At 41.1% G+C, this 65518-nt stretch overlaps 3 protein-coding genes and 1 long non-coding RNA gene across 17 annotated transcripts in view; 3 read left to right on the top strand and 1 right to left on the bottom strand.

Annotated features, from left to right (window-relative positions):
* The first annotated feature begins 6363 nt into the window (after positions 1–6363).
* Positions 6364–37175, top strand: LOC309371525 (TLC domain-containing protein 4-B-like). Of its 5 annotated transcripts, none has more exons than XM_081914313.1 (7): positions 6364–6649; positions 22580–22745; positions 25026–25115; positions 29241–29299; positions 31079–31173; positions 32382–32455; positions 36757–37175. In XM_081914313.1, the coding sequence occupies exons 2-7, from the start codon at positions 22588–22590 to the stop codon at positions 37070–37072; spliced, it is 792 nt and encodes a 263-aa protein (XP_081770439.1). In that variant the 5' UTR covers positions 6364–6649; positions 22580–22587; the 3' UTR covers positions 37073–37175. The 5 variants fall into 5 exon arrangements, with proteins under 5 accessions (XP_081770439.1, XP_081770436.1, XP_081770440.1 ...); XM_081914310.1 differs by lacking the exon at positions 6364–6649 and adding an exon at positions 13967–14328; XM_081914314.1 differs by lacking the exon at positions 6364–6649 and adding an exon at positions 14620–14729.
* Positions 35204–47739, bottom strand: LOC309371542. 5 transcript variants are annotated; one of them, XR_014169169.1, is made up of 4 exons: positions 47669–47739; positions 46901–46990; positions 37180–45506; positions 35204–36380 (listed from the first exon to the last, which is right to left on the bottom strand). It is a non-coding gene; the product is annotated as an uncharacterized lncRNA (long non-coding RNA). The 5 variants fall into 5 exon arrangements; XR_014169170.1 differs by lacking the exon at positions 47669–47739 and adding an exon at positions 46380–46452 and having other exon boundaries at positions 46901–47545; XR_014169171.1 differs by lacking the exon at positions 47669–47739 and adding an exon at positions 46380–46449 and having other exon boundaries at positions 46901–47545.
* On the top strand, positions 47715–57965 carry HCCS (holocytochrome c synthase). 3 transcript variants are annotated; one of them, XM_081914307.1, is made up of 7 exons: positions 47715–47820; positions 50169–50311; positions 52065–52207; positions 53576–53724; positions 54869–54988; positions 55672–55758; positions 55969–57965. In XM_081914307.1, the coding sequence occupies exons 2-7, from the start codon at positions 50206–50208 to the stop codon at positions 56165–56167; spliced, it is 804 nt and encodes a 267-aa protein (XP_081770433.1). In that variant the 5' UTR covers positions 47715–47820; positions 50169–50205; the 3' UTR covers positions 56168–57965. The 3 variants fall into 3 exon arrangements, with proteins under 3 accessions (XP_081770433.1, XP_081770434.1, XP_081770435.1); XM_081914308.1 differs by having other exon boundaries at positions 54869–54992; positions 55676–55758; XM_081914309.1 differs by lacking the exon at positions 47715–47820 and adding an exon at positions 48218–48242.
* Positions 57966–63025: 5060 nt separating this feature from the next.
* RWDD3 (RWD domain containing 3) overlaps positions 63026–65518 on the top strand; it is a 17712-nt gene continuing 15219 nt past the window's right edge. The window contains exon 1 of one of the 4 annotated variants that reach the window (XM_081914303.1): positions 63026–63281. In XM_081914303.1, coding sequence (XP_081770429.1) covers positions 63197–63281 — 85 coding nt within the window. In that variant the 5' untranslated portion in view covers positions 63026–63196. Of the gene's footprint in view, positions 63282–63312; positions 63527–65518 lie in introns of those variants that run through there. The other 3 variants (XM_081914302.1, XM_081914304.1, XM_081914305.1) reach the window with 3 other exon arrangements.

Raw genomic sequence — 65518 nt, 5'->3', positions numbered from 1 at the left:
TTGCTATAGCCTTGTTCACCTTGAATAACAATAATTTCTCACCCTGCTTGTGTCCAAAGACAGCAGCCTTATTGCACCATGATCTTCTGCCTTAGGAGTTTACTTTCCTAGAGCCGGTTTCATGCATCTGGTGAATTAACCTCTTGTCTCCCAAATTTCATGCCACAATAAAGCTTCAGTCCTAAACATACTATCTAGGAAGGGAGTAAAGGGAACAAAGTCCTACAGTACAGTAGATCTTACTCCATTACAGTAGTTCTTACTCCATACTAAAAGTAAACAGCTTTGGAATTGAGCTGCACAGTCTCTTAAGATGCCACAAAATTCACTGTTTTTGTGATATCAGGTGATCACAGCTGTTTTCAGGAATTTATGTTTCCATATTGCTCACCTTTCCAAGTAGTGAGTCTAGGCCTTCAGATTGTGGGAGAAGAAGCTCTATTGCCTGCCAGGAATGCAAGTCTGAAAACCGGCCAGGTGACATGTGATGTGATTTTCACAGTCATGGTATTACAAAAGCCAAGAGGTATCATGTTGCAGAAAGCAAGCTGTACTTATTAATAATTATGTCAGTGTGCTGTACCTTGATGAAACCAAAGCATATAGTTAGTCTGGTCATGGCTCCAGAAATTACTGTATTTTTTGCCCTATCGGGCGCACCAGCCCATAGGGCGCACCTAGGGTTTTTTTTGGGGGGGGAGTAAAGAAAAAAAATCCCCCCCAGGCACGGGGCTGGGGCAGCCCGAGCTTCCCCCTGACCCCAGCCCCCAGAACAGGCTGCTATCCGCACGTTCCCACGGGCTCCCCAGGCTTGCGGATATCTGCCCGAAGCCCGGGGTGCGCTCCTCTGCGCTCCTCAGGTTTCGGGCTGCAGGCTGCTGTCTGTAAGCCTTGGGAGCCTGGTGGGAACTCCCGCGGGCTCCCAAGGCTTGCGGGTAGCTTCCTGAAGCCTGGAGAGTGAGAGGGGTCGGTGCACACCGACCCCTCTCACTCTCCAGGCTTCAGGAAGCTACCCGCAAGCCTTGGGAGCTTCTCCCTCTCCAGGCTTCAGCGAAAGCCTGCATTCGCCCCATAGGATGCACACACATTTCCCCTTCATTTTTGGAGGGGAAAAAGTGCATCCTATAGGGCGAAAAATATGGTACCTTTTCACCTTAATGTGGACTCTCAAGACTATTTTTTGTATATTAATTTGTTTTGGGCGAGGGTCCTAAAAATTTGGCTTGAACCTGAAACTCTCCCTTGTCACCATCTGACAAAAATCATACACTGCCAAAGCAGCAGGAGGAAGTTGCCTTTGAAGTACTTTTTCATGGCAAAATAAACCACATTTTTGCATTATGGAACTTTTCAAAAGAAAGCAAAACTTTATATATGAAGTTCATTTTAGCTGTAGCATCCATATTGGAGGGAAAGCTCTCCTCGAGTCAGTGCTGGATTTACGTATAAGCTAAACAAGCTATAGCTTAGGGCCCCTATCTCTTGGGGACCCCCCAAAAAATTTAAAGAAAAAAAAACCTGGATGTACATTTCTAAAATATAAGATAAAAACCAAATAAAATAAAACCTACATACAGCAACAGTGGCAATTGACTTTAGATATCTGTTAGGTCCATAAATTACCATATAGCATATATTCAATTCAAGTGACAATTTGTTGTTGACAAAGGACAGCTGGACATATAAAGGGCCCCATTACCTTAGCTTAGGGCCTCATCAAACCTAAATCCAGCCCTGCCTAGAGCACATTAAATCAGGTGGAGAACCTTTTTCTTATGAAGGACCACTGAAGAAGAAACAGTGATTAGTGGGCTGGGAGAGTCGGTGGCAGAGAGAAGTTCAGAATCAGAGGCTGGAGCAGGAGAGTGGAAGGAGGGGGGCCAAGAGGCAGAGATGAGTCAGGCTGGTGAAGAGTTATGGGTGTCTCCCCCTCCAGCTGCGACAAGCTCCCCTGCCCGCTGGTCTCCCCGAACCACAAGAGGCATGGAGAGTGCGGAGGATAAGTTAGCTTTACATAGGCACAGTCTCAGAGTGCTTGGGGGGAAACAGGGACCTTCAGTCTCAGCAACCACTTCATGGGGACAAGACCTTTTGGAGATGAGTTGCAGATCCTGTTTTTTCTAATAAAGAATCCAACTTGCTCAGTGTGATTTGTAGCTGGCTCACTACTGTTGGGTAAAGTGGTTATATTGCTTAACTAGGATAGGGATGAGGTCTTTCTGTCTGGCTCTGGAGACTCTCCTCAGGCCACCCCTGTCCTAGTCCTGCTTTGTCCTAGTACTCTTTGAGTGTTTTTGTGTTCCAGGAACATACCACTGAAGTCTGAAAATGCCTCTTGCTTCCTTTGATGGAGAACAAAGAAAAGTGTCTGAATGTGTTTGGAAACTAGCCCAACATACAAAGATACCTTTCGCATCCATTGCTCACCCTGCTTTTGCTTCTGGCCCTGCCTGCCATGTGCTGCTCAGAGGCCTTACCCAAAAGGGAATGGCTGAAAAAGATTCCCTACCCCTCAACTAAGACTTTGGAATCTAGAATTCAAATCCTGATTCAGCTATGAAGCTTGCTGAATGACCTTGGGCCTGTCATTATTTCACTCTAACCTATGTCACAGGATAAAAAGATGTCGAGCTATGTACGCCACCTTGCAGTACTTGGAGGAAAGGTAAAGGTAAAGGGACCCCTGAGCGTTAGGTCCAGTCGCAGACGACTTTGGGGTTGCAGTGCTCTTCTCACTTTACTGGCCAAGGGAGCTGGTGTACAGCTTCCGGGTCATGTGGCCAGCATGACCAAGCTGCTTCTGGCGAACCAGAGCAGTGCACGGAAACGCCGTTTACCTTCCCGCCGGACCGGTACCTATTTATCTACTTGCACTTTGACATGCTTTTGAACTGCTAGGTTGGCAGGAGCAGGGACCAAACAACGGGAGCTCACCCCGTCGCGGGGATTCGAACCGCCAGCTTCCTCATAAGCAAGCCCTAGGCTCTGTGGGTTAGACCACAGTGCCACCCGCGTCCCACTTGGAGGTGCCCATTGGGGTGGTCCAAAGACCAGGGATGGAATCATAGCATCCAGCTGAACGATACGGAGGATCTTATGAAATGAGGTAGAAGGCCGCATGTTTCCCAACTCAGGATTAAATTAATACCCTTTGGAGGCCATGGTTTTAGAGTGGGGGAAATGGAAGAAACTCCTTGGGATAATGATTCTAGTACGCACTTACTAATAGCCTCTTGGAAGCTGGCATCAAGTGAGATCAGTTCAGCTGTTTCATTGCCAAATGCCTATGGATCTGACTGAGAAAAACTAGAAATAGAATGTGCTGAAAGAGCTTTCCATAACAGACAAGCTGAGTGGCACTGTCTATAGAAGAAAATGCTGCATATGTAGTAATTGAGAGGATTTGCTCATGAAAAAATTCTTTTGTTAGCAATCTGTAGAGTTTGCAAAATTCCATGGAAAAACAATTCTCAATTGCTTTTTAAAGCAGCCAAGAGAAGGGGAGAATCTAGTAGTACCTTTATTTTTTTAACAGAAATTTCTTTTCTAAGGACTTCCCTCACAAATCTTACAAATGCCATTTCTTAACAACAACAAAAAGCACCTTGTCGTAAATAAAATACGGTAAGTTTCTGTCTTAACTCACAATTTTCAAAGCTTGCAGTAAAATAGATAATAGATAATAATATTTATATTCCTTTTTCCAAACTCTAATAAAATTTATTTAAAAACAGAAAGTGGGGTGGGGAGTGGGGAGAAAGCTTGCAATAAATGGGAACCAACTTAGTGCCCTCCATATGTTGTTAGATTCCGATTACCATCCACCCCAGCCATTATGGCCAGTGGTCAGATATTATGGGAGTTGTTGAAAACATGAAAAGCACCACATCGGAGAAGGTGGGAGTACTGATTTGCTTCAGTAGAGCTAAACCTATAATCCATGCTACCTAGCTCAAAATATTTGCACTTGTTTTAATCTTGCCTGAAGTGCTGGGAGGGGTCCTGTTCTTTTCCCCACTGGATATTCTTGAAAAACAGGGTCTAGAAAACTACCTCTGAGTGTCTGACTTGGCTTGGAGTTCATTATGTTGTTACCTGTGCAGCATGCATTTGGGTAGTGACCTGAGAAGGGAATACTTTTTTTCCCTAAGTGGTCCTTACCTCACCTACTAGAAAGCAAAGTCCAATTGATTTAATATACAAAATTAATAGCAGATAACAGTTAATTATTTGAAAATGTAATGGTATTTTAATTTAGTAAACAGTTCGTGGAGTGTGTGTATTCTGTGGTCCCCAGGTGACATTGATCCTTCCTGACCATCAGCCATTCAGGCTGGGGTTGCAATGGGTTGGGAGTTCAACAGCATTTGGTGGGCCACATGTTTCTCACTCCTGATTTAATAGGATGAGGATGATCCTAGATAAGCCTTGGGCTTGCGCCTCACTCCTCCTCTGGTTCAGCCATTACGAGGTTGGAGGCTTTTGCTTTTGTTCATTAACCACAGCTTGCTGTGTCATCTGTATCTGAACAAACTCTGGCAGAAAGACACTAACTTCAAGGTATAGTTTAAGAAGCTGGCTTGTTTTAACATACAGTGGTGCCTCGCAAGACGAAATTAATTCGTTCTGCGAGTTTCTTCGTCTTGCGGATTTTTCGTCTTGCGAAGCATGGATGCACCCTGGTATTAACGGTTTTAAGAAAAAGGAAACAAACTCGCAAGACGTTTCGTCTTGCGAAGCAAGCCCATAGGGAAAATCGTCTTGCGAAGCAACTCAAAAAACGAAAAACTCTTTCGTCTTGCAAGTTTTTCGTCTTCTGAGGCATTCGTCTTGCGAGGTACCACTGTACTGTAGTTAAGATTAATCTTAGTTTAGGGTTAATGTAATGTTAAACTGTGGTTAATGCAGAAACTCTCCCAGGAGGAGAGGCACAGCTTGTCCTCATTACATTAAATCATTGTTTTAACTTTATGTGCAAACTGGGCCAATGGATAGAGACAATATTTTTCTCTATCTTATAATACTATTTGGTAACACTGCTTTAAGTTAGTTAGTAGTAGGTTCAGGGTAGAGAAAAGGATGTGTGTCTTCTCACAGTGAAAATTCTGTAGCACAATATGTGGGGGACTACTAGCTTAAATGACTTTTGACGGAGAATTTGATAAATTGATGAAGGACAGCTAATTAACATCTTTTAGCCATGGTAGTTAAGTGAAGACTCCATGCGCAGGCCAGACAGGATAGCTCATCACAAGAAAGTCCCAGACCTATTAAAGTAAAGGTAAAGGGACCCCTGACCATTAGGTCCAGTCATGGCCAACTCTGGGGCTGCGGCACTCATCTCGCTTTATTGGCCGAGGGAGCCGGCGTGCAGCTTCCGGGTCATGTGGCCAGCATGACTAAGCCGCTTCTGGTGAACCAGAGCAGCACATGGAAACGCCGTTTACCTTCCCGCCAGAGCGGTACCTATTTATCTACTTGCACTTTGCTGTGCTTTCGAACTGTTAGGTTGGCAGGAACAGGGGCCGAGCAATGGGAGCTCACCCCGTCACGGGGATTCAAACTGCCGACCTTCTGATCAGCAAGTCCTAGGCTCTGTGGTTTAACCCACAGCGCCACCCGCATCACCCCAGACCTATTACCCTGCTGCTAATATTGAGCACTACACAGCCTCAGAATTAAGAAGTCAAAGTTACATCAACGCTAGGCCATTTCTAATGAATCTTCATTGTAATCATGTGAAGTACAACAATTTAGGGCTTGATCACACTTCTGCTTGTCCAGTGCCTAGAAAGCATGGGTCCAAGCAAGAACAAAGAAATGGAGGAACAATTACTACAAAACTTCAACATTGTGGGGGGGGGGGGAGGAAAACGTGTCAATTGCCAATCTAATCTGTATGTTTACGCCAACAGCCAACATTATTTTTTTTTAAAACAAATTTTCTGTAACATACTTGTGAAAACAAGTTAATGAATGAATCGATTTATTTCGGTCATTGACGAGAATGGAAAACAGTTAAAGAACTCACTCACCTGTTCCTAAATCAAAAATGAAATTGCGCTGGGCCCTGCAATATCAGGTCAATGCATGTCGTGGGTGGACAAAGCCTCATATCCAACTCCTGGTTGCAAAATCGGATTCACACTGTCTCCTTACATAGAGAACATACTGTATTACATATTCAACTGATAAGAACAGATACTATTAGCCAGAAGGCTGAGAAGCAATTATAAATTGCTATTTGGTGTGGCATGAATTTTACTATCTGTTTGCTTGCGGAGTTTAAAAAATGGTATGGATTTCTTGCACCATGTCTGGGACAGTGAGAGTAAAGCACAGGATGTTATGATAGCCTGGAAGCAGGTTGGGTGTGGCAGTTGAACAAAATACAAACAAAACATGTAAGGGTTTGTTAAATCCTCAGATTATGGCTATGTGATTACATATTACAGTGTGATGTAATTGCTAGGTTTCTGGGCCTGGCATGTTCTCTCTTGAGTAAAGCAACCTGACCTTATTTTTTTTAGGAAGCAAGCAGAAGTGGCAGTGTTGCATTCTGAGAAGTACAGAATAACCACATATTCACAGCAAGGCTTCTGGGAGATTTTGGATACTCTTCAGACTGGACAATCAGCCCATTATTGAGGTGAGTAGTCATAACTTGGGTTCAATTACATGGTTTTAAGCTGAAGTCTGCAAAAAGTCTGTGTACTTGGGAAGAACAATGTAAAGCTAGACCATAAAATGCTTGGGCAGAGATCGCTTTTGGTATCTACCGTATCTGTAGGATTTTCTGACTTCTCTGAGCCTTTATGGAGAAACATAATGCAAAAGAAAAGACAATGCACATGTGTCATCAATTACTTATCCCTATTACTTGCAGGCTGAAAGCAACACAGTGAATACCAGTTGAATTCACTGGGTTGATTTCCTTTCCAGACATGAGATGAGTATGTGGGCACTGGCAATTTCCACTGCCATTTCTGCTGGAATTCTTTGACATCTCTTTATATCATTGGCTGCCTTGATATTTATCCACTTCACTATCTACTGGGATGTGTGCCTGAGCACCTGCCCATTATTGCATGCTCTTGTACAAAGCTGTTTATAAATGTATCAGTTGTGGAATTACCCAGGAGGGTGGGAATGAGGAAAAGGCTGAGATTTCTTTTCAGTTTAGTGCCTTATTGTGTCTCTTCCCTGCTTTTTTTGTTTGTTTGTTTTAAACCATTGCAAATATATCTCGATTTCACTTTTATCTAACCTATTTGTATGTGATGCCACTTGAATATGCAGAGGGTGCTGAGGCTTATAAAAAATGCACAAAGGCTTTACTCATCAATCCCCTTCCTGACCATAGCCTTCAAGAATAATTTATTTATCTAGGCTAGTCTAAACCAAAAATGGTCACAGCGTGGTTTACAAAAGAAGAAGCAGTAGCAAACCAGCCACTCTGCTTCCAGTAAAAATGCAAACAATTCTAGCATATTATCAGCATTAATATACATATAATACTGTATGTGTATGACTTTATTGCTCCATCTTTTTGTAAATCGTGGTGTACATCATGGTGTATAAATTTTATTTTATACACACGCACAGAGTGGAACCTCGGTTTTTGAGTATCTCGGAAGCCGAACAATTCAGAAGCCAAATGCCGAAAACACGGAATTGCTTCCGTTTTCAAACGTGCCTCAGAAGTCGAACGGCTTTCTCATTTTCCCCCATAGAACTTGCTGACAGCCCATTGCACCTCGGTTGTCGGAAGTTAAACAGTCTTTCGGAATGGATTGCGTTCGACAACCGAGGTTCCACTGTAAATATAATATATATAGGTACAGACCATGAGCTGTGTTATTGATAAGAATTATATGATGATGTAAGCAGGTTAATTTGATAAAATGTTTTCTTTATTGGTATGTTTGGGTTTTTTGTGTTTACCAACACAAGTATTTTCTAATTGATGTAATTCTATTTTTTTTTTTAAATAATTTTTATTAAGGTTTTCCAAATTAAAACAAATAAAATCCAATTCATAAACTTTTTCCAATATCCAGGACTTCCCCTCCCCACCCCCTCTTGTGTTCCAAATCTTCCAAAAAAGCAATAATATTCAACAAATTCTTATTCCCAAAATACACTCATCATCAATAACTCAATTTATCCAAATTTCCATCCCCTAAGGTCGACCTCTTCCCTTCCACGAGTTCCCCCCTTTCAAATATAGTACAGATGAAAATAGAATAAAAACAAACAATAATTTTACAACCTTTGGATTCCAAATTTCCCTCCCCTCTTTCCCTGTTGCGTTCCTCCTATCCCTCCACTTCTAATGTCTTCCTGATGAACCCACATTTCACTAAACCCACATCCCTCTGGTTCTTTACCGGTCTTTTTTTTTTAAATTACAGATGTCCAATCATAGAAGGAGTCTATCAAAGGGGGCCCATTTCTTCTATCCAGATTTTTATATCCAGGAGTATAAACTCCAATTTTATATCCATAAGCTTGTCAAATCTGGATATCCCAAATGTTCCCACTCCAGTTCTGTCCAGTTCTTGTTGTTTCCTTGTTCTTGTCAATCACTCTCCTCCTTTTTACTTCCCTGTTCCCTCACAGAAATGTTCTTTTTCCAAAGGCTTCTAGTGTCTCTACAGAGGCTTGTTATTCAGGAGCAAAACATAATCCATTGTTTCCAGTAAAGTGTAGGCCTCTGTAGACAAAATAATGTTCCATTTCTGCAGTTTCCCAGGAGATTAAAAGTTCTATCCAACTGTTCAAGTTTCCCGTCGAAAACACATGCAATGTCCCTCAGCTCCTCTAGGTGGATTACAATAACAAAGTTCCCTTCCAGATCACATCCGCCAGTCCAAATAACTTATAAATCCTTATTTGAAACAATTTATCTCCAATTTATAACAAATGTAACCGGCAAAGTCCTCATAACAAAGTCTCAATTTCATTCTTCCGTTTTGACAGCTCTTTGACAGCTGTCAAAACCTCCGTTATTCTTCTCCAGGCATTTTCACGAATCGCTCCAGGGATTCCGGGGGGGTTGCTTTTTAATACGAATTCCACTTTTCTCCTCCAGCTCAATCTTATAAATTTCCCTCGCGAAGTTGCTAGTTCGGCAAGATAAGGTTCCTCTCGATCTTAGTTATCCAGTCCTTTGTTTTGGCTCTTCTACAATTTTGGGGGGGGCTGACTTCCTTTTTTCCACCTCCCCCGTTCGCTCCAAATTCTAAAAATTTATCCCTCTTTTTAGTCCATATTCCAATTACTCACGGGTTCTTCTTTTGGGTCCAAATTTTCAATAGAAGAAGTCAGCGCTCTCCGCCGGATGGCATGCGGCTGCGCTCGGCAGGGATAGCAGAGGACTCAAAGCACCACGCTCCTCCCCGGCACCCGATCCGTAGCCTTTAAAAAGGCTCCTTCACGAATCGAGAGGGCGCTGACGGTGCCAGCCGAGTCTCCATGTCCACGGCCTCCGTGGCCGTGGTTTTTAAGGGTCCCCGCATCGCCGGTGCGGTAGGACCCAGCCCCTGCCGAGCAGGCTCCCTCCGGAGCTCGGAGGGAGCCCGCCATTCGGCGATGGCGCCGACCCGGAAGTGATGTAATTCTAAACTTCATGAATGTTTAGTGTGCCAGTATACAGATGATTGGTGTATTGAGTCCAGATCAATAAAGCTTTGGTTTGCATTATTTTCCTTCTACCATTTATTTATTCAGACAAACTCTTAAAGGTAGATGATGATATATTAAACATAGGTAAAGGTAAAGGGACCCCTGACCATTAGGTCCAGTCATGACCGACTCTGGGGTTGTGGCGCTCATCTCGCTTTATTGGCCAAGGGAGCTGGCATACAGCTTCCAGGTCATGTGGCCAGCATGATATTAAACATAAAATCATATAAAAGTTACATTAAAAAAAACCAAAATACCTCCTAAGAACTAATCAGTAGAAACATTGCTACATTAATCAGAAACATAAAAATTAGATATTAAGGGCAACTCAAAAGCTCTCCAGAAGATGGCCATCTTAGCATGGTGTCCAGAAACCTGGGAGGGAGTTGAACTCTCCGTAAGGCTGCAGGATGTAGGCTTGAATAAACATAGTTTCAGTGAAGTTTTGCCAAAGTTTCTTGTGCAAGGTTACCCTTTCCATTTAATAATTTTATACAATTTTCATTACCGAGAAAGTAATGCTGGCAGTATAGGTTATCTGTTTTTTTTTAATAATTAATTTGCTTTGTGATGTGTGTCTCTGTGTGTGCATGTGCATGCACCTAGAAAAAAATTAAAATTCATTCACTATAGTGACACATTTCGAGTCCGAGAATATTCAAGGAAGGCAGATGCCCCAGTCTGAATCAAAAGGCAAACATCTTGTATGCTGCATTATTTCTAAAAGAGAATGGGGAGATAGCAGTTGTGCATGGAGTGAAAAGTCACTCCAGTTCAGCAAAGGTAACTCACAGTACAGTATTCAGCTATGATTGTGCAAAGTAGTGTATCTGCCGGGGGCAGGGCAGGAAGCAGCAAATCTAGATCACGCCATGTTTTCATTTGGAATTAAGTTATTTGAGCGTATAAACATTTAAAACTTGCCCTGCTAATTCCAATGCAGTTCATTTTCCATATGTTACAGGTATGGACATACACCTATATATGTAGATAGATAGACAGACAGACATAGATGTATAAACAGGTATTATGCTCCATTTATTTTCATGCAGACATGTTGCATTTATTTTGAATTAAAATTACTTTAAAAAACAAAAAACCTAAATTGCAAGATCTCAGATCTTCATTACTATTGTTTGTATTTGGGCGATAATATAAACAAATAAAAGGTAAAGGGACCCCTGATTGTTAGGTCCAGTCGCAGACGACTCTGGGGTTGCGGCGCTCATCTCGCTTTACTGGCCGAGGGAGCCAGCATACAGTTTCTGGGTCGTGGCCAGCATGAGTAAGCTGCTTCTGGCGAACCAGAGCAGTGCACGGAAATGCCGTTTACCTTCCCGCTGGAGCGGTACCACCTATTTATCTACTTGCACTTTGACATGCACTGTGGTCTAAACCACAGAGCCTAGGGCTTGCCAATCAGAAGCTCGGCGGTTCAAATCCCAGCTACGGGGTGAGCTCCCGTTGCTCAGTCCCTGCTCCTGCCAATACAGACAAATACACCCTCCAAATTACAGTTATGCTAAAATCTTGGTTTCTTCACTATTTGCTACACGCAGCACACACTTCAGCCCCTAAACCAGAAGTTGCAGTTAAGCTCTGTGTGTGAATCTCGCCATTAAGGCTGTAATCCTGTACATGTACACACATCCAGATGAATGAACTTAATGGAAATTTCTTCCAAGCAAGGGGTGCCTAGGGTTGTGCTACAAATCAATGTTAATAAAAGAGATGGATCTTCCCCTCTCAGCAAACTTAAAAAATAGCAGATAGTGATCTTTAAAATTGCCAAAATAGTTGCCCTAAGCAACATTCTTTACATATTTCACAGATCTGGAGTTCCCAACATGGTGCCCACAGGCACAATGACGCTCCAGACACCCTACTTGGTTCCTGTTGAAGTTCCTTCTTCTCCCAATGTTTAATTCGTTTTGGAATTTTACAAGTTTTTCTTCTTGGCGGTGCTGCTGCATTGGCTGGAAAACTAAGTATGGGCCTCCAGCCACCCCACCCACTTCCTTTCTTCAGAATGCCTTTTCTCAGCAAAGGCAAAGAGAGCAGGGTAGGTGGATGCTAATGCCTAACTATCCACCCGCTTGCCCATTTATTTATTTAAAAGTAAAGGAGACCCCATTGCTGCTTGGTAAGCAACGGAAGGAGTGTTTTGTCTCTTTGGTGGGAGGTGTCTGCTTGCTTTTTGATATGTGCATGCACACAAATACTTGTTTGTGTAATGCCTGTTTTACCTTTGGGGGGGGTTGCTTCTTTCTTTCTGTGTGGCTAGCATTTTGGGGTGGATTTTGCCTGTTATTTGTGATTATCTGTGGTGGAATTTGCCTCTCTTTTGCAAGGGGGGGCATTGTTGGTGGCTGGATTTTGCTTTTCTGGTGTGGTTTTGAGGGAGTGTGTGGTTGAGTTATTCCTGTACATTTCTTTTGTGATGGAGTTTGTATGGTTTTTGGACCGGATCTCTTTCTCTGAGCATCATCACTTCTCCTTTTGTTTTGTTCTCTTTTGCGTGGCAAATATGTGGTTTGGGATTGGGATTCAGTTCATAATTTTGTCTTGCACTTAGTTTCTTGGGAAGTCATTTGTGACAAGCCAGGTCTCCTTGGCAGCCATTTTGTGACTAGGCAACCCCCCCCCCCCCAGCCATTTATTGGTGGTGCCTATGACAGTTTCTCAGATTTCTAAATGTGCCCCTGATGCTGGATCCAATTAATTTTGACCATGTATTTGTATGAGATGTACTGCAGGTAAGGCTTCCAGCCTACCAGTTGGCAACCAGTTCTTTTGGCCAAATCCACACCATACATTAAAACCACTCTTATTCATGGCTCCCCTCCTCACTAAATCATCCTGGGAAATGTAGCTTCAGGGTCTCTGAGCAACTTAGTTCCCTTAACAATCTATAATTCCCAGGATTCTTGGTGATGGTAGGGAAGCCATTACTCTTAAAAATGGAATAAGTATGCTTTAAATGTGTGGTGTGGAAGTGACTTTAGTTTAGGTATGGGAACTTGTGGCCTTCCAGATGTTGTTTGACAACAACTACCACCATCCCTGTCCATTTTACCGAATGTCTTGTTTCAGCAGCAATATCATAAAAGCCAATTTTTGTAAGATTGTGAATTTAGGCCGCACTTTAACTTTTCACAGTCGGAATTTGGAAAAAAAGTGAGGCTTATATTCAGGCCAATACTGTATATAACCTTTAGATGATATTTGAAGGCAGCTCTGTATGGGGAAGCCTTTTAATATGTAATGTTTTATTATATGTTGGAAGCTGCTGAGTGGCTGAGTCAAACCAGTCAGATGGGCAGGGTACAAACATTATTTTTAAATTATTTATTATTATTATTTCCTGCCAACCTAGCAGTTTGAAAGCATGTCAACAAGTAGATAAATAGGTACTGCTCCGGCGGGAAGGAAAACAGCTTTTCCGTGTGCTGCTCTGGTTCGCCAGAAGCGGCTTAGTCATGTTGGCCACATGACCCGGAAGCTGTACGCTGGCTCCCTCGGCCAATAAAGCAAGATGAGTGCCGCAACCCCAGAGTCGGTCATGACTGGACCTAATGGTCAGGGGTCCCTTTACCTTTATTATTATTATTAATTCTATCAGACTAGGACTGGTGAGGCTGAGAGTTCTCAGCCTAAACTACCTCGTAAGATGGTTGTGAAGATAAAATGGCAGGTGGTTGAAGGGAATACCATATACTTCAAGGGTGGGTGATGTGATGCCCTTCCGCCAGTGCTGGAATACAACTCCCATCAGCTCCAGATGGTCGGGATGATGGGATTTGTAGTCCAGCAAAATCTGAAGTGTACCACATTATCCACCCCTGATGCACACGGCCTTGTGGAGGAAATATGGGAATCTAAAATGTGGTGACAAACTGGCTTTGCCAAATGGGCATAAAATCCCACCTATGAATCCCAGCTGGCTCTCAAACAACAGGGGCGATAAGGCTTTTTGTAAGGGTGGGAAACAAGCAGTGACATTTGGGGTTGGGGCGCACGCATCCTCGACAGTATGGGGAGAGGGAAGCTAAAGTGTCACCTTCTTCATAATTCATGTGAGAAATCTCCAGGCCCTCCGGGTCAATCCATAAAATGAAATTTTTGGGCGGCGGCGGCGGCGGGTGTGGATTTTTCTGAGTCCGTCCCGCCTCCTGCCCCGTCTGCAAGGGGGGGGGGTGCTTCCCACATTAACAACCCGCAAGCAAGTGCCCTTCGGTGGGAGGCAGGTGGCCGCCTGCTTGCCTTTTGGAGCCGGCCGGCCGGCGAGGCTAGGCGGGCTTGCTTCTTGCTTCTCGCCGCGGGCGCTCGGCGGGCGGCCAGGAGGCGGCGGTGAGAGCGGCTGGCTGGCTGGCCGGCTTCCCCCTTCCCGCCCTGCGGCAACTGGGAACGTCGAGGCGGCGGCGGCGGTTCGGCGGCCCCTTTAAGGCTGAGGCCGGCGTAACGCGATCCCGCAGTGGGCGCCTGTCGCGGCTGCCGCAGTAGCAGCAGCAGCAGCAGCGGAGGAGGCCGTTTCCGCCGGAGAAGCCGCGCCGCGTGGGCGTGTGAGGGGCTTTTCCCCCGCCGCAGGGACCCGCCAGGAGGGATGGCAGGGCCGCCCGGCCGGCCGCGGTGAGACTTCAGGTGAGCAGCGGGGGGGGGGCGGGGGAACTGCTTCTTCCATCGAGAAACGGGAGAAGACGTGTCTGGGCACCGGGTCGTGTGTCGGGCGCGTAGGCCCCTTGCGCGGCGTGTCCGGGGATGCCGCCTTTCTCTCGCCGCGGCTGCAGACCCTGGTGCGCGGCGCGCGCTTCAGGGCGAGTGCTATCGGGCTTATTAAAGGCAGAGGGGAGCCTTCGGGGCGCAGGTGAGGATGCGCGCCAGTCGCGCAGCGCCGCCGGAGAGGGAGGTGAAATGCCGTAGCAACCTTTCCTTTCCGTGCACGACACACACATATACACACCGCCCCGCTCTCCAATGCGTTGCGTGGCTAAGGGAAGGAGGAGAACCTGCAATTGCTGGATCGGGGGCGCGCGGGTGAAAAGGTGAGGGAGTCTCGGGGTGGGTGGGGGAGCGGGGAGTCTGCAAGGAGATCCCTCTTGTTCAGGCCCCTCTTTTCTTTCCTATTCCCAGCACCATGCCTGACTTTGGTTTCATCCCTCTCTTCTGGGGACTGAAAATGGGGAAGAAACGAGAAAAGGGAAGGACCAGGAATCTGGTTGAATTAATAAGGACAAAGATAACTGACGCATAGGAGCCAGCGCTTAGGGGACAAGGTCCCTTCTGCAGCCCCAATAAAATATTTGAGGGGGCTGCCCCCCTCAAAAAAGGCGATGGACATTGCCATTCAAATGATGGGTGGGTGCCATGTCATGTGATCAATTGTGTGTGGTGGGGCCTACTTGCCCCTCCCCCATATTTTATTAAAGTTGGCACCCCTGTAAACAAGAAGAGAGGGCCCAGGTACCAACCTCAAATTGAGTCTTAACTGTAGCTTAGGCTGTGCTGCTGTCTCCCTGCTGTGAAAGTAGCCTGTCCGCTTTGAAACAATGCACCAAAGATTCGGCCCAGACTTCTTACACTTTTGGACTTCAATGCTTTTAAGTACCGCACAGATTTATTTACATGGGGGGGGGGGGGAGAGACCGCTTCCTGGACACTCCAAGTAGTAGCGGATAATGTTGATTACTTGGATCCATTCCAGATTTCTGACCTGATGTGGGGACATAAACAGCCTCGTCACACTGGTGGATGATGCTAGAAACGGACCAGGTTTGCATGCAATGCTGTTAGTTCTCCTGGATCGCTCAATAGCCTTGGATTCCATTGTCTATGGTTTCCTTCTGGAATTGGGAGCCGTTTCTAGAGTGGCAAGCCCAGAAATTAGGGCTGAGAGACACCTGCTCCACCCTGTGGCCTTTTGGGTGCTTCAGGATTCCATCTTATTTCCCATGCTTTTCAGCGTCTAAATGAAGCCGTTGACAGAACTGACCCAGAGGTTTGAACTTGTTTATATCATGCCTTTCCTCTGAGGAGCTCATGGTTCTCTCCACTCACATTTTGTACTTGCAGTGTAAAGTAGTTTGGGCTGAGAGTTGATGGTTGGCCTGAGGTCATTCACCTGTTCCTCACTGAATGGGAATTTGAACCTCAGCCCTCACTAGTCTTCATCCAGCACTAAGACTACTACGCTACACGTTAAAAATGAGAGAAGGCACATCCTCCCACTTCCTGCTGGTATTGCTCAAACTACTATTTACTGCTTCCCAAGTTTGTGCCAAAGGCTGCTGTGTCATCACCTGCTTGTCCCAGGGAAGCTGCGGAAGTCTTGAACAGTGTCTGGAGGTAGCATGAGATGGCTGAGGGCAAACAAGCTGGCATTTAGATCAGATAAGACAGGTGTAATGTGGGTGGAGAAATGTGATCTGGGTGAAGGTGTGTGTCACTGGTGTTGTATTGGGTTGCACTTCTTTTGAAGGGCTAGGTGCATACCTTGAGAGTGTGACAAGAGGTGTGAAGGCCATGTGATAAGGGCCTGCAACACCAATTCTGCACCAGCTGCACTGGCTCCTAATGCACTTCCAAGCTCAATTTTGAATGCTAGATGTTACCTTTTTAAAAGCCTAAACAGCTCAGGTCAGGTTATTTAAACAGGTCAGGTTATTTAAAGGACTATCTGCAGCAGCCTTTAAGATTGGCTGTGGAGGCCCTGCTCTTGGATTTACCCGTAAGGGTTGTCAGGTTGTCAAGCCTTGTGGCTCCACAGGAACTGTTTTTGTTTCCCTCATTACCTGCTTTTAAGTACAGTGGTACCTTGGGTTACAGATGCTTCAGGTTACAGACTCCGCTAACCCAGAAATAGTACCGCGGGTTAAGAACTTGGCTTCAGGATGAAAACAGAAATCACGAGGCGGCGGCACGGCAGCAGCGGGACGCCACATTAGTTAAAGTGGTACCTCAGGTTAAGAACAGTTTCAGGTTAAGAACAGACCTCCAGGACGAATTAAGTTCTTAACCCGAGGTACCACTGTACACTTTAATAATCTGGTTTCTTACACCAACTATTTACTGATTCATAATGCCCTTGTAATTTTAATCTTTGCTGTCATTTGATTTCTGGTTTTCATATGGTTATTACTATGCATTTTATTTTTGAATCTGTTTTATGAGTGTTATTTTGAACTGCCTCGAGAGAATGCCATAGTTCTCAAAGGCAGTATTTAACTCCTTATCTATTATGTGGTATAATTTAGTGGAGCTGTAGAATACTTAGTGTCTGGTCAGTCAAGCCACACTAGTACTATCGTAGCCTATTTACTTTTCTGTGTCAAGCCTGTTACTGAAGTGCTGCCTTCAAGTTTCAGTTTTCCAAGTGAGAAAATATTTTCTATCACTGCTGCCATAATTGAGTATTGCCTTGCTGCTTTCTATATACTAATTCCACATGGGTCTTTTGATGCTAATCTCTTACTAGTTTTATATTTGTTTGAATCAATGTGCGTGGGGGGGGGGGAACCCTTCTATTTCTGTTTCTTTGTTAATATCATTCTCCTTTGCTCTTCATATGTAAAAATCCAGTACAGCTATCTATGTCTATATAAGGTTACTTAGGAATAATTCCTACTGGGGCTTACTCTCAAGTAAGTGTGCGCATAGGCTGCTTTAAGGTTTAAAATATATGTGAATTTCTTCAGGAATTACCGTATATTGCTTCTAATTCACAGTGCATATGGAGTTCCCCATAATTAAGGCATCTTTGGGAACCTGACATGCTGGCAATAAGCAGGTGCTAGGCGATAATGTAAACAAAATGAATGCAGAGATTATAAGGCAAAATGTCTTTTGAATATGGACAGTTTTGGATTGGAGCTGTTGGGATGAATGCCTTTATTTAATTCCTTTGCATGAGGCATAATTATGTTTGGAGAGGAGATGATGGTGCAAAGAAATGATATTTGGGTAGTTTCCTATTTTCTTTGAAACCTGTTTGGTAGGGTACTTCCATTTGACTGGGCAGCGTGTCATGGAATTTTTTCTTGTCCTTTGAACTTTTCGCTCTTGTAATTTTATCCACAGGATATTGCTTCTCTTGATGCCGTTATCAGTTTGCATTGATGTCTTTGGTTTGGTCATAGCTTATTAGGTTGCCTTTTTCTTAAAAGCTGTGGTATCTCGGAGGGCATTAGCAGTTTTGGACCAAGCAGTTGCGTTCTAAGGGTGATTTGGAATTCAAGTTCTAAGGTCCATGAGTAAGACTTGTTAATTTTGTTTTATTTCAACAAATTTCTATATTGCAGTGGCTAGGCAGTATTTCAGGGCGATTTACACAAAAATAGTAGAAAGCAGTCCCCCCTCCCCTTATTAAAGGGCAACACTGATTGACCTCACCAGAAACTTTGGTGAAGAGATACAGCTTCAATTGCCATTAAAAAGTGTATAGTAGCATTTTGGATGGGAAGGGAGTTCCATCACTGGGGTGCCACCACAGAGAAGGAGTCATGATATATCAACTATGATGGGCCCCTGGAAGTATTGTTCCTACAGATCTCTGGGCCCAGGCAGGTTGATACTGGGACAGGTGTTCCTTCAAGTATTTTGTTCAGGGTTTTGATATGTCAACAGCAACACCTTGAGTTGGGCATAGCAGCAGTAGCAACCAGTGCTACTCTCATAAAACTGCTGTTGTATGGTTACAATAAGCCACCCCACTTGGCTCTTGGGCTGCCACATTCTGTACTAGTTGTAGCTTCTGAACAGTCTTCAAGGGTAGCCCCATGTAGATCACAGGATAATAAACGAAACTGGAGATGATCAGAGGGTAAGTTACTTTGGTGACTCATGCTGTCTGGGCATCAAGTGGCAATCCTGTTTCTAGGAGTATCCCCAGACTATGAACTGCTCTTTCACAGGTAGTGCAGCCCTGTCTAAAACAGGTTGTTTACCACCTACTCATAGCATAGTTCTGCCTTACCAGGATTCATTCTGTTTATGTATACACTTAACAGTTTATGTATATATAATCTATGCAAGGACCTTGGGATGGAAACACCTGATTATTGATTATCATTGAATTAGGGTGGGTATGGAAGATGTTTGTATGAGAGATGTTGTATCTATGAAAAGCAGTGGCCAAACTTGAAACGGTATTTTAAAATGGCTGAGTTTGACAATTTCCTATTATCTTTGTGTTTTTTGCTCCAGAGGAAGTGCATGTTGAGAGGTCCAGAAGTCATTTAGAGGAGAATAGCCATGGACTATTTCAATACATAAGTCAGGAGTGACAACCTTTACCCACCTAATACTTAATGACAATTCTGAGGCCTCGCCAGTTGGTGAAAATGTACTGCCCAGAATCAGATTTGTATCTCTTTTATTGAGCTGTTTCAGTTTTAGAAGATATGTGACGTGGTTCCTTGTTGCCAAGACCCGTTTCTTGAGTTCCATTATGGTGTTGAAATGCATGCACAAATGTTCAGCTAGATGGCTGTTTTGTAATAACTTATTAGCAAGGCTTGGCCAATTGTTAGCTGTTCGGGTTGCATGAAAGTAGCTCAAAATAATTGTATGATGATATGGAGTTGGAATATTAGGTATAGTTATAGGTTTAACATTGCCTTTGATTTTTGTGTAACTTTTACAGCCTAATCTTACTCATATTTATTTGGAAGTAAATTTGTCCACCACTACTGGACTCTTTTTGAAACTTAAGTGCAATCCTATACATATCTACTCAGATGTAAGCCCCAGTAAATTCAATAGGACATGCACTCAGGTAAGTATATATAGGGCTGCAGCCTAATTATGCATAGGGTTACAGTGTAACAGTTCATTCATAAGCACTCTGGAACAAAAAAATGGCTGCTTTTGGTAGCTAGTTAAAAATCTGTGCTTACTAGAGATTCTAAGTGTTAATAATATTTAAAAGTATTACTGTATTCTATAGTTTAAAAATGGTACATGTCTAATGTTATTGGTGTAGTGTTGCTCTATAGGATTACAAATAAGCATTTGTTCAAACAAACAGAACTGGTGCACAGTAAAGGTGCGCAGGGCACTAACAAAATAAACTGCCTGTATAGCATCATTTTGCATTTGGGAGAAACAATTCCGAAGGGAAAAAATGTACAGAAGGCTGCTTCTGCACATATATTTCAGCTTCTGGTTTTATGGATCAACAGGAAGCCATTAGCTTAGGGAGAATATTGGTGGCATTAAGAATTTTAAAACAAAAAAATTCCTTCCAGTAGCTCCTTAAAGACCAACTAAGTCAGTTCTTGGTATGAGCTTTCGTGTGCATGCACACTTCTTCAGATATCTGAAGAGTGTATCTGAAGAAGTGTGCATGCACACGAAAGCTCATACCAAGAACTGACTTAGTTGGTCTTTAAGGTGCTACTGGAAGGAATTTTTTTGTTTTGACTATGGCAGACCAACACGGCTACCTATCTGTATTAAGAATTTTGCTACTGATTATAGTTAGATAGACCATGACTTTATAGTTACTAAATCAGCCCTTAGTTTTAAAAAGCAGACAGGATCCACTCAGTGACAATTCATGCTAGATCTATGAATTATTTTCAGTTCAATCTTGCCATCAGGTTTGCATGGGGAATTGGCAAAATGGTAAAAACAGAGATAGCTAAAAAGTGGTGCTCTTAGCACAGAATTGATAAGCATACGTCCCATATAAGTATATGTGCTCCAAACTTTGTTTTATGGTTTTGAATCAAATACTTTGAACACAAGCTAAACACAGTCATGTGTGTTCCAGATTTTGTTTGCTTTGCCTAGCAGATTAAATCAATGCACCTTGAAAAAAAATTATCTCATTTGTCAACACTCTTTGGAAATTGTTTCTTAATAAGGTCTGTAAATTGCCCCCCAAAGAACCTCATTGGATTTCCTGCTGAAATTAGAAATTGTCTACAGGGTTGTGATCTAGTCTCTCGGGGTTATGGCTAATTGATACAACACTGTTTTGGTAGGCTGCACAAATCATGTCTGTTAAACATATTTAATGTAAAGCATAGATACTCTTCCAAGTTATAGACATTTTATAGGTCTAAGCCTGGTTCTTATGAAGTGCTTTTAATCTGCACCAGGGATTTTCAAAGTGTTATAGGAAACCTTGGGCTTTTCTGGAGGTTTATTAAGCTTTACCAGTAAGATCAGTAATGGAGGTTCCTTCACATCACTATTGATCTTACCCTGTAATTTACAACCACTTGAGAGTGTTGGGTGTATCCTAGGATGCACTTTCGGTTCATGCAGGACATTTAGCTATATGAAATGTACTGTAGTTAAAACTCTGTACCTCCTAGAACAAATAGGCTTAGAAACTCGGATATATATGTATATATAGACACCAAATGGCACCTTAAACCTAGGTTACGGTCGCCACAACGGAATGTCTACTCACCAGGGAGTTGGACTCCCTGACCCTTGGGGTCCCTTCCAACACTACAGTTCTATGATTCTATGATCTCAACAACATCGCTTGCTCTTACAGCAATTCACTTGTCCTAGCATGCAAGGAGGAGGAAAAACACACAGTGGAAATGGGAAATGGTATTAACAATGGACTAAGGCAGAGGTTTTTTAAACCATGGTTGCCAACCTGGTGTCCAGTAATCTCCACGTAGTCGCAATTGGACCTGCACCAGTAGTAAAACGTGCCTGACACTTGGGGAATTTCGAACACTGAGTCAAACGATGTGTCTCACTTCTCTTCATTTTACTCAGTGTGCCTTGTTTCATATTCTACAAGGAAAAATGAGTTACGAGTGTGAGGTGGTCACCAATGGCATTTGGGGAACTCCACTTGTATTTTCCTTGTCCAAACTACATGGGGACAGAGTGATGTGGCTAGGCTGTAGGTCTTGGTTTGTGAGCTCTGCTTCTCTCCTAGTTTATGTTCCTGGGAAAGTCTTGTGATTGGCTACTGAGCTAGTATTTTGTCTTCTGTGGCTTTGGGGTTTGTTGCCTTGAATCAGTGATGGCCAAACTTGGCCCTCCAGCTGTTTGGGGGACTACAATTCCCATCATCCCTGACCTCTGGTCCTGTTAGCTAGGAATGATGGGAATTGTAGTCCCCAAACAGCTGGAGGGCCAGGTTTGGCCATCACTGCCTTGAATTCTTCTTTTTGTGTGGGTATTTTGCTGCCGTTAATTCACACCAGTGTTGTGGGGATACTGGACCCAGCCCTTGAGAAGGATAAGTTTCCAACTAGGGTTGCCATATTTTGAAAAGCAAAAGAGAGGATGCTATGGCGGCCATTCAAAGCAAATAAATGCAATTTGTCCCAAATTTTACCCCCGGAAAAGAAGGCGTGTTCTGGGAAAAAGAGGACACATGGCAACCCTAGTTCTGACTTACCTGGGCACTCCTCTTTAACTCCCTTCCTTTCCCTCCCTTATGCTGTCACAGTTACAACTGTGTAGCTGGCTGACTTAAAGTTATGATGGCACAATGATGACACAGCACTGTCATAACTTTTACTTTTGAGTTATCCTGGTGTAGAGGATGTAGTGAAAATCATATCCCTTGCCCAGCTGGCATAACTTGAGAGGTCAGGGCCAATCTATTTAGTGTGTGTGTTGGTATTAGAAAGGTTTTAAAACTATAGTTGCAATTCAAGAAAGCTGGACTGTGAGCAGGGAATAAACTTGTATGCAGCAAAAGGTGTTTTTCTTTAATAGAGCCCAATCACCCTGCTGGACACCTCCAGGTTTATGCATACTTGTTTCGCTTCTACCCACGGCTGTTGAGAGTTGTAGCTTCTGTGTTTCATGTTGTTATTTAAATTGACATGATTGTTGCTTTGCTTATACTCCATTGACAATCCATGCCTGAATTAAGGAACTCCCCCCCCCCTTCTTCTTCTTCCCTTAACAGGCTGAAGAATGATGTCTGCCTTCAGTAAACTCAATTTGGGTGTTGCTGTTAGCAGTTTTGCTATATCTCAACTTCTCTTCCACGTGCTCAGTTCTTGGATTTCTGCACGTGTAACTTCTGGTTTTAGCAGTCTTGACCAAAAGAAGAAGATCGAATGGAATTCAAGGTAAAGTTTATAAACAATGGGATACAACTATTAATAGATTTTCAAAAACTTGTAACAATTCAGTTGTGCTTCCTAGCACACTTGCCAAAAGAACATACTGGTACCTCGAAAAATCAATTGATCTTAGTTCCTTTGTTTGGGTACCGTAAAAATATTTGTTTTCTTTACACAAAAGCTGCTTTAGATGTTATATGTTGAAAAGTGAGATATAAATTGAAATAATAAATAAGTACTGATAAAAAAATTTGAAATTAAAGTGACTTGAGTTAGAATTTAAAAATATTAATGAACCTTGGTTGCCATTTTGATGCTGTCTTTAACTTTGTTTACATAGTGTGCATATTACTGAGTTGTAGAAAAATATATGTGGTTACCTAGGGGTGCCATCTTATTTACTGGCCCTGCTTCTGTGCTTTTAAGAGCAGTCAGTTGCATATAAACTAATGTAAGCTTTCTCTGTTACTTCAGTTCAGTACTAGAAAACTTCATCTGCTGAGTGTTTACTGTTAAATGAGCAAAAATGGGCAAAGTGGAAACAGTGTTGTCTTGTCCTAAATAAACTGATAAGAGCACAAGAAGTACTTTTTATGGAATTTAGTATGAGACTTATAAGGAAATATTGGATGGTATCCTGTTTGCTGATTCCTTGCCTTCCATGAATTGACCACTGAGATGCAGTTTATGTTTGTTCTTAATTATGAAAATATACACACCAACTGATTTGTGATAGGCACATCTTGCCTGCGATCCTCCTGCCCCCCACTGCAGATATGCATTGCATTTTGTTGCCTAAGTGATATTTTGCAGAACTCTTGTGGGAGAAACCATTAATCTCATACAAAAATATAGCTTTATCAGTTCGCACGGCACTTTACAGAGTTCAAGAGGACAGGTCCCTGCTCTGAGGAATTTCCGTTTTAAAATTTGACACGGGGAAAATGAACTACTTAGCAATTTATAAAATAGTGCTCTAAATGCATCTTTCACATTGAAAGTATTGCAGTTGAATGTGAGATCTACTTGTGGTGTAAGGAAAAATACTACTCCATATTTCTAAGAGAATATACTTAGTGGTGCGCATCTTTCTCTGTTGGAGTGGTGCCAAATGAATGGATATTGGAAGACTGTTTACCAATTGCCGTTAAAGGAGTGGCATTACAACAGGCAAAGTTTGTGTTAGGCGTTTCTTAACTGAAGCCCCAAAGTGAGTGGAAGATAATGTTTGTTCAGTGTTTTATCTCTGAGATGTGTGGTGAACCCACAAAAGTTTCACTTTCTTTCTGTAAATTTCTCTTTTCTTAAGTGAAGCTTAAACAACATCAATTCAAGTTTCTGATACCTGATGTGTTAAGCTGGGACAGTTATCTGCAGAGTGTATGAAGCACTTTGAACCTTGGGACACAAATGACAGTGGCCAGAGATGGACTTCAGTCTTTCAAATTTCAGCAGCACCCTGTGAGGCCAAAATTTTGTGCCTCCCACCTCTGGTCTTCCATTCTGCTCAATTCTCTACGGACATAGTTGTGGCGCCCTGTGGTACTCCCTAGACTTGGTGCCCAGTATGGCAGAACTATAGCTCTGCCCTAAATCTGCTTCTGCAATGGCCTTTTGAAAATGAATAGTACAGTGGCACCTCGGGTTACAGGCGCTTCAGGTTACAGACGCTTCAGGTTACAGACTCCGCTAACCCAGAAATATTACCTCGGGTTAAGAACTTGGCTTCAGGAGGAGAACAGAAATCGTGCAGCGGCGGCGCAGCAGCAGCGGGAGGACCCATTAGCTAAAGTGGTGCTTCAGGTTAAGAACAGTTTCAGATTAAGAACAGATCTCCAGAACGAATTAAGTTCTTAACCCGAGGTACCATTGTATATAATAACAGGGAACCCCCTTTTTTGGTGTTATCCTACTCTTTCTTTGTAGGGAGCCTGGTAGCTAAGGTCTCCCTCTCTCACTATGAAGTAAACTAGATAATGGCCTGCAATGGGTGAGTTCTTTGAAACTCATATCTGCCCATCTTTTGGATGGCATTGCCGTATAATAATAATAATACAGTTTCCTACATGCAGAACAAGCACTTTGAAACATTCTAATGTAGGTGACTCTCAACTCAAAACTATTTTCCTTGGATACTATTTTGCAATCTGTATTAATGGCAGGCTTTTCTGACTGAGGTTTAAATATTTTGAGAATTTCTAGAAGCATATAATTGTTGCACCCAGCTCCCCCAATTTTAAGTCCAGTTAATTCCTAATTGGGTTGTGTTTTTTCTTTTCTTTTCAGGACGGTATCATCATTCCATGCCTTGTTGGTTGGAGTATTTTGTTTGTATATTTTATTGTACGATGAAGCTGTAAATGCTGACCATGTTTGGTAAGGCACATTCTTGCTTGTAAATCTTCTCTCCCCTTTTCCTTGCCCCACTCGACTGTTCCATTGCTCTTCACTATGCTACTCAAATTATTTCCAGACTTAATTTAAAGCATAAGACATTTACCTCTACCAATTGTACAAAAGTTCTAAAGTGTTGTTTCTTATTTGTGTTGGCTATAATGTGGAGAAGAATTCTGAGGCTCTGGATTATCAGAGTTGCTTATTGAAGTTGCCTTTACAGTGATAAAATTCATTTAAGCTTCCTCACTGATACCATCATCACCACCTTCTGTCTAAATAAATACTGTTTACCGCTATGACCATTGTTTACCCAGGTATTTGATGGCTGAAGGATGCTGCTCCTGGCAACCATGAAACCACTGGATAAGAGAATGTTACAATGCCTTTTTGTGTGTGTTTTGCTTGTGGATGTGTTTGCTGCCCTGGGCTCCTTCGAGAGGAAGAACGGGATATAAATTTAATAAGTAAATAATAACATGAGATACCACAAATAAAACGTGTGGATGAGAACTCTGTGGCAGCATTAAGAATTAGACAGCCAATACTGTGCATACTTTTTCTTAATAAGGTGCTGATGCAGGTAGCTGAGGTTCAGCATGGTTTGCTGGTATAAACTCTGCATGAAATTATAGATTCCTTTTTCAGAATCTCTGTTTGAGGCCACTTTGCTTCCTAAAACGTTTTGTAAAGATGACACAAAGCATTGCAAAACAAGGGTAGTCTTTCTAGAAAATGAATGTTGGTATTGATCTTGCATTTTTACTGAAAAGCAGCACAAGAGAAATGTGGCTAGTTGCTATTGGAAGCAACTCATTGGATTGTGTGCTTTTTATTCCCTTTACCTGCTCTTAATTCCACCTGGGGAGCATTACAATAATAACGGGTTAGATTTCTGTACAGGGGATGGGGGGAGGACTTACCTGATTTTAAATATATTAAGAAACTGACATAAATCTACTGACATAAACTTTCTTAAATGCCTGATTATTCAGGGAGAGAACTAGTTTCCTTTGTTAGACTAGGAGTTCTTTGGATCAGCTTTGAAATAGTTTCAATCTTCAGTTAGCTGTGATTTAGCTAGCATGTTGGGGAATAAGAAGGTTTAAAGGCTATATTAAGCTCTTCTTTCAGCAGCATCTACTTGTCTAATGCAGTAAAAAGTGCCTGATTCTTTCTCTACCACCGCTACTAAGTTTTTAATAGCAAATAAAATGTAGGATTCCACTTCCGTTGCTGAAGATCAAACTGGAGCTTCTCATTAATTTTGAAGCTTCAAGTTTTTGTTGCTGGTTTTGAGGCGTACAGTGGTGTGTACAGAAATAATTCCCTTCTGGATTCATATTTTCAGCTAATTTGTGGAGTGGGACAGTAGTTCTTGGCACTGCAGTTTGTATGCCTTATCTGCATATGTCTGCTGAGTTTCAGTTTGTTCTCATACTTTCCTTTTTAAAAAAATAATCAAGCAACAATTGCCAGAAAACTGTGCAAACATCTTCACAAGAAAATTCAGCTACAACTTGCTGTTGGCTCGCTATCATGAGAATCAAGGTGAAATGTTATTCATGATGGGCAGAGCAATCTAAGCCCTCCCTCCTTATGCTGGGCTTGGGGGAGAGAGTTGAAATGGAGGTATCCCTCTGTCCAGCTTTCCCAGGTAAGTTGGTTACTGCTGGAGTAACACTAGCGTCACTTTGTGCTCACTTCCCCCTTCTCCACAATGTGTGTGTGTGTGTTGGGGGAAGACTACCTGTAAGATCCATGCTGGCAGCAGCCTGTAGAAAATGAGGTGTTGTGAAAGTGATGAGGGAATGAACCACCCTGTATATTTTGGTTCCCGATCCAGGCCTATTTGTTGCTCTCGGTTGTGCACAGCAGTCTACTTACTCCCGTCCATCCTGGCTTCAAATGCTTTGATGGCCCCAAAGCTCTGTACATCCCTGCTGTGGGTGTTGGATTGCAACCGAAACCTAGGATCACTTTTTTTTAAGTGAGCACATTGTTTTAAGTGGAAACAAACTTGCTTCTACTTATTAGGCCTAAATGGTTTTATACAATTTACATTGATGCAATGTTTATACACTGTGTAGAACCTGGACAAGGATGCGGGTGGCGCTGTGGGTTAAAGCCTCAGCGCCTAGGACTTGCCGATCGAAAGGTCAGCGGTTCGAAACCCCGCAGTGGGGTGCGCTCCCGTCGTTCGGTCCCAGCGCCTGCCAACCTAGCAGTTCGAAAGCACCTTCGGGTGCAAGTAGATAAATAGGGACTGCTTACCAGCGGGAAGGTAAACGGTGTTCCGTGTGCTGCGCTGGCTCGCCAGATGCAGCTTGTCACGCTGGCCACGTGACCCGGAAGTGTCTGCGAACAGCGCTGGCTCCCAGCCTATAGACTGAGATGAGCGCACAACCCTAGAGTCTGGCAAGACTGGCCCGTATGGGCAGGGGTACCTTTACCTTTACCTTTAGAACCTGGACGCATGTGGTCTATCTATGATTGGAATTCCCTTTGCACACTCCTTTTGATGTTTAGTACAGCAAGAGTTTGCTTTCCATTTTTTGATTAGTCCGCCATGGTTTGATTTTAGTTGACTTTATGACTGATGATAAACACTGAAATGCTGATGAAATTGAAACGATATTGTATGATCATGGTTTAAAATTTGCCTTCTCCCTAGAGAAGGCAGACTTAAGCTCCAAAGTCAGTTTATGAAAGATTTTCTTTTTTAATTAGGAACTCTTTCTTGCCATTTGAGAATTGGAACAATTAGAGGCAAATATAATTAAGTCTGGGAAATTGCAATCTAAATGTAGGTGAAAATTACAGGGGAATGACAAGCTTGCCACAGCCACTTTTCTTCCTTTTATGTTGGCTACATTCTTCAGGTAAAAGGTTGCAATGAAGATTCACAAAACTTAGATTTATTTAAGGCTCAAAAATAGGTCTTGCATTAATTTGAAGCCTAATCCTCTGTCTTGTCTATCAGGTTCATATGTTGCATCACTGGGGATCATTGTGTACATGTGAGATATATCTGTAGTGTGTCTCTCATAAACTCCTCATCATTCTCAATTGCTTTTGCCTGGCTAGAATGTGTCCTTGAAGTGTGATAATGCCTTTTGCTTGCCAGGATGAAGGATGGAGAGATTTTGCAGGAGGGTGTATGTCCAGCCTCAGACTTTTGTGAGGCTGGAATGTGACTCTTTCTGCATCTGTTGCTCCACCCATTTTTACCTCTGGCCCCACCTATTCCTGGCATGTAGCCCCTGCATTTGTTGCAGATTTGTGTTTTATTGTTTATGCAACTACAAAGACAGGATAAAATAGTTTTTGACTCCCTGTGTCTCTTCTATGAGACAAGCGGGGGATTGTTTTGTATTATCAAACTGTATTAATAAAAATGTTTTAAAATTTGAAAAACAAACAAAAAATCCAAATGTTTGCCCATGCAGATAAATGACTCTTGGGCTGAAAAAGCTTCTCCACCTCCATTTTCATCTATACATCTAGCCTAATCAGTAAAGGTTTGGGAGCAGAAGACACAGGACAATCTACCATTTCCTGCGTACAGAGTCACAACCCATCGAACCCCCATAAAGGGTGAAGGTGGTGGCAGAAAGATTGACAGACTGGTTTGGCCATCAGTCAGTAATAGATTAGCATGTTGCTTGTTGGCCCTATAAAAACTAGCAAAGCAGCAGAAAGAAAGAGGAAAAATGTCACAGAATGGCTCTGAAAACCATTGGTATAAAGAGGCCAAAATCGTGTTCTATGGCTTGCAAGTGAACAAGACTAGAGAGGCCCAAGTAGTTTTACTTTTTCAGTGAAGAGTGAAGAGTTTCTCCATCTTCCATAGTCCATACTCTTAATAAGCTATTTGTTGAAGAGCTGCTACTTTGCCTTTTTGTCATCTGTCACGGTTAGTTAAATATTTCTTATTTCCTACACCATCCCAAATTGTGTGGGAGGGTAGAAAAGGGGGCATGACGGCAGGCAGGGTGTTTTTCTGGGGCAAGGAGGCAAATATTTCCATGTGTGTTAACTAATATACATATATGTACTTGTCATGCATGTGTTATAATTTTGCATCCTTTGTGTCATTGTTTATAGGGGTGAGCCTTCTACAGTGCAACTAAACCTTGCTATTACTTCAGGCTACCTCATTTCTGGTAAAGTATACAACGTTATTTGTAAAGTTTGTTGTAACTTGCACCATGCACAACTTAACTTTTTACAATAATAATATCTACCAAGCCTTTAGGAAACCCTGTTTCTTAGAAAGCAGAATTCACCTTCCTTGCCTTTTGTGTTGGGAGTGGGGGGAACATGCTGGTGGGAAATATGATTATATGCTTACCAACAATATTGTAATGTTGTAAGCTTATAGTTCCTCTGCCAGCTTCTAATACTCCAAGGCTGAATACAGCCAGTCATTCCTCTGAAGCAACAGGAATTACCCTCCCCTCCCCCCTGCCCCACTGCAGTAACCCTGATCTGGCACCAGTAATTTGATAACTGTAGCAGTGCAACGAAGGGGAAGAGAAGCTAACTAAACCAGATGGCAAGCATCTTCTGGTCGGTTCAGTTTTGTTCCTGTGAAAGTTGAACCTACCCCCCCCCCCCCGCCCCCTGTCCATCTTAAAGGGCTGCAAAAAATGCATACGTGAATATGCATCTTTTCTTTTAGGCCCTAAAACTTATGGCAAAACCAAAAATAATTTTCAAAAGTGCTTTCGGCATTGTGGGGTGGGATTTATTATTAACTGTGGATGCTGTGCAGGGGTAATGGATAGCAACATCCAAGCAACCATATGGAATTTGAAACAACTTTAAAATTGGCTTGATTATTTATACCTGATGTTCATATTAGTGGGAAGCAGCACTGTCATATGATTAGGTGCCACAATCCAGGCTTGGGGCTCTATTTCCTGATGATATGCTGGAAACTATAACCCTTATACCACGAAAAAGGGTTGCAATCTATTTTATAGCTGCCCTTTGCCAATCCTTCACTTTTCTGATTGTCAGTAGTTTGACATCCCACTGCAGTGGGATGTTTGGACTTGGTTTTTTTTAATAGATTGCATTAAATATATCCCCAATGGAACTGGCAAGTAGACTATTATTATTTTATCATTCTAATTGATTTATACCAATATCTATCTAGTGGCTCTGTTCATGGGTGCTTTCAGTTTTATTCTGTGAAAGGAGGAAAGCTCAGCACGTTCGCTAAAAATGTCAGCAGCACATGAAGCACTTTCCCCAGCATAAGATTGAAATCCCCTGTACACTTTATATTGCAAGTCTCAGTTTCAGTGCTATGACCTCCTAAGATTTCTTAAGGGAAACTACTATTGTATTCAATTTCTGCAACAAAATTATTCAACTCTCTGGTGCAGAAGTGTTAAACTTGAACAGCCTACCCGATAATTTGCATGTGCGTGTTTTGAGACAAAATGGTGAACAACATAAATGCCTTTCAAGGCCGGTCCTATCCACACATACACAAAATCTACCTGAAACAGTGGACACCTGCATTCAAGTCAACACATGGCAGCAACATGGGAGTCATGGGAAAGCTTTGACAGGCTAAGTATTGTATAATGGCTACTCATGGAGAAAGGGTTTTATATAGCGTTGCTTAGGATGAGGTGCCGCATTGCTGTGTCACCATGCTATAGCTTGGCACTGGCTGGTGTGTATTGCAGACAGAGACACCCAACACTGTATTTATATTTCTGCTCTCAGCTTTCACTTCAGGAATTATTACAGATTCTTTGTAGCATAGATTAGGAGAAGCATTGTCACTTGCTGAGTATTTGCATGATTTGATACCTATTTTAATTCTTCTTCCTTGCCCCCAAATGATTGCCTATTAAATGCTTTAAGATGAAATACAATGATTGAAGAAAATTACTGAGCCTTTCATTTCTCTCTCTTTCTTTTAGATTTGTTGCTTATTATTTTCTACTGGAATGCGATTGGGGATATATATTTTGTAATTCACCATTTAGTAGCTCTGTATGCTTACTACTTTGTACTGGTGAGTGTTGTATTGTTTTTGTAATAGCAGAGCAAGGAGCCATGTGGGATTCATAATTTGAACGTTATTAGTCATTTATAGAGCGCCATCCATGTGCATAGTGCTTTCTAAAGAATGAAAGGAGAGGTCCCTGCCCTAATGACAGAAGAAAGGGATGGCAATGGGGGTGGAGTAAAAAGGTGAGGGATATTAAAATATTTGGGCTACACATACTTAGTTATAGGAAAGTTTGGGGTCTAGGGGATCATAGCAATGTCTTCACAGAAATATAATTTTTAACAAATTTAAAACTTGCACATTATATAGCATCTAACTGTTCCAGCAGCCAGTGCAAATATTTGAGCAGAGTTGTAATATGCTGATGGAACCTCACTCCTGTCAGCAGTTGTGTTGCAGCTTCCTATTTTTCAGGTGGCACCAGGGACCCAGTTACTTTGATTGGCTCTTCTTTGGTTCAAATGCCAGTGCAGAGAGCCTTTAGAAGAGGCATTGATGAGGTTCACATTTGGTAGTTCTACTCTGTTATTTGTGTACCTTTTTTTTTTTACTTGTTTGTAACTAACTAATTTCCCTCATGATTCAAAACTTCTTTTCTACAGAGCACAGTCTTATTTGGGACGATGTGCTGACAGTTTAAAAAAATTATGAGCAACCGGAATGTTTGTAAGCATTACATAAGAGCTTAGCAGCAGAGCCAATGGCAAAGGAAGGCTCATCTCCATTAGCTGAAGCCAGAGCTCTTGCAAACAAAGCTACAGAGGTCTCTGATAATGCAACTTGTTTCTGTTGAGTATGTGGTTTTGTGGGTTAATGGGTAAAACTACAATTTTGTCAGCAGATCTTAATTTCATATCTCATCTGATCCTTCTTGAACCATTTCAAGTACCCTAAAAGGTCACCAACCTGGGTTTGACCTTTCTAGAAGATATAATTCAGTTTTGAACATTATACAATTTTAACAACAGAATGCAAGGTGCATTAAGTACTTGGTGTACATAGGTGGTGTGGGAACCAAACTGAGGGAGTTTAAGCACTTTTCTAAAGTATATTCTGTTTAATTATGTACATTGAATTTGGCATTTTGTAGAAATATATATAGTTTATTTCAATTTGTATATTTAATCTTGTATAATTTTTTTTCTACTGCTTTTCTGAGACTTTCTCTCTCTATATATATTTCTGATTGTGATAATGCTTATTTTATCTAGGAAAGAGGACTGCTGGCATACTTTGCTAATTTTCGTCTGCTTGCAGAAATATCTACCCCTTTTGTGAATCAGCGGTAGGTGACATTTTCTTACATTAATAAGCTGTTCTTAACTTGCCTGTTGCCAAGAGTATGTATTTCAGGGACTACACAGCAAGACCTGTGTTCAGGTCTTTGCTCCAATACGGTTCATTCAGTAGGTAGTATTCCAATCCATATCAAAGTATATTAGAAATGGCAGTAAAGGTAAAGGTACCCCTGCCCGTACGGGCCAGTCGTGTCTGACTCTGGGGTTGCGCGCCCATCTCGCTTAGGAGGCCGGGGGCCAGCGCTGTCCGAAGACACTTCTGGGTCACGTGGCCGTTTACCTTCCTGCTAGTAAGCGGTCCCTATTTATCTACTTGCACCCGGGGTGCTTTCGAACTGCTAGGTTGGCAGGCGCTGGGACTGAGCAACGGGAGCGCACCCCGCCGCGGGGATTCGAACCGCCGACCTGACTATCGGCAAGTCCTAGGCGCTGAGGTTTTACCCACAGCGCCACCCGCGTCCCTCAGAGTAGTCCACTTCAAAGGGTTGTTGTGAAGGCAAGCATGTTAAAGACTGTAAAAGAAAACAAACTTTGGGGAGGCATCCAAGTAAGTTATACTCAGAGTATGTCCATTGAAATTAATATTATTATTTAGGCTATTGTTTTTATTCAATCTTGTCTTACTAGATTCCAAACACAAATGTTAACGGTAGTAGCCATTTTATATACTTCTAGCATTCCTAAGTTTATTTTATATTTATTCCACCTTTCCTCCCAAAATTGCACAGGGAGGAAAGCAACAAAACAGCAAAACTACACCCACAATGTTTTAAAAGCATGTGAAAACATTTTAAAACACTCCCATATCCTCACAGTTAATAATTTCAAGGTACAGTATATTTCAGCCATCAAATGCTGGGGTGAACAGGTATGTTTTTAAATTCTTCCTGAATGTTGATAATAAAGAGAGCCAGCCACAAGGACGAGAATTTCATAAATGGGAACTACTTCCAATAAGGCCCTGTCATGGCACCACCAACAGGGCATCTGCAGCTGTTTGTAGGGCTGAAGATGGTTGATAGTGGGAGAGACACTCTTTTACATACAGATAAATTATTTTTGTTAGCCTATCAGAGCAATGAGGAACATTTTTAAACACTAGTATTAACTTTCTTAACAAAATTTTGCTTTGTATCATTAAATTTCCCCCTTTTTGTAACTGGCATAAATCCTTTCAAAGCTGCTACGCAAAATAATGTTAGCAATTACCAATTTTCAGCCAGTTTTCCTTTCTAAGCAAGACTACTTTTAGTCACATAAACTGAGGAATCTTTACATACAAGATTGGAATTCCCTTATACAAGGATACTTGAAATCTATTCAGTAAACTGATACAATTTTGGCACTTGTATTCATTGTCAGGTATTGTGTATGTGCATCCTAATCTTTTGCAAGGTATAGCCTAATTTTTTCTCTCCTGGTGGTGCTTTTTGTTAAACCGTCACTTTAATAAATTTTGGCATACATCAAAGGTTTCAGTCAAAATCTATCACAAAACATGAGCAGCCTGAGCATTAACATGGCTGCATTTACACATTCCTGGTCAGCCGTAGTTTGGCTTACTGTGTCGATGTAAAGAGTGTATTCCACACTACTATACTTTGCTATCACAGCATTAATTAACTAACTAGTGTTCTTTTTAATACTGTTCCTGTACTTAAACAGGCAGCTTTATACATAAAAAAAAATCAAGGTTCAACCTTATTGCTTAGAATTTGTGGGTGCCAATTCATTATATTGTATTAGTCATACCGTCACCCTCATTTGCTTCTCTGAGTATTTTTAGGTACAGTACAGCAGCCCTTGTGTTTCTAAGTCTTTTAAAATCTGGTTCTTGTAGTATTCCCTGATGCCATTGTCTTCCCACAGTCTGTGGCTTAGACAGCAAACTGTGCAGTGTCTTTACATCCTCTGGAATGAAGGGCAAATAGGCTTCCCCTTTCTGCTATGTTAGAACTGTTCCAACACATTTTTTCTGGCTTTCTCTGCCATGTCCTTAAGAGATAATGGGCTCAAATATTTTAATCGTTTCTATTAGAAGGCTGCTGAGGCTCTCTGCAGACAATTGAGGGCCCCTTCTGTCATTACCATTGCACTGTAAGGAGGAATCATGTGACAGTTACTCCCATGCCACAATGTAATGTCTGAATCCTCAAACTGTACTTGATGAACTATCACCATGGCTACTTCCCATGCTGCTCCCAGATGTGGGGGCAACACTGGTGTGGGAAGAAGCTGTGGAGCTGACATTTCTCATGTGGTGCTGATGGTGGCGTTTTGTAACTAATACAGTGCTTGAAGAAGCGAAAGCTCCCATGCAGAGAACTTAATGTCAGAAGGGGGCCTTATTATAGGCTAAACTTAAAAATTAATGCAACAGCTAACCGGATAAATACTGCACCCTGTTGGCAGTTGCTTCTTTGAAATGAGGAATTGCTATATTTATCAATATAAAAGAACCTCCAGGACTTCCACTTAAGTACAAGAACAGTCAACGAATGCACAGCCTTTTGTACGAAAAGATCTTGAAAGGAAAGTTCAGCTGTGATCTTGCTAATGTACTGAATACAAAATGCCTATCTGCCTGAGAGATTCATACTGAGACTTTGGAGATTGTGAAGCCTTATCAGTGAAAAAGGACATATTCCTCTTTTGAAGCAGTGTTCTAAAAATAAAACTAACTTGCTACTTTATTTGATAAATGTTTGCAGAAGGTGGCGAGAGAGAGTGAAGCATTTGCTATCCCATCGGCATTCATATATAGATTTATTAAATTTGAGAAGAACCAGATGGTAAATAATGTAAATTGTTGACACTAGCTCAGATATACATGTTTGTATCATTAACAAAAATGAAGTAGTCAAGTAATGTTACTCTGTCATATTTTTAACTTTTGAACTCAGTGACCTTTGCAAACAACCCAAGTATCCTTCTAAAATTGTCAACAAAAAGTTTAACAAGCCTGACATGTCAAGCTAGTGTGTACAGTATTAACCAGATACTGTTCTGAAATTGGAAGCAACATATTTGATTAATGTGTTGGAGAATATTTCTCAGCCAAACCAAATCCAAGCTTCCTTCCTTCCTATTTGGTAGTTCTAGCTTTTGGATCATTTTGCAGGAGCCTTCGTGGTTGGTGTGAAAGTTTGAACAAATGACATGCTCATCTGCATAAAAAATAGAATCATAGGTCTTTCCCACTTGCACTTTGCGCACCCTGACCATCTGTAAGTCAGGCTTTGTTTAAATAAACTTGTGGCAATGATCAAGAGCCTGCCAGTAACCCTGGTACCATCCTGCTTCATGTTTGGGCCAATATGTAACCCTGTGGGATAGCTCAGTAAGTAGAGCATGAGACTCTTAATTTCAGGGTTGTGGGTTCAAGCCCCATGTTGAGCCAAAGATTCCTGCATTGCAAGGGGTTGGACTAGATGACCCTCGTGGTCCCTTCCAACTCTACAATTCTATGATTCTGTGTACACTGTGGAGTAGCATCTCTCGTACTCCCATGTCATGTAGCTCTCGTTAAGGAAAAATGCAAAAACTATTTGGGAGCATGGGATAGTGTAGGGAAAAGTATACCATTGTAAGAAAACTAGATTGGGGAGAGGTATTGGCAGAGAAATATAACCCTACTTTAACAGAGTGATGTGGAAATCAGCCCATGGAGTATAGTAACAATGCTAACTGCTGTAACATAAGCATCTGCCCTAAATATGTTTTGTCTGCTCACATGTGGAGAGGGAGAGGCAAAGCTTTGATATTGTCTAGGATTTGGCAAGATGTGACTTTCACTTTTCCAGCACATGCCCTTTCTTGCAGGCCAAAATGGAGTAGTACTGAACTCTTTGTACTCTGCTTCTAGAGCTTTCATGGATTTCATTTCAGTACCAAGGTTCCATTTATTTGGATCTGCCAGGAAGATAAAGGACATTGTGTTGCAATAATGAAGGAACCACTTAGATCTGGAACACAGTATTTCACAAAATGCAGCACTGTGGGGAAAAATATCAAAGTACACTAACATTGTATCTGGTTACAATTTGGTGTGTGTGTGTGTGTGTGTGTGTGTGTTCATTCATAACATTAGCAATTCTGAATATCTTTACAGATATCTTTGCAGCTTTCTAGCTGCATGAAAGTGATGAGAAATGAAACTACGATAAAAGTCAGAAATTCAGAATGCTTGTAGAGCTGATGGAATCTTTATATCCAAATCTGAGTCTGTATTCAGAGGTTGCACTCACAAAATTTGATTTAATTTCTGTTAATATTTTTTCTCTTGCAGATGGTTCTATGAAGTACTGGGGTATTCCAAGGCATCAAAATCTAACATCATCAATGGACTACTAATGACAATAACATTTTTCCTGGGGAGGATCATAGTCATCCCAATTTATTATGCCAAGGTTGCTGCTGAGGTAGGAACAGAAGCTTTCGACAGACTAGGACTTGCAGCTCAAAGCGCCTGGTTTATCTCCAGCATTATCTTGGACATCATGAACTTAAAGTGGATGGTCAAAATCACAAAGGGATGTTACAAAGTTATTTGTCTTATTGGACATGGAGAAGCAAAAGCTAATAAGAATGGCAAATATAACTAGAAGATTTTTAATGCAACAACCATCTATAATGGGAACTTTGGTTTCTTCGAAAGAACAATGCACACTTTTGCCATAAAAAACTCCTGTTAAGGGAAAAAAGGTATTACCTCTGTTCAATGTAGCCTTCCTCTTGGCACACTGCCTGGGCACCCAGGGCCACTTCATTTGAAGACTTGTAGTACATGAAATGGGAAACAGTAACATGCTGCATATACAACCTTGGTAGTGTGTTCTAAGCACTTAATAGACAAACAAACCTGTAAAGGAACAAACTTTTCTAGCAGTACGTTCCTATGAATTCTCACTCAGGTTTCTTAGACTAATGTGTTTTTAATGCCTGTGAATGTCAGGATCTTTGGTTTACATTCTGCTAATATGGCAACTTTCCTGGCATGTTTCTCTGCTTTCTTAATGTATGGTGTTCATAACTGAGGTTTCATCTTTTGACAACTTTTTTACATTTTTGCGAGAATTTTGCTTTGAATCTATAATCTTTTACTACGTTTTCTGCTGCCTTGTATGCATGCACATGATCTTTTCTAATTTATACAACTGTTTTACATAAACACATACCATAGAGTTTAGGGGTTCTTTTTCTTTTAAATCAATTACTTATATTGATTCTTTCTGTACATAAAGGAAAACTGCACCCCCCCCAAGGTTTTTGTTTTTTTAAAATATATGAGAATTCTAGAACATGCTTGCATGGTAAACAGTATGGACATAAGCAAATTCTTGCACCAGTGTTCTTTATCTGTCATGGCTATTAGAACCTATCTATGTTTTTAGTGTAGTGTCATATAACAAAAGGGGTGTGAACTACAGCACTGAAGCAGGAAAAAACTAATGAGTCTAGAACATGTGAATCTGTCACAAGAACTACTGTGCTTGTTAAGAAAAGTTTAAATTGTAGCTAATGCATTCATTTTCACTGACATTCTTATCGCTATCTTTTTTCTTTAAAGCAAGTTAAAAAAACATTGCTTTACTAAGTTTACTATTTAAAAATATGTATACGGTAAATGCATTTTATTATTTTCAACTTCGGAGCAGCTCTACAAAACTGAGAGGTTGATAGTTTCTTTCTAATGATAGAAACTTCTTTCTTCAAGTGGCTTAGCTCTCAACATATTTGCAAGAGCATGTTGCTGATGAACACTATGTAAAAAGGAAACACAAGAACAGATAATGGTAATCTACTTGTTTGCATTAATTTTACAAATGTTCTCTGCTATAGTGGCCTCCACTTTTATGGTGTATTATATTCTTGTGTTGATCAACTATTCAGTTGACAGGTCTTTGTCTGATTGTTATGAATACCATGTGTCATAATTTGCTAATAAGGTTGTGTTCATTTTCATGTTTGTGATGCAAATATGCAGGAGTATTGTAGAGAACAAGCTGTTTTCCTGTCCCTTTGTTTGTCCCTTTCATGGTCCCTAAAGTGTTAGTTCTTCCAGTATTTATTTGTGAACAAAGCCTGGTGCAAAAGGTTATTTGTCTTACATAACAAATAATAGCCTGTGGTTACTAGTTAGTATAGGTTTTTAAAAGTGAGTTATTACAACATGCAAATCCCCCTTTTCTTAGAGTGCTTCTAACTCCTTATAGCTTGCTAAATGTTGTTGGATTCATAAGATTATAATGACTGCTCTCAAAGGTCTTTTAAATTGCATTTTAAGTGTCATGACAATCAAGACAGTTTGGATCTGTTCTTCATATTAGTGTTATAATATTTTGTATATTTAATATAAACACAGAGGCCCTGTTCAGATACTCATGTTCATCCCTTGATAACTGTAACTTAAGTGTTGACTTGCATTTGTGAAAGATCATTGTAGACACCGTGAATAAGAGGGATAGAAATTTCCTGTCACCTCAGATGTAATGTTTGTCCATGGTGGCACTTTACATATTCAGCTTAGGCTCCAAATTATGAGAGATCAAGTGATATTCATGCATGTGTCATTCTCTTTCCTGGAGGCTTTTTTGAGTGTCTGGATAAGAAGCCTAGAAATTCAAATCATAAATATATTCAATTTTTCCTGGTAGAAACAGAAAGTTGCTAACAAACTTCTTTTTATAGTTTAGACTCATATTTTATGAAAAGACAGCTGTTAAGTGCAAGCAGTAACAATATTGGGTGCTGTTTAATCCTTCTAATTTGATTTGCCTCTTTTGATTGTAAACTGCCTTCTTTTAACACATTTGTTAACCATTACTTAGCTAATTTGGGTTATCCCTGAAACAAAATTGAACACATTTTAACTTTCTTAATTAAAAACTTTTGAAATAGCAATCCAATATTATGTGTTAAAAGAAATCATCCACTTATGCAGAATAGTGGAAGTAGCTTTGAAAGCTCTTCTTGCTTGTAGACAAACTTATCCTCAGATTGCTGGTTCAATGAAGTGTTATCCACAAGCTTTTCATACATACTCTACTTACTCATTTTAAATGTAGCTATTAAGCTGGACCCAGCAACTTCTTAAGCCAGGTTGGTATGCTTTCCATCCCCCACCCAGCAGCCATAGCAGAGTGGTATCTCCACAGTGCTACAATCACCTGGAAATAGTGACGGTGCTCGTCTTCATGTCCTTATCCCACATTTCTCTGGAATTGAGAAAATAACCCAGTTACAAATTGAAGCACAGTTGCTTATAGGGAAGTAGCAAGATCCTACTGAACTGCAAAGATCCATGTCCTTCAACTTGGCAGCTGGCTGACCACTGTCCCTTAACCAGACTCAGGATTTTTAAATATATCTATTCTTGCCCAATGAGTAGGCTAGCCCTAATTTGCTGTTGATTTTTTTGAGTTACAGATACAGATAGGTAGCTGTGTTGGTCTGCCGTAGTCAAAACAAAATAAATAAAAAATCCTTCCAGTAGCACCTTAGAGACCAACTAAGTTTGTTATTGGTATGAGCTTTCGTGTGCATGCACACTTCTTCAGAGTTTTCTGGGGGTAAGGGAAGGAATTTCAGTAGTTGCCCAAACAGTGTCATGTAGCAGATTGTGCTTGCAGAAGACCACTATTTATATATGTTGCAAATCACTTCAAAGAACACTTGCTTTGGGCTGGAAATATTTTATCAGTATTGTTTGCAATTACTCTGTAAGAGTGAATCACAATTGTGCTTATGCATAGTTTCTTTTCCATTAAAGTTGCAATCCTGTATTTACATATACAGTAGGTTCCACTGAACTAAGTGGCCCTTGCTTCTAAGTAGACATACATAGAATTGCACTTTAATATATTTTGGCTGTGTTGTGCTTTACATATTTTGGAATTTAAAATAACTTGATTTTTCTGGGCAGATGTGGTATTGTGGTATCTTATCAGAAAGTACAAGATGCATAATTGGAGAGTCCTCTTAATTTCACTACTTATTTATCACAGTTAAATCTTTTAAGCTGCTTTTTGATCCAGATATGCAATCATTGTATAGTCTTATTTCTTTGTTTGGATTTAAGTTTCCTTATATGCTTAGTATGAAGGAGTTGGAAAACTGAGGCATTGAGCAGCTTCTGTCATTATCCATTATTATATATACCGGTAGATCACTCTATAATGCCATCTTCCTTTCCTAATGTTAAAATATGTATCTTGGATCAAATGGGTTGGATCCAGAAGAAATCAGTTGCTACTGATTTGAGACTGAAGTTTAACTCGCTTAACCTGGATTCAACTCATTGTGTTTTACAACACTGTCATGTACAGCTGGGAAACTTTTACACTCTCAGAAAAGGAGTGGGGGGGAGGGGGGAGTAATACCGTATATCAGGGCCAAATAATGATTATTGAGTTGTATTTGTCCTTCAACATTATTTATTTTTCTCCAACATTATGATAATTCTTATGGAGAAAGTTGGTTTTCCTGACTGCACATATATTTGATGTCTGCAAGAGAGAAAGATGGCATGAGGACAAAAGAGGATGGTGAAGCCAGGTTCAGTGGAAGCAAGTGCCTCCTTTATTACTTTTCCATCTACTCTAAGCCTGGTGGCTTGCATCTGGGTACTTAGGACATTCCTTTATCCTCTGAGATAACAGCCAGGAATATTCCAGCAACTCCGTATGTGTTGCTTGATGGATGGTGAGAGTGGGGGTACAGCTTTTCAAGCTTAGAAAGCTGACTTTCCCTGCTGTGGGTAAAGGTGAAAAATACCCTATTGCCTCTTTTAAAATATGCTAGCATTTATAAATCACATTTTAAAGTCTAGCAAGTAACTTACTCAAACATTGATGTGGCCTAATGTATTGTAACTTAAAGGTTGTTGGTTTTTAAAGTCATCATTTCCTTGTTTAAAATATGGGTTAGAAGTTAAACCCAATTTCTTTTTTAAGGTTATCATCTCCATTTATCTTGGGTGACATATGAGTAGAAAATGGCACCTATACACCCTATAGCTGCTCTGAGAGAAGAATTACTAGCAGGAAGCCAAGATCACAGCACCTTCTTATGTGAGGGTCCGCCTATTAAATAAGCTTTGGATTCAAGCCCTTTATTATCTAATACAGATTCCTTTGAGCTTTACTATTAATGCATTCTGATACTGTCCCCCAAAATATTTGGAGAAATGATACTGTGAGAGTTAATGCACCGTGTAATGAAAATAGTAGTTCAGTATGCAGAAATAATGAAAGGTAATGTTACAGAAGCAGGGGAAGATTTTTTTGCTACACAGCAGAAACTTTTAATCAAGGCCAGTTAATTAAACATCCAAAGAACATGTGTGGGGTAGGGGCTTTGCATTTGTTTCTGGGACTGGGGACCCCATGCCACATTGCTGCTTTTAAAACTCAGATGAGTTTTTAAAAAGTTATTTGTGAACATTTTGCTTGCCATTTTGAAAAAAGAAAAATGAAACTTCATACATGTGTGCAAATCCTAAAGTAAATTGTTTGGATCTTGGTGAATTAGGCTGCAATCCTATACTCACTTACTTTGGCATAAGTTTCATTGAAATCAATGGGACTTGCCTTTGAGCAGGCATATATAGGGTTGTGCTGCTAACTGCTTTGAAAATCCTTTGAAATATTTACTTAAAATATGCCCTTTTGATGTCCTGCTTGAACAATTTTAAACCCCAAGATGGAATAATAAATATATTCTCTCATACCTGGTTGAAGGTGAGTTTTGTTATTTTGTACTATAATTAAAATCACGTATGCTAGCAGCACCATCTTCTTTAACCCTGCAAGGCAAATGAGCCTGATGGGAAAACAGAGATCATTTTATATTCATACTACTAATCCAGTAATAGCCTACAAATCATGCCTGGGGTAACACTGGCATTATGAAGTAGACCCTTATGCTGGTGAATTCCAAAATACAGAACCTGAGAATATATGTAATGTATACCTATGCTTTTGACTGCCTAATATTGTGGTCCTCCATTTTATTAAACATATCTCTGAGTAATCAAACTGTGGGTCAAATTAGGCATAATATGAAAGCTCCATGACTTTAATTCCTGACATTTTCTTTTTTTCAAAAAGGCAGAAGCAGAAACACTGATCAGGATTGAGCAAGGCAGGGGAGTTAACCTGTTTTGCCTGTCCAAATTTCTGCTGAATATGATCTCACACACGCCCCACAACTGTTTGCCCCAGCATATGGAAAAAAACACATGGGGTGATGTTTCTGAAAGTTCTTTATTTTTAAGTTGCAGCAAATATGTTCAGAGCCAGTGATTTCCAGCAGGGAAATACCATGAGAGCAGGTTATAACACCACCACCACCACTGTCTATTTTGGATCAGCCCCCCCCTCCCCCGGCCACAGCTGATTTTTTTAAGAAACAGATTTTTGAAGTTCTAGCCATAGAACTCCAACATCTCACCTAGTTTGACCCTCTTCCTGACAGGAACATGTTTGTGGGATTGTGTCTGTCAGTTATGAAATCTTAAGAGTTGTATCAAATTGTGTCTTGGAACAGTCTGATCCAGCAAAGTTTCTTTGAGAACAAAAAGTGGTGGAGGAGAGGTGATTTTTGCAAATTACGACATTCTCCTGTAGCTCAGCTTTAGGGACTGCAGCAGGGAACTCCAAGAGGAAATGGGGAAAATTTCCCCACCCCTTTTCTGATCCTGGAAGCATCCTCTGGATCAAAGAGCCTTCTTGCAGCAAAGGGACACAATCTGATACAATCTGTAAAAATTTACTACAAACTGAAGCAGATGTATAGTTAATGTAGTGTGTACTGCAGAATATATTTTTTAAAAAGCAGTTGCTACTGGTGCCCAAATTCTGAAGGAAAGTGTTCAGAAATCTGGTTCAAATAAATAGGTCACATTATTTTTAAGTTCATTTAAATGCTTTATAAAAATACAAGAACCAAATTTCTGTATTAGTTTTCACAGATTTTTTTCCAATCACACTACTGAAATAAGTATAATGAGATGCATTGCTGAGTTGTAAATCCATGCTGGAAAAGGGGTGCAATAGAATCTATGATATGGGGCCTTATTAAATCATAGCACAATGTTTGATAAAGGCAGCACTGAAAAGTCCTTTACAGGGATGGAATAAAGATGATGGGCTATGAATCCTATTGCACTACATTGAAAGCCTGCAATATTCTTGATTTGATAGCCCCATAATGATAATGGCACAAAAGAGTGAGATAGCACTATTGACTTTATAGGGTGGTCAAACAATTTGTGAACTTTAACATTTGCTTGAATATTTTTAAATGTTGCTTGTGATAGGCGTAGAAATGAGTTTGCTCTTCAGTGGTATTTGAAAGCCTTGCTGTTTGTGTAAATTTGTGTAGGCTGCTCATGTTTGAGGTATATGCAATAATGTCTAAGCAATAAGTTGCATGTGTATTCAAGGCACTGGTAAATAAGAATAAAGGAAGAGAATGCAGTATTTCTTGGAATTTCTTCATTCAAATTGTGTGTACTATGTTAAGTAAAACAGCCTACTCCTGTTATGACGAACAGGAATGACTTGGTACTCATTGCCAGCTTCTGAATATGGCTACTTTATAAAAAGGCTTGTTTCCTGTGGGAAAGGAGTAGCCAGAATTTTCTTCAGCGGACAATTTTTAAAATTATTGTATATACAAGCCTAACACATTGTGAGGTAGAATGAGATGGCTGCCTCGTGTGGCAGAATTAAGATACTATAAAAAAGTAATAGCGACCAGCTAAGTAGATTTTTTATAGTGAAGTGTGAAAAGTTATCTTCTATATTGTGATATGCTCTTACAACCAAATATAATACATTTGGTTACATAAACATGATAATTGTGGACCCACAACAAGAGTTGCTGTGTATCAATGCCCCTCCAACAAATCTGGAACAGGAATCTTGTAGTGCTGCTTGGAACATGGGGGGGGGGGGTTGAGGGGTGAGGAAAGGGTGAAAGGTCATTTTCTGTATATTTCTCCTGGAATGTTTTTCTGCTGTGCTATAGCACTAAAGTGGTTGGGTTTGCTGTATAGTGATAATGAGAAGATTTCTGAAAAGTGAAAATGATTTCTGTTCCATTCCTCTCCTGTGAAACCTCACTATACTGTGTGAGACCTTTTTCCTTATAGCAGTGATTAAGTGTGTCATCAGATATCCTTTCTTCGTGCTGATTTTGTGAAAAATGAGAGGTCTGGGATGTGTGTCCAAAGGCTCTGGAAAGAAGATCTTTAATATCAAACAAGTTGTTTTGAGGTTTGCTTGTTTTTTAATGTGATGTTACACCCATAGTGTCCACAACCTTAGAATTGCACATGTATGGTACTTTTTTGTCTTAATACGTCTGCCAGTTTGATTTTGTGTGTGTGCCATTTTGAGTTCAAAGTCAGAATACACTGAATACTCAACAGTTGTTTCCTCCCATCTATTAAGACGGGCCTATAAATATATATATATATTATTGTATGTGAAGCATTTTTATCCTGCTTTTCAGGATGGTTTCCATTGCATCTAACAATAAAGAATATAACAGCAACAGCCAATTTAAATCCATTCACGGAACTAAAATAATTACAACAAAGCAGCAACACTGAAAGCAGAGAACTTCAGTAAGGGCATTGAAGTTATAATCAGAAATCCAGGTTAAAACTTTATTCATTAAAAGTGCTTGCAAAAAATGAAGCAGAGTCATCCAAGTGTCCTTTAGGAACTAATTTTACAACTAAGAAAGTTGTATCTGCTGACTTCAGAAGGCAGGACACCTTGTGCAGGCCTGACCTAAGTGGTTGTTCCCTCAGTGTGCAGTGTTCATAATTTTTATATCATTTCTGGTTGTTATGCCACTCCATTATTCTACATCTGTGGATTTCAAATGTTTGCAGAACCTTCTTCCACATTTACTTGTTTGTTGATGAATTGTTGTGTGACTTCCACACAACTCCTGTGCCTCTTGCAATCAGTTCCTGGGAATGTTTGAGCCACATACATTGTTCATGTGGGATGCTAGTCAAGCCTGTTGAGTATCATTAACATACCTTGCATGAACTGAGGATGTATGTAATTCAGTAGGCAGAGCCATTATTCCCTCTGCAGCTGCTTCTACTTGCAAAGTTAGTAGCAGTAGGCAATCTTGTCATTTTGTCTACTCATTTGAACATTTTTAATAGCAGCATTATCGTTCCATGTGGACATAATAAAGCAATACAATAATATGACTGTAACTACTGGCATTTGTTTTTCTATGAGCCACTTAGTTCATTCTTTTTCTGTTCTCACTTGCTATTCTAGAATTTAGATCTGTATAGCAGCACTGAATAAACTGATAATTCTTTTTCATAGTCTCCAATTGTTAGAAACATTAGGAGAAATGGATAAACGATTTCTACAGATGTTTAAAGCTACGTACTGGACTATAAAGCTTAATTGTTTTGTGAATCTGAGAACTTAACGTGCCAAAGCAATAAGAGATGTGATACAATTAAATATTGCTTTACTGTAGAAAGCAACATTGTAAGTGCTTTTGTAAACAATATTATTGATTATACATATACAGACTAATTTCTGTGCGCTTAATGAAATTCACTGCAGTCTACACAAGCTAATGGCAGTTTTATTACCTGCCATAGTATTAAACTTGTTGCTGCTGCAAACTAACAGAGCACTATTTTACAATGTATAAAGGACACACACACAATAATAAATAAAATGCTAGTAATACTCTGAATTATCGGTAAGTAGCTGAATTTTTCAGGGTTGTCAGATAGTTTCATTTTTCATTTTAACAGTTGTAAAAATGTGTTGGGTACCCTATCTGTTCCCCAGTTCATTCAGTGCCACTTGTAAAGCTAAGTTCCGATTAAAGGACTGAGGTGGTGTTTTTCTTTACCTACCAGAATGGTGGTTCTTCCAGAATGGATCATAATTTTAATTGATCTGTCCACAGCACTGATGCTGAACTGCTAGCGGAATAATATCTGAGATCAATATGTATTTTTGCCTGTTCAGTTATTTCCTTTTTTAAAAAAGTTAATTAATTTGGTGCAAGGTTTTGCATACTTTAGGACAGGCTTCCTCAACCTCGGCCCGCCAAGATGTTTTTTGGCCTACAACTCCCATGATCCCTAGCTAGCAGGACCAGTGGTCAGGGATGATGGGAATTGTAGTCTCAAAAAGATTCTAGAGGGCCGAGGTTGAAGAAGCCTGCTTTAGAATTTCACAGCCTTTCCATTACTGGTGGAAAAACTTCACAGGTGGGCAACCTGCGGGCACCTGCAAACGACCTGTTGTTGCAAGGAGGATCTGTCCTTCCTGCCTTCCGCTGGGCAGGGAGGGAGAAAGAAAGGGGGTGGCAACAGAAAGAGAGCAAAAGGAAGAAAGGAGGTTTTAGAGGGAGAAGGGTGACCTCACCTACTCTCTGTTCTGTCCTTGGCCATCACGGGGAACGCTGTGGTCGAAAGTTTTCAAATCCTGGCCACTTCAGCACCAACAGGTGTCACACTGGAACAAATAAAATAGCCACTCTTTTCGGTTTTGCATTTCTTAGGATTCAGCAGAGCTAAGGCGCAATTTGTTCCACCAGGGACGAGCTGCTGTTTAGATTTCAGCCACGTCTGGGGAAATCTGAAGAAAGGGGTGGGGGTTCGCATGTGGGGATCCAATAAATCCAAGATGTGTGTGCCTGTGATCCAGTATAAATAGGGGACGGCGTGGTTATCCAGTCAGCATCGACTAGTAAATGAAGAGGACCCTATGGATTAAATGACTGACACGATAAAGCACCTTCTGCCCCCTGGTCACCACCATGCCTTGATTTCCTCACGTGAAAAGGGACAATGATCGAGCTTACTCGCCTTGAACCCTCTTTGACATGGGAAGCTAAGCGCCATTGGCTAAGCTGTGAGGTTTATAGTTACTCCATGGAGAAGGAAAGGCACTCTTAGCATGCTCTGTGCTATTATTTATACTTTCCCCCCTTTCAAAACGAAGACTGAAGGCGGGAAGAGAAACTGTTCTCCTCACGCCCGGAGCTCCAGACGGGAGAGAAGCGGCCTCTGCGGTTACCGTGGAAACGAGGAACCTAACGTCTCTCGCACTCCCCCCACCCTCGCGCCCTCGCCTTTTGAATTCGCGGAGCGCTGCGCTCCAGGCCCCGCCCCCTTCCCCACCCCTCCTCACCTCCCGCACGCGCGCACAAACCATTCTCCCCACCCGCTTCTTAGTTCAGTCCCGTTGGCCCTTTGAGCTCCGCCCTGATCTCGCAGCGTCGGCTCTCGCGAGACGTGGGTCGCATCTCGTGACTGGGGCTCCCGAGGAGGTCGAGGAAACGGGTAAGTGGCAGTTGTCCTCCCCTCGCCACCGGTGAAATTCGGGTGGGTGTGTAGTGGCGTGTCACGCGCCTTGCGTGACAGGCATCCGGGCTCCGCTGCGCGTTGTGGGCGGCGAGGCCTTCCCTCTGAGGGAGAAGCGCCCTTCAGGCTTTCCCCACTGAACGCATGAGCTGGTTTTGGTGACCAAGGAGACACCCCCCACCTTGCATAAGTCCAGCTCCCCATCTCATGGCCCCGGCCTTCTCAGGCCGCCCTGGTCTGCCCGTGTTATTGTGTGAAGGCTCGGATGTGGCTGCTGATGTGTGTGCTACCCCATGTCCCTGCGTATACAGCTCCCCCTAATGCATTGCATTGGTCTTATAACCGTCAAGGACCCCTGCAAGGTGACCCTGAGCAGATCCTCCTAAAAGCCGGAAATCCAGGTTATCATTCTGCGCTTTCCCTCCTTTCCTAATAAAATACAGTGGTACCTCGGGTTACATACGCTTCAGGTTACAGACTCAGCTAACCCAGAAATAGTACCTTGGGTTAAGAACTTTGCTTCAGGATGAGAACAGAAATCGTGCAGCCGTGGTGCAGCGGTAGCAGGAGGCCCCATTAGCTAAAGTGGTGCTTCAGGTTAAGAACAGTTTCAGTTTAAGAACAGAACGAATTAAGTACTTAACCTGAGGTACCACTGTACTAAAATTAGCTAAATCATTGATCCTTTGCCAGCCTTCACATGGCATCTCCAAATGCTGTCGGGCTACCTCATCTTGGAAGCAGCAGGATAGAAAAAAGTCACAGAATCACACAATTGTAGAGTCGGAAGGGACCACGAGGGCCATCTAGTCCAACCCCCTGCAGTTCAGGGATCTTTTGCCCAACGTGGGGCTCGAACCCATGGCCCTGAGATTCAGTCTCATGCTCCACTGACTCAGGTATCCCAGGTATGCAGTAGTTGTATTCTGGTTTTGACCTTTTAAACTGCCATGTGCTGGACTGGACAAAGAACCTTGTTACTTTTTCACCTCCTGTTCTCTATTTAGAGTGAGAAAAAGAAATCCCCTAAGAGGTGTCCTGTTTCTCCCCTCCTTTTTGAGGCCTTCAGGTCTGTGGGGTGGCTAGCGCCCACAGGAGATGGAAGCTTGAATGGCAGGGAGAACAACGGTAAGTGGAGCTAGAGCCAATGACAAGTGGAACCAAACAGTTCTAGTTTTGTTCCCATCCTCCTTGATAAGTTCAAGGGCAACACAGACTAAGGCGGAGGAAGCTGACAGCCACTGTCACCCATAAGACTGGTTGTAAGAAGGCAGGCAGGTGGGGACAGACTGAGGCTCAATCAGTGACTGCCTGAAAGCGCTTGGACATGGACAGGTGTGCATGTTACCAAATTCCTGTCTCATGTGGAAAATCTAGTTATGCAGTCACTGCATGAAATGCTCTTGAGAGTGTCTTGCCATTGAATCCTTTGGTGAAGCCCCCCCTCTGCCTCTGTGTAGGAATATTAGTAAGACTCGAAGTACCTGAGACATTTCACCCCCTGTAAATTTCAAAGATGGGTGTGGAAAGTAGGTGGAAGTGCAGCTGATGGTTCCTGGTTTATATTTACAAGCATCCCCGCACTTAAAGGTATCCCTGCCCATCAGGGCCAGTCGTGACCGACTCTAGGGTTGCGCGCTCATCTCACTCAGGCCGGGAGCCGGCGCTGTCCGAAGACACTTCCGGGTCACGTGGCCAGCGTGACTAAGCTGCATCTGGCGAGCCGTTTACCTTCCCGTTAGAAAGCGGTCCCTATTTATATACTTGCACTTTGACGTGCTTTCGAGCTGCTAGGTAGGCAGGAGCTGAGACCGAACAACGGGAGCTCACCCCGCCGCGGCGATTCGAACCGCGACCTTTCAATCGGCAGGTCCTAGGCTCTGTGGTTTAACCCAGAGCACCACCCGTGTCCCGCTATCCCCGCACTTACACAGGGGTTATGTTCCAGCCCCCCATGTGCATAACTGAAATCACTTAAAATGGGGAGCACCCCACTTTAATAGGGGGGCATGTGGTGAGGAGGAGAGAGAGAGACTTATGTGTGCTGCCAAGGCTGCTGCCCAATGCACCTTCCCTTGTTCAGAGCTGCTGCCTGGAAGTCACTCAGGGTCTCTGTCCTATTCTGAGCCTTCTCTCACTTGGGGCCACTGTCCTGAGTCTTCCCTCCAGTATTTAATATCCGTTATGGCCATTCTTCATACCTGACCATAACTATGCACTTTCAGTCTCTGAAATTATTGTTCTTAGAAAGTCACCTTTCTGGTTTTGTTTCTTCATTTTTCTAGTAAATAATACACTGTATTAATATGCTTGACTTTGCATTTCAGATGCCCTGTCAAATCTGGTTTTAAGGACGAGGTTGTCATGGGTTCATCTGCATCTTCTCCATCAATTGCACTCCAAGCAAATGTATCAGAACAGCCTCAGGCTGTGCCTTCACAATGTCCAATGCACCAGAAGAACATGGAAGGTAATTGCTCACTCAACTAAACAACCTAAGCATGTGAAAAATGATTCTAAAATTGCTTCAAAGAGGCTTATTTAACAATAAGAATAGGTTTCCACATTTTTGTTGGCCTGGTAAATATGAGAACTCCCAGCAGCCTTGCTGCTACAGAGGTGGGTGAAGTTTGCAAAGTTTCTATGTAGTTCTCCCCTTCTCCTACACAAAGGTTATTAGAGTGAAGGGTGGTGATTGTTTAGCCTCTGAGGTGGCTGAAATGCCTCGGCTATACCAGGCCAAATGAGCAAGGCTCTGCCAGTCTTTTCAGCTTGAGTAAGAAAAGGTGGGTTGGACAAGGGTAGTGTCTTTGGAATCAAGGTGTCTGGACCATGCTAGAAATGTAGGACCAAACCAACAAGCTTGGAGCTGGAAAGGGAAGCAGTGGGGTATCTCTTCCCTTGTATGAGGTTTGCGACAAAGGGAAACGGGGTCGCGGCAATCAACCGTTTGGCTTGGCTTCCAAGGCCAGGCAGTATTTGTGGACCCAGAGCTAATATGGCTGGTTCTTTAAGCCCTAAATGTGTGGATGTTAAAGCAAGAGAGGTTTTTTCCGTTGGGATTTTTTTTTCCTCATTAAGAAGCTTCTGAATTCAGGCTAGACATTCTTATTAGCCAACATTAGAATTCTTATTCGATCTTCTCATTATGATAACTTATTTATTTATAAGGTTCCCTACCCACCTCTTCATCTTAAGTTTACAGCATTACAATATGCAATTATAAAACATGCAATACTGTTTCTGATGAAAGCTTCATAATGAAGATGCTAGACACACTTTGTGGGGAGGGATTTCCACAATTTAGGGAAGAAAGCTCTCTCTTGGACTGCCATTCCTCACAATTCTGAGGGTGAGGCAATACCAAGAGAGCCCACTCCTAACACCCAAGAATAGTGATGGAGATGATCCTTCAGATATTTTGGGTCCAATCATTAGGACATTAAACATGTCGCCTGGCAACTAGTGCAGCTGTTGTAAAACAGAAGTTATATGAATTCTAAATGGAACCCTAGCTAGTAATCTAATGAGAAAAAACAATCTTCATGAATGACTTTTCCATTGCAGCTACAGAAGAGAAATACAGGACATTTATTTTCATAAATCAAAATGTGAACCAAGGTCCCAATCCTAACTCTGGCTGGGCTTCAGCAGGGCTTAACAGAATAGTTAAACAACCAACACAATCCTACCACTTGTGCTTGATAGGAAAAGGAGGTTGTTTCGGTATATCAGTGGCAGGGGATGTGCAGAAACGAGGGCTGGATCTTACGGCTTGTTGAACTGGCTTAGGATCTATTTTGATCCTCCTCCTTCTTTGGCGATCACTCGTAGCCGAGTAAGATTGTCTTCCATGGGTTCCCTAGCTCTGGAACACCCTGTTACAGGACTTTACATTGGCTGCTGCCAGTGGCAACTTCCACCTATTCATGCTTTTAGTAGGTTGGGACCTCTAGCAGAACAGCCTTCCTGCCAGTGAAGCCTGGCATAGCCAGGCAAAGCTGTGCAGAGAGACATGCTTGTTTCATTCACCTGTCTCTGTGCCTCAGGGTATATTGTGCTGCAGTATAAATACTGACTTACAAAATACATTTCCATTCACACTATATCAAACTGTATAAATAGAAGCATGAATAAAGTTCAAATTAAGGGCACAGTGAACTAGATCATTTGCCGTTAAATTCATATTCTGCTGCACAAAATTATGGTTTGTTTTGTTTCAGGTTGTCCAATGAATATGCAGTCAGCTGGCAGTCTTAGTGAGAACCAGAGCTATCCTGTTCCTGCGCATCAAGAAAGAGCATACGAATATGTGGAGTGCCCTGTGAAATCTCAAACACATGAGAAGATTGATCCTAGCAATATGGTAGCCTCAAAAGTCTTTTTCCTACTTTGCTGCTATCAAATATAAAAGTGATATTTTAACATTATTACGAGGCCAACAAGAATTCTAATATGTTTCTGCTGCAACTTTTAAGAGTAATGCCTAAAAACTTGGTATTTCATGTTGGAGACATCTGTTAACGTAACTGAACTGAGATTACTTTGAGCTGTTTATCCTGTAGTGCAGAGTATCACCCTGTCTTCAGATTGAAAAGGCAGTCACCCTGAATATTGCTTTTTAATATTGCAGTATTGCATTTGGCTGCTCTCAACAATAGACAGTAGCCATCAAAATATAATTTTCTCTATATCTGCTGTTTATGAAATTGTCAGGCTGATAGCGTTACTTCTGTTCAGTTTATCATTTTTGCAAGCAAGTTAGAACATTTGTGACAGGCATAGTATTGTCTCTGTATTAATTTAAGGCCATTCTGACTGTAAATATAGTAATCTTGACTAACACCTGTAGAAAGTGAAAGCTTCAGCCTTTCAGATCCTGCCTTCCTTTGTTCTTCATCCAGTAATATTTATTAAAACTAATATCATCTCTGTTATCGTTCCCCTTTGGACACCCTTTCCTTTCCTACCAGGGACATGTCTGTCAATATCCTTGGAGATTTGATGAGTTGTTTTTAAAATGCTAATCATCTGCTCAGTTTACTTACTTGCATTAACTTAGTTCCTTTTTAACTTGAAACATACGAATTGAATGCAGGGTGGTATAGAAATGTTTAAAAGATTTTTTTTTAATTAGTAAAGGGCATCCACCCTCCTGGTTTCAGAGCCTTTGAATCTCTGCATCCTAAGGCTCAAAAAAGAAGGTAGTGTGAAAAGCCAACCTCAGAAGTATAAAGCATGAATAAAACAATTTATAAATAAATGTATAGGGTGGAATTCAACAATCCTCTCTACCAATTGCTCTGTCTGGGCAACTGTTCCAGACAGAACAACCTGCCCCTTCCCCTTCTCTCCTTTTTGGATAGCAGGTTGGGAAGAGGAAGGAAGCCTGTTGTGCAAGTGGAAGTCCTTGCACAGGGCTTCTGCTGTCAGGGCTGCTTTACTGAATCTTTCCCATAAAGTCTGTTTTTTAACAGTTCAGAATTCTTGCTTTCAAATGTTAAGTAACTCCTGAGTTGAACAGCAAGTAACCAATGTGTTGGGTCATTCAGAGTACTCTGGACAAAACGCTCTTCTTTGAAATGTTTGACTAAATGAAACTTGCTCTTGTTAAAGGATGCCTTAAGTAGAGTAGGTGAGAAGCATACCTGGAGTGAGGGAAGTTATCACTGAAGATATGGTTCTTTACCCGCAGAATATCCACTGTTCTTATTTCCTGCTCCTTCTTATTTAGATGCCAGCACCTAATCAGCTACCAGCCCCCGATCAACCATTTCCATTGTCTACAGTGAGAGAAGAGTCTACTATTCCTAGAGCGTCTTCTGAACAAAAATGGGTTTATCCCTCAGAGCAGATGTTTTGGAATGCAATGCTTAGAAAAGGGTAAGTGAATTATAAATTAAGTACAGCATCAGTTTGCTGACTAGCCTGAGGATGCAGGTACAACAAAAAGTGCACTGAAATCACCCTGCTCGTGCTTCTCATCCTCTCAGATTAACTGTAACCTGTCTCAGCACACCTGGGATTTAAGGTGGATTTATAAACATCCAGGTGTTCATCCATTGCCTCTCCCATTGCTCTCTTCATTTTATTCACCACCCACCCCCTGAAATATATTTGAGGCTGTGCCTGTGCTGGCTCATTTATTTATTTGAGTAACCACTTGATGTTGCTATCATTAAATATTAACATACAGGTGTGAACAGGGCCTAGTTAAGTTTACAAAGTCCTGTGTACACTTATCTGTGAGTAACCCTGTTGAACACAGGGACATAAGTCTGAGTAAATATACATAGGATTATGCCGTCAATCAGTCTGCCTGGAAGCTATGCTTAAGCTCTCAACTTTCCTTTTTTTAACCATAGTGTATGAGCATTTGATTCTAGACATGACTATAATGCAGACTTTCTAAACTACTGGCAGTTGCGTGATTGAGCAAAAATGTCTTCAAGATTTTTAGAAGTTAGGCAACTATGGTAAAAGACTAAAATGTGCAGGTGGTATAGCATGCATCTTTCAGCCCCCTGAAAATCTGGAGGGTTTTGGGTACCCTTGGGAGCAGTGTGAGTTGGGGCTGTAGGGGAAATCACACCTTCTGCCTGTGGGGATGATGTCCATTTAGCAGAGCAGGAGGTTCCTCTGGATTAGAGTCTGCAAACAGAAGGAGCTGATGGAACCAACCCATTAAACTTACGCTTTTTGACTGTGCTTTGAAGAAAAGGCCCACGGTCTGTTATGCAAACACCGAGTTTAGCTGAAAAATGAAGAAGCCTACAAAGATTTACCATCACAGCAAAAAATAGGCAAGTAGTATATTACTGAAACTTAGTGCTGTTGGCATATTTGAGTTTTGTGCCAGCCTGGTAAATAGCACCTCTACTTAGTTATTTCTTTGTTCAGTGGAGGAAGGGCAGAGAGATAGGGAACTTGATTTCAGTCAAGTAGTTCCCCCTCGCCCAGTAAAATAAAGACTTGGAACTCCACAGTTCCCCTCTGATTCCTCATTTTTCAATATTGCTTTCTGTAGATGGAGATGGAAAGATGATGACATAAAACCTGAAGATATGAATAATATAATCAAGATTCATAATCAGAATAATGAACAGGCGTGGAAGGAAATTTTAAAATGGGAAGCACTTCATGCAAGGCAAGTACAGCAACAATTTATATTCACAGTTTGATACGGTATCTTGTAATAAAAGATATACAGGTGAGTTTTTGTTTTCTCATAGTAATTCTAGGTTTTGTGCATTTTCATGTTGAAAGGAAATATATATGGAATTGAGAAGTTGGTGCAGGTCTTTCATTAACATGATTAGGCTTTTTTTTACTTTCAGAACTAATTTTATCCTTTTTAACTTTCTGAACCATAGAGGTCAAATAACTCACAGAGACTGTTGAAAGATGCTTTGGGGTTCTGCAGTTAGCATCTAAAGGTCACACTAGATGAGGTAGTTTTGTGAGTTCAATTAACATGACAATTTTTTTGTTACATAAATAGTAGCCATGCAAAGCCTGCCACAGCCCTGACAAAAATTGCTTCTCTGAAGCTGTATACAATTAAAGGGAGAGAGAGGTGTGTGTGTGTGTGTGTATGAATGAGAAGTAAAAAAAAAAGGGGGGGAATCTGCTGCCTTTGACACAGGAAGGTGTGATCTCCACAGAATAAATGTCATTTTATAATTTCATTTTGCTGTTGTGAAATTGAAGTTAAGAAATGTATAGTTGTATGGTGGACAAATTTAAGTCACAAACAAATACTTCTTAGTCCTTTTGACTGCAATTGTTTAGCCTTGATTGCTGATTATGTGTTTCTAAAATTGCCTTTAGGGAGTGTCCATGTGGACCAGCACTTATTCGGTTTGGTGGTAAAGCGAAGGAGTACTCGCCAAGAGCCAGAATAAGGTCTTGGATGGGGTAAGCCGTATAGAGCAGATTGCTTTCTATTTTAAAAACAAAAAGTCTTAAAATTTGGAATCTTTGTGTTTAACAGAATGGGACTTGAACGAGGCGGGTCTTTGTTAAGATACCTTAACATGTTTGCAACATGTGACATATGTAATGATTGATATACAGTTGGACTACTTTTTAAAATTCAACAACATTAAAACTTTTATTTCTTTCTAGCTATGAACTACCTTTTGATAGACACGATTGGATTGTTGATCGCTGTGGAAAGGAAGTTCGATATGTAATTGACTATTATGATGGAGGAGAAGTAGATAAGAACTATCAGTTCACCATTTTGGATGTCCGTCCGGCTTTTGATTCCCTAACTGCAGTATGGGACAGGATGAAAGTGGCTTGGTGGCGTTGGACTTCATAACTAAATTTGCACGGTATGAACAGTTACACTATTTGGGCAAAGTGGTGCTGCCCTAACTTTGGACTTTAATAAAAGTTTATGGTGACTTAAGTCAACAGCATTCTACTTTCCATTGGAGGACAAATTACATTTATTTAAACAAGCCTCTCATTAAATAATACAGTGTGTGAGTTGTCCAACAGTGTTGACCTTTCAGAAAAACTCTATGGAAACATGCTCAATAAGGAATATGGAAGGTACTCAACTAGTGAATGTATTATATTAGTGCTCTGAAATGGGAGAAGCTGTAATCTTAGTGGACGAGCAATTACAACCTTTTAACAGCGATAACATAAAACCTGAAAGATGAGTACATAAACTGTTTTGAAATTATATCTTTTGCTGTAAAAAATAAAATGACATTTAGTCTTTTAAAATCCACAAAATCCTTTTTGAGTGACTTACATACTAAAATGTCCATAGATTTTATATTATACTGAGTGTATACGCTCTCAAGGTAACCATGATTCATGCACAACCATATGTGTAACTGACTCAGTTTAAAAACAATCAGAAGTCATCTGAATCAACAGCATTCATATCCTGCCTTTTATATTAAGCTGAAATTAAGGTGGCGCTTGGCTAATTAAGTTGCTCTTCTGAAAAAAAAATGCACTTACGTCGGAGTGTGGTTCTGTATTTACCCTTTTAAGAAGAAAGGTGTCTTAAAACATATCAATGCCAAAGTTAGTTATGCAGTGCAAAAATGTATTGTTAATGGAACCGCCTTTAAAACATTTCATTTAGTTTGATGAATGTAGGCAAAAATATTGCTTTCCAGAGATGACAGCATTTGCCACTAAATCCAAACTTACACATAAATAAGTCTTTCAGCTTGTGTTGGAAATGTAACAACTGCTCTCAAGTTAAAACCTGAGTGTACCATTTCCCTGTTCAGATGGCTGCAGACAAGTCACTTGACCAATCGTAGGTGCAGTTGAGTTGATAACCATTCTATACCAGCGCTGCTGGTTGTATCTAGGAAAACACAATAAAAGTTATGAGGATTGCACACTCAGTTTGTCCTTCTCACCTCCCCTCCTTTTGGCTTTAAAAGGACAGAGCACAAGGACAAGCAAGGTGAGTGAAGACAGAGTTGGGTGATTCACTCTTGTATAATTGTTTGCAAGGCTGTTGTACACATCCCTTGCAAGAATATTCTTCAAGAGCCTTTGAATAAAGAAGGAATTATTCGCACAAAAAATAAAGATATAATAATAATAACAAAGAGGAATTTGGGGGGGATGCTGCTAGGGAGAAAACCATGATAGAATATTATTATTATTATTATTATTATTAATTGAATTTATATACCGCCCTATACATGGGGGGTCTCAGGGTGGTTCACAGAATAAAATCAAGATATAAAACCACAACACACACACACACATTGATTATTAGGATATCAAATAATGTTTTTGTTGAAGGATCTATATACTCAACATTATTCAGAATTGATTTGCTAAATTAAATCATCTTGGAATTGTGTTTGAAAAAGCATACAGGGTAGGTATAAAACAGCAAGGAGTATCTATATAGATATGTAGATGCAATAATTCTACCTCTTGACATGCTGAATGTTGCATCTTAATTGATGCTATTCAAGGAATATTGGCATGTCTACAAGATGCACTTGCTGTCCAATTATCCATAGTTCTGGTGTGTGTACATTTATCTTCGTTGTATATAGATGAATTCAGTTACATGTCAACTGCTTCATAGGTGTGTCTTTGGTTTTAATAAACTATTTTTTACTTTATTGCTTGTCTGATTTTATTTTCTTGGGGTAAACACTTCAGTGATTTGGTGATACCTTAGCAATGCACAAAGCATTCAAAGCCTTGGAGTTCCTTAAATGTTTCCATGCCTGTGGGCTTTTTGACTAAGTCAGTAAGGCTGGAACAAAGCATGATACATCTGTGCAGAAGCCTGCTTTAATTGCACATTGCTCTTGCTGGGTTGGGGAGATTTTGTGCAACCTGAAAAGTCCCCTCCAGGATTGCCAGGGTACAAAACCAAACTGCTCTCAAGGTTATGTGGCTTCCTCCATCATCTGTATGGCAGGCATGGATGCCTTCGAGGACAAAAACCTATATATGGGTTCCAGTATGAAATATATTGGGCCAAATGCACAGACACTTTGAAACTGAAAATACATGCATCTGAATTCATCAGTATGGGCCATTTATGCACAGAAATGTAACATCAAAATTTCCAGGAATGCTTGCGCTATACAGAATATGTATTTACTAAGTACCCATTTGGCAGAGTTCATAAAAAATGCATTAAGCCAAACTTTCAGATTTGCCTCCTTTGCATTTTGTGAGGAGAAGCTGTTTCATGGCATGAATATTACCAGGAAAGACATTCTTTCAAATGAAAATAAGTTTCTTAAATTGCATTTTGTTTTGTTTTTAATTCATCATTTTACTCAGAATTTTCTGTGCCTTTTCTGTTCCTTTAAAAGGAGATACATGGATCATACTTTGCTTGCTTGTATTGGAACAAAAAAATGCAGTGTTCTTGTTTTGGGCCTCTAGTCAGGTTTTTTTTTTAACACTTTTAAGTTCATTCAGGAATATGTTAGCACCTGTGAGCCATTTGCTCAGATCTAAATGATTAACTCTACCTTGCAAAAATAAGGGACTTGATTTCCCCCCTCTGAAAATGACAGCTATGTTTCCTTTTGTGATGAAATAAAACCTGTAGTTAAGAATTTATGAAGATGCAGATGGTCTCCACTTAATCTGACCTTTCTCAAATTGTAGGTTTGAATTAATTGCACAGGATGATGCTATTGTGACTGCATTAACACCACAAATGTCATGGTAGGCCATCAGATACTTGCAAAGTTGAGGAGTCATAAGAAAAAGATTAAAACTCTGTTTACAACATTTAAATCTGCTCTGACCTTTATAAAGTACAGTTTACTTTCCAAAGAAATATGCTGCCTGACTGTATAATAGCAATTAAGCATTCAAATAAAACTTTTTCTTTAACTGTTTATCTAACATACTTTTGCATAGTTTTTAAATTCGTCAGACAAAACCCTCACAGTTTCAAGTTTCTGTGAAATTCAGAATTTTGTGGTTTTAAAAATGCCTGTCTCATTTATTGTACAGCAAGCAGGTTAGGGTATACATATTTCAAAAACACCATGTAGGTCATGACTTCTGGGCATACAATATTGAGCTCTTATTACTATCATCTCAGCACTACTGCTCATCTGTTCTTGTTACAAATAAACCTACCCCTCTGATCCTTTTGATTTCACAAGCAGTTTGGATTGTTTGAGCAGTTAGATAAAGGTCATTTAAAAAGAAAAAAAGTCACTCAAAATGTTCGAAAGGAACTGAAATTCTGGAGGTGTGAAAATTTCTGCGTGTGGAAAGTCTGAGTGATATATTCCCCAGGTGGGAAGGATTAAGTAACAAGTGTGTTATCCTTGCATCTAAAGTTACGAACACATATCTTTACCATATGGTCCCTGTCATTGCCCCTGCAGACCCACATTAACATTTTACATTACATGGTGGTAAAAAGTGAATGTATTAAGTACCCTTCTGCTAAAATTGCTGCCTATGACAGTGGTTCCCCAATTCCACCCAACTGCATGACAACTTGAGGGTCTTGCAGACTACTTAATTTTTTTTCCTGCCTGCTGTAGCAAATGTGATGCACTGGTGCTAGATGCACTCTCTGCTTTTTAATTGTGCTGTTATTGCTTCTTACTGAATTTATTGTATAGAACTCAAATTATATTGTATTTTATGGTAAGAATTCAAATAATCCATAGAATTCAAATGGCAAGACAACAAAATACAATATAAGAAATAAAAGAAGCAATTCAAATGCAATTAAAAATTAAGAACATTTAATGTGATGGATGGGCCGTCGCCCGTCTTCAACCAGAAATCCATACACACACCACAGACCACCTGAACGAAGCTTGGTTCGCAGACCAGTTTAGGAAGCCCTGTTCTAAAACACAGCCATGTTTGGCAGAAAGTGTTATTCTCTCAGTCTGCAGATGAACTTAATGGCTGCATTTTCATACGCAATGAGTGCAGTGTATTAAATGACTTTGTTCAGTCCTCTCAGAAGTATGGCATCTACAGCTGAGTTGGATACCAGTTAAATACTTTGAAAAGGATGGATTTTTCTCCATCACATATATATATAATGATTGAACAACCAAAGCAGACAATATACATAAAGAGAACAATTACCTATAATAATATAGGTTCAACACAATGAGCTTTGTAATAAAGTATAAAAAATCAAGAGTGAATGAAATGGTTACAATTATTGTAAATGAGGTGTAAAAACACAAGTTGCATACTTCAGTAGGGAAGACCTTTTCCTTTCCCCCCTATTGCTGTAATATCAATTTCTGAACCTTTTATTATTCACTAATACGTCTTTAATCAGTCATTCTGACTACTGGGGATTACTGTAATATTGTTTCTGTTTGGGTCCTGAGACCTTGCCAACATTGGTGAGTTTTAAAGTGATAAAATTTCTGTAGAAGAAAGCGGAAAAGATAATATAATATAAATCTATGCTTGAATAGTGCAACTGTGGATGTGCAAATATACTCTCCTCCCTAGCTGTGGGACATGTGTGTTTACTGCACCCTTTCAATTAAGCATCAGTACATCCCAACAGTATGGCTACAACAAGCCATATTCTGATGGCAGTTCCATTTATCCACACATATCTTTTATACGTGAATTAAATCTGCAAAGGGCTAAGTTACAAGTGTTTGCATACCAGGAATTGGTAGGCCACACTAATTAGCTGGTATGCTAATAATAAGAACAGCTATTAATATTAGTTTTTTGTGAGCCACAGAACTGGATTCAAAAAAAAAAAATAGAAAAGAGTTCCTACACAGTAAAAATGCAACAGAAGGCCAAGAATAGACATTCATCTTGAATTTAAATATTTAGCATTTTCACAAGCCTGTGACTACAAGAGAATGTATTACGTTTAGATGGGATTTAGATCTTTGACATGAAGCGGATATTTGCATAGTGTGACAAATATCAAACTGACATTATGCTGTCTCATTTGATGACTTCCAAATGTCAGAGTGCAAGAACTTGTGTGTGGGGACCTCAGTGACTTTAGATAGTGTCAGTTTAAAAGACATTTACATTGACTTACTATTTAAAAAAAATATTTAAATGTATTAAATGTATTAAACAAAGCATTGTTAAGAAAGGAAGATGGTTGCTGGGGGAGTGGAGAGGGAGGAAAAGATTGTCATAAAAGAAGAAGGTGGTAAGTTTCAGCTAATTTTCACAGACGCCTTTCTGACAGGAGCAAGCAATACTTTGCTGCACTTTTGACAGCCCCTCTTCAACTGTTTCTGTCACCTGCCGCTCATTCTCCTATTAGTTTGTAAATATTTCATACTTACAGGTATGAAATATGTAGACTGCTGAAACATGGCCACACTGCTGTTTTTAATTGTTTTGTTGCCTTAGTGAAGTGAATTATTTTGTGGGCCTGCTGCTTTACGTGCAATTATCTTTGCACAGCAGCAGCAAGGAAACTGTGGTTTTGTTAAGCACCCTTTCACTTGGGCAGCTGCGGCCATGGTACCTTGGAAAATGCTTGTTTGGATATATTTCCCACCTGACCCTAAGAGCTCATGGCCCGCCACAGCAACTATGAAGGCGACGTGGGCCTGTGTATTTTTAAGCACCCACAATAAATTACAAATATGTTTTGAGGGAGCCTTGGGAGAAGGTGCCGCTGATGGTTCCCTCCTTTGCTGGCGGACACTGGCTGTGAGCTTATCCTGGCAGGTGGCTGTGTATAACCACTCATTTATTTTCCCACAATGCTCCAGGATGACACTAGCTGAACGCAGCGGTGGTTGTGAAGATTTTGCGCTGTCTTCAACCGGACTGCCATACAAACAGAAAGTGTGTCCTTGATTTCCCGCTGCCCACACTCTTGCCAATAAGGCACAATCCTGGGCCCTGCCCCTGCCCACATATAAATCAGGGGCGCAGCATATCTTGGATGACCTAATTCCTCATGAACTCTCCTAGCTATGAATAACTTCACAGGAAGCCTTGTCTCTATTTAGCTGACAGAGGCTTTTGGTGGAGACTTTCGAGATACATTCCATATAAGTTTTTTTCTTTTGTAGGTAATTGTTTTGAGCCACCTCACATGATGTTGCTACATGGGTTGGGTTGCCCTGTCTATTTTTGCCATGGATTGCTTTTTAAAAAAATTTTTTAGTTGCCACCTTTTATTTCTCTTTATCCAGCCTTTTGTCAAAGGAGCTCAAACAGCTCTTTTCACAACAACCTTGTGAGGTAGCTTAGGCTGATACAAGATGACCGGGCCCAAACACCACACCATTTGAACTCTGTGATGGTGGTTGGGGCAGGATTCGGACTCAGGTCTCACCCTGTTTTACGTGCAGTGCTCTAACCACTATGCCATGCTTAGGACTGAACTACTTTTAGCATTTCTTGGAATTGTACAAGATTACTTATCTGTGAATTAAAGATTGTCTATTCAACGGCATTCCGTGCTGACAGCGGGCCAGGAAGGTTTCAGATACATGAGAAGAGTTACAAAGTACTATATAACCATAATTTTCCAATTTGCGCACTTTCAGTTTATGTTGTTTCCCATGCACAAGTTTTGTTTAAAGGTCCTTTGTTAAAAAAAACAATTCTGAAAGTAATCAGACTTCACACCTTAGGAATGCAGAGCCTCTGGCTGTTCTTATTGTTAAATTTACAGTGCTTTTTCCCGAAGAAACGGGCTTCTTTTCATCACAATGTACACAACGTTGGTTATTGAGGTAACCAGGAATCAGCTGTCAGCGCCAGAAGCCGCATCCTTTGCCTTCGCCTTAAGGAGCGAAGGAGGCGGAGCGCCCCCTTGTGGACACGGGACTCCTTTTCAAGCCCGTCCCCGTTTTCAATCCGGGCGGAAGGGGCGGCGCGTCTCTCTGCCATGTCGGACTTGGCTTTAGAGGAGCTCTCTGCGATTGCCGCGATTTACTGCGGGGAAGATGAATGTGAAGTGCTGGAGGTGTCAGGTGACTGTTTCTCAATCCTAGCACCGCTGGCTTAGTGACCCATAACCGGGAGGTTTTGCTGAGAACCTCCTAATCACGACAGATGGGAGCAGCTTTTAGCACACCTGCTTTCAACAACAACAACACGGGGAGGGAAAAAGACCCGTTTGAAAAGCAGGGGTTCCCATAAAAATGAGGAGGGGGAAATTCTGTGCGGCTCCTGGAGGGCAGAGAAGAAGCTATGAAGGCCACAAAAGCAGCAAGCGGTAGATGAATTTCAGCTTTATCAGCCCATCAAAATCAGAATTACTTTTGATTCTCATTAGCGAAGATTAACTTCCCCCTTTCAGCAACCCCCTAATTTCCCCTCCCCTTTGAAATTGTTGCGCAGTTTTTAAAATAATAATAATAATAATAATAATAATAATAAATAATAATAATAATAATAATAATAGGAATGCTTAATCTGTTGTCCAGGTGCCTGCTTCATCAGTTTTTATCCCTACTCTTTCCCTTAAAGAATATCCTTAAGCATCTGCAAAGCGCCATTGTCTGGTTGCTGATTTTTTCCTGCTGTTTTGTACGCAGCCATGGATCAAGGGGGAACGGGTTGCATTTGAGAAGGGTGTGAACATAATTGAGAGAAAACCCTGGCGGAAGCCCAGGAGAGCAGCTGCCTGACAGCGTAGCCAGTACCGAGTTTAATGGATCCATTGGTAGTACTTAGTATATGGTAGCTTCCTATGTTCCAACAAGCGGGAGATGCAGGCTAGCTTGAGACTTTCTGGCCCATGGTCATCCTGTGAGTTTCATGGCTGAGTTGGGGTTTGAGCCCTGGTCTCCCAGGTCCAAATTCGATAAGTCAAGCTACTGCATTACGGGGCCTAAGTTCTTAAGTGCATGGTGGTTTTTACTGGCATAAATAAGCACCAATGCAAAAAAATAAATAAATCCAGGAGTAGATACACTAGATAACTCTTGTTCCTGCTTGCTTACGGTTCTTCTTTTTTTAAAGAAAGAATAAGATCAGTGCTTTGATTTCAGCTAGGGCACCTGAAACATTCACGGCCTAGGACCCTCGTACCTACGGGACCGCCTCTCCCAGTATGCCCCACGGAGGACCTAAGGTCCATAAATAGCAACACCCTAGTGGTCCCGGGCCCTAAGGAAGTTCGATTGGCTTCAACCAGAGCCAGGGCCTTTTCAACACTGGCTCCAGCCTGGTGGAACGCTCTGTCTCATGAGACCAGGGCCCTGCAGGATCTGATTTCTTTCCGCAGGGTCTGTAAGACAGAGTTGTTCCGCCTGGCCTTTGGCTTGGAGCCAATTTGATTCCCTCCCTGTCTTTCTTTTTCCTTTCTCCTCCTGTGATGAGGCTGCATTTTAATATTTTAATGCTTCAACATTTTAATGTTGTATTTTAATCTTGTTTTTAAGTTGTATTCATTCAACTTGTTTTTATTATTGCTTGTTAGCCGCCCTGAGCCCGGCCTTGGCTGGGAAGGGCAGGGTATAAATAAAAATTATTATTATTACAATAACTCCCCCCCCCCCCTGATTCACTGCCACTTTCCTGAATAGGCCCACAAACAAGATGTAGTGCGAAACAGAGGTTCAAAAACTAAGTTTGTTGTTTGTTGTGTGTGTTATGTGTGTGCAGGCGCTGCCCTTTGCCTTCAAGTTATGCAGTGTTTCTAAAAACATTTTAAGCAACGTGCTGAGACATTCCCTTGCCTTTCTCTCCCTCCATATAAGTTCCTATTCCTTCCGAGAAATACCCCTTTAAATAACAGACAGCAGCTGCAGAGAAGCAGCAAGTGGTCTGACTGCTCATGTAGGCAACATACATGATCCCAGAACTCCAGTTTTCAGAGCCAAGCGGATGTTGCCTTCCTGTGTGTTTTATTGACAGTGAGTGGCTTGATGGCGATATATTTTGGCTTAGATGTGTGCAGTGAGATGTAAGCTGATGCCCACATCCAAAATAAAATACCCGTGAGACTTCTCTTGCATTCCTTTATCTATACTTTCTTGTACAAAAGGGTGATTGTCCGGGATCAATCAGGTGTTCAGGAAAGATCAATCGCTTTCTGAGTTGAGCCCATTAAAAAATGGCGCTGAGCAGCTAGCTAACTTGAGCTGTGTACACACCATACATTTAAAACACCTTCCCCCCAAATCCTGAGAGCTGTAGTCCCCAGCATCTTTAAACTACAACTCCCAAGATTGTTGTGGGTTTTTTTGCCAAGAAGCGGGGA

This window comes from Podarcis melisellensis (assembly GCF_964234715.1).
Source record: "Podarcis melisellensis genome assembly, chromosome: 6".
Classification (NCBI taxonomy): Eukaryota; Metazoa; Chordata; class Lepidosauria; order Squamata; family Lacertidae; genus Podarcis; species Podarcis melisellensis.
The sequence above is the reverse complement of the archived record's forward strand: the minus strand, read 5'-3'. Positions and strand labels throughout refer to the sequence as shown.

Bases quoted from the DNA above. Each gene is read 5' to 3' on its own strand.
- LOC309371525 (XM_081914313.1), top strand. From the start codon at position 22,588: ATGATGTCTGCCTTCAGTAAACTCAATTTGGGTGTTGCTGTTAGCAGT. The intron at 22,746-25,025 runs GTAAAGTTTATA...TTTTCTTTTCAG, and splicing joins AAGATCGAATGGAATTCAAG to GACGGTATCATCATTCCATG. The intron at 25,116-29,240 runs GTAAGGCACATT...CATTGTTTATAG, and splicing joins GTAAATGCTGACCATGTTTG to GGGTGAGCCTTCTACAGTGC.
- HCCS (XM_081914307.1), top strand. From the start codon at position 50,206: ATGGGTTCATCTGCATCTTCTCCATCAATTGCACTCCAAGCAAATGTA. The intron at 50,312-52,064 runs GTAATTGCTCAC...GTTTTGTTTCAG, and splicing joins GCACCAGAAGAACATGGAAG to GTTGTCCAATGAATATGCAG. The intron at 54,989-55,671 runs GCAAGTACAGCA...AATTGCCTTTAG, and splicing joins TGGGAAGCACTTCATGCAAG to GGAGTGTCCATGTGGACCAG.